We start from the raw sequence: 67890 nt of genomic DNA, 5'->3' as shown, positions 1-67890 counted from the left end.
AATATGTTCGTGATTGATTGGTAACGCAAAATGGTTAACACCCTCTGAGATTTTTGTCTCTGATATTTTTATGGGAGAGTATAAAGTATAGCAACACTGTAGTAACACATTTTATGTTGTTTGAAATCTGTTTGATAAATAATATAAAATAGAGCACGCTGTAGATTTGACAGGCGTGACGCGTGCTGAGTCGGCATCCTAGAGGGTGTTCCACTTGGCTCGTTTTATATCCATTGTTTATACGGGGTTTTGATGGAATACCCCTTTTATTGCTGCCTCGCTTTTGATAGATGTAGGATGCGGATGCAGGATTCGGTGAGGTACGAGGAAAATATGATACGCGTCATTGCAGTTGAGACGAGATACAGAGAAATCTAACGTTTTCTTTTAGACGTAGGTAGGTATTTGTTTTTTCAAAACTTAGTATTATTTATAACTAGCTTATGCTCGCGACTTCGTCTGCGTGGACTACAGAAATTACAAACCCTTATTTCACCCCCTTAGGCGTTGTATTTTCAAAAATCTGTCCGTAGCGGATGCCTACGTCATAATAGCTACCTGCATGCCAAATTTCAGCCCAATCCGTTCAGTAGTTTAAGCTTTGCGTTGATAGATCAGTCAGTTAGTCAGTCAGTCACCTTTTCCTTTTATATATTTAGATTTAGATGACACATTTTTTCTTCTTCAAGGTAAAGTATCTGTCTTTGTAAATATTATAAACTAAATGATGCCCGCTCCGCGTGGACTTAGGTTTTTAAAAATACCGAGGGAACTCTTTAATTTTTCTGGATAAATAGTAGCCTATAATCTTTGTAATCAAATAAAAACCATGCCACGTTTTTGCAAAACACGCTACGAGTACATTCCTATTAATTAATATGACTCGTGTCTCCTAAACACAGGTGTCCAAATAATACCATTTATATCTAACTAACGACAGAGGAAAGCAAATCGTAAAATTAGAAAAAGTGCCCCTGGAGGGTACCGCCCTTATCCAATTGAAGTCAGCTTTACGATCCTATTATAAAATGGTCTTTATGAGCAATTTTACTGCTAAAAGACTTACGTAATTTCGTCACGGGGCAGAGGATAGGATGAGATTTGGTTAAGCTATTAAAAGTTCGGGCGGTTAGGAGATTTCGGTCAGCTTTTAATAGGTTAAGCTTAAAACAGTTTCGAATGGATTTGGTAATTACTTACAATCATATTTTTACTAGCTGATCCCCGCGACTTCATCCGCGTGGATTTAGGTTTTTGAAAATCCCGTGGGAACTCTTTGATTTTCTGGTATAAAAATAAGCCTATGTCCCTCTTCAGGTCTTAAACTAAACCCATGCAAAAAATCACGTCAATCCGTTGCGACGTGATTGAAGAACAAACCAACAAAAAACCACACTTTTACATTTTTAATAGGGGTAGTGGTAATGATAATAGAGAAAGAGTTGAGACACAAGAATTTATGTGATAGAAAGAGACGCGTTTGTTAAATTTTAGTCTGCAGCGCTACACGCCACAGAGCAGGTAAAACACACAGAAAAGGTAGGTCCTCTAGCTTCGGTCGCATCGGATTGTTGTCCCATCACCTCATGAGACTATGAGAGTGAGGGAGTTTACGGGGTTTAATTAACCAACCTATTTCTTTCACCCATAAGCTCCCATGAGCTCAGGCATAAATCCAAAATAATATTGCTTCCAAAATACCAGAAAATCACCAAAAAAAATGTAATTAATCACTCCATGTTCACCAAAATCGGGACCCCTCTATTTGCACTCTTTCAGTGACATGTATCATGTACATAGGTTAGAAAACAATTATCAGAGTAATCAAAGGCACCCCCGCTTACGGCGACTAATTAATCGCATGAGTTAAGCTCAATCGGCGACAGGGTTGATTAAAAATCGCCCGGAAACTTGGGCGAGCGATAGAAAGCGGTCAGTTGACCGTGAAAATTGGATGTCAAGTGTGAATACAGCATTATGCCTGTCGTCATTAGGTAAATAGGTAGCTGTTATTATTATTAAGATACAAGTTAGCCCTTAATTGCAGTCTAGTTAGTCTGCAATGTGGTGGTAAGTGATGATGCAGTCTAAGATAGAAGAGGGCTACACTGGAGGTCTAGATTATAAAGAAAACCCAGCAGCTGTACGTTCATATGCCAGTCAGTTTTTTACTAGCTGATGTCTGCAACCTTGTCCGCGTGGATTTCGATTTTTGAAATTTCCGAGATTAAAAGTAGCCTATATCACTCTCACAGCCGCACTCAGAATCGCTAATCGTTACTTAAAATAGAGTTAAAACAGATTTATGTTAGAGATATATAGCTGTCTCGTTTTAACTAAACTTAAGTAACGATTAAGCGCCTCGAGTACGGCTGTTAGTCTTTTACTATATCTATAATATCTATGCAAAAAAGTCACTTCGATCCGTTGCTCCGCTGCGGCGTGATTGAAAGACAAACCAACAAATAAACACATTTTCGCGTTTTTAATATGGGTATTGATTTGCCGTACGGCACCAATTCAGATTTAAGTAAAATTCGTTAGAACAAACTTAGAGTTAATTACCTGAAATACAGATCATATCACTGTGACATATTTCTACGATCTGGGGTACCGCTGAGTGTAGATTGTAGGGACATAAAATACAAATTATGTTATACAGAATAAACATACCTACTATGTCTGGTTTGTATTCGATGGGTTTACTAGTGTAGATTTATAAATTCAATACTATAAATATAACGTAAATGGTGCTTGCGAAAGTAAAATAAATAGTTAAAATAACATCTTTGTTGGAGCCAATTCAGGGCAACGCTGCAATGAAGGAGAATCGTTAAATTTAATGTACTCTAACCTGATGCTATAAAGCCAAGTTAATCTCAATACACCGATAGCGCTTATTACGTGTAGTGATGTCCATACATACATTACCGTGTCGATAAATTTTATCGATAAGTAGGTGTATCAACTTCATAAGGTTTAACGAAATTTTAATTGAATGGCAATGGTAAAAATTTTTAGAATCACATTTTATAAATGGTGATAAAATACGTTCTTTTTATGTCCAAAAATAATTATGAATCTAGGGAAATTTTGTATATCAAATGAAAATTTTATTATATACCAGATGTAATAAATTTTTTTATATTGTTCCATACCTCAAAAGAAAAAACAGAATCACTTTGTTGTCTGTCTGTATGTCAAGAAACCTATAGGGTACTTCCCGTTGACCTAGAATCATTATGAAATATGGCAGGAAGTTAGGTCTTATAGCAGACATGAGGGAGAAAATCTTAAAACTGTAAATTAGTAGTTACATCACAAGAAAAAAATTTAAATGTGTTTATGAACTAATATTGTAATTTTCAACTTTCAAAGTAATAATAATAATAATAATAATAAATACACTTTATTTGCACAACCACAAGAAGGATTACATTAAAGAATAAAAAACACAGACAGAAGGAAGATACAAAAGGCGGCCTTATCGCTAATTAGCGATCTCTACCAGGCAACCTTGAAGATTGGAAAGTATAAGGAAAATTAGATTGCAGGTGGTGTGTAATATACTAATAAACATACATTCAAATAACTGATACATACTAATACATAAACCACTAATACATGTATTAAATAATATGTATAATACCAATATACTAATAAAATAGACTAATATATACTCCATAATCGTACTTAAAGAGAAACAAATATGATTGTCGTCTTCAGTTTGTAAGATAATGATTCTTCACTGCAGTTTTAAAGGAGTCTAGTGACTTTGATTTCCGTATGGTCAATGGTAGTGCATTCCAAAGTTCAACAGCTCGCACAGTGAATGAGTTGCCATAGAATTTCGTTTTATGACTCGGCGTTTCTAACATTAAGGTTCGGCAGGATCTTATGTCGGTTTGCACTCCAAGAAAACTAAACTTCTCCTTGAGGTAAGGGGGAGTTTTTAAGTGATATAGCACACAGTACAGAAGAGAAAGTACATGCAAATCCCGGCGACGGCGAATAGGGAGCCATTTGAGCTTTTGACGAAATTCAGATACATGGTCATATTTGCGCAAACCAAATATGAACCGAATGGCAAGATTTTGGAGTCGCTCAAGCTTGTTAAGTTGGTCCTCAGTCAAGTTGAGATAGCTTGCGTCCGCATAATCGAGAATAGAGAGAAGGAGAGAATGTGCCAACATAACTTTGGTTGGAATTGGCAAGAGATAACGCAACCGTCGCAAAGAACTCATCGTCGCAAATGTTCTTCTGCTCAACTTTTTTAGATGTACAGACCAGGACAGTTGTTGATCTAAGTGGATACCTAGGTCTTTAACAGAGTCAGAGTAAGGAATAACAACGCCATTAAAGAGGATCGGAGAAAGGCCTTGCAAGTTAACTTTTGCAATGTATCCTGGACTGCCAATAACAATAGCCTGAGATTTTGCAGGATTAACGCGTAGCCCAAACTGTCTGCTCCAATCAGCAACTGCAGCTAAATCATTATTAATAACGCAAACAGCAGAATCGAGATCTTCTAGAGTTGCAGAGCAATAAATTTGGATATCATCTGCATACATGTGGTAGAGAGAAGAGATATGAGAAGTTACGGAATTTATGAAAATGGCAAAGAGTAAAGGAGACAACACGCCACCCTGAGGTACCCCAGCCGTAATATCACACCATGACGAGACAACCTCGTCGATTTGGATGCGCTGACGACGGCCTCTGAGGTAACTCCGAAACCAGTCAATCACCGATGGAGCTATGTTAATAGAACGTAACAGACTCAGCAATATGTCATAATCCACCGTATTAAATGCATTACTAAAGTCAAGCAAAGTTAGAATTGTGAGCTGTTTATTGTCCATTGCCCATCGAATGTCATCGGTCACTTTGACCAGTGCCGTAACCGTGCTATGACCAGGACGAAATCCGGATTGTAAAGGACTGAGAAGTAAGTGCTTGTTAAGGAATAGATTTAACTGTTGGTAGACTAACTTCTCAAGGACTTTTGAGAGGAATGGCAAAATAGAAATGGGACGGAAATCATTTACGGTTGATGGATTCGACTTTTTAGGAAGGGGGACAATTTGAGCATTCTTCCATGTTTCAGGGAATTTGCTAGTCTTTATAGAATAATTTAGGATATGGGTTAGGAATGGAGTTATAATATCAATAATGGGAATGATCATATTACGGCTAATGCTGTCTGCTTTTAAAGTAAGATTACTATGCCAAGTGGGGTAGCATATGAAAGGGTTTTTCAAACCTAAATCCACATAATCTAGTTTTCTGTAAGCAAAATCCAAATGAATATATACCTTAATCGACAAAATTGAATTACCTATCACAATCACGTATGTGCTTATTTAAGGTAAGGACGAAACAATTAGGTACTTTATCGATAAATAGTAATCGTTACGTACAGATTCCCATCACTATCCGGAAATAAAAATCGTAAATGAAGCTATTCGAGCTCGGAGGCGGACTCTAAATGCGATTAACTACTTTTTGGGGACTACCGACGTTTACTGTCCTTTTATTTCAGGTGGAAATGTTATTTATTTATTCACTACGGACCTACGTGTTTAGGGTCAATGACTTTGTATGTAACTTTAAAAAGAGATGCGTGTTCTTGATAGAATCAAAAATTAAAAAAATTAAAATACTCTCACGTAGGTACTGTTGCTATGCTACGAAAGTTCTACGGGAATACTTTAAAAGCTCTACGGTGAAGCCTACAATAATTTTATTGTAGCAAAAGCTACACTGGTAAGCGTCTCGACATCAAAAGATATCGTAGCAACTTGCAATGGGATTTTTTATATTTTTATATTGCATGATAGGGTTGCGCTTGACGACAATTATAAATTATGCTCAAAAAAAGCAATGACGATAAGCATAGAAAAGATAAAGAAGAGAAGAAGAAGAAAAAGAAAAGAACACTCACATACACCTCTACCTATTTGAGTTTATTGGCATAACCTTAGTATTAGATATTCCTGATGATTTATTAATATCTTGGTCTATGGTTTAAATTTCACAAATTCAGCTATAATTTTATTGCAGTAGTTTTCAATCAATCACATGTTTCAGTAAGTCAGAAGTTTTAATAATGAATTCTAGCCCCATAAACTACCACCATACAAAAAATCACATCATTTTATTACTACAGTCTAAGACCCTATTACTAACCTTATGAAAATGTAGAAAGAGTTGTAACATATTTCCCGAAACGAATCAAATTATGGCAAATTCGATCAGCCTTTATTTGTCCGCGCGGGCCCACGAAATCGGTAATAAATTCAATAAGAAAAGGTGTAGGACGGAAATTGCACAAAGATGGTTCCGACCAAGGGTTAATGGACAGGAGATAAGTTTGTTGACCGGTAAATATTGTCTTTTTATCATAGACTAGCGACCCGCCCCGGCTTCGCATGGGTGGCAATGTAGATACTTATGTAGTGTCACTTCCATACTAATATTATAAATGCGATCACCGCCGCCCGCCTCCCTCTCGTTTTTTGCGCGTAATATTTGTTAATTTTTGATGGAAGCTTGATTTCTTCCGACATTTTGTTCAAATATCGTCATATTTCAACAAATTAACACAAACCAATATTAAATTATACCTATAAACCTTCCTCTTGAATTACTCTAACTATTTGTGAAAACCGCATTAAAATCCGTTGCATAGTTTAAAAGATCTACGCGTTCATACATACAGACAGCGGGAAGCGACTTTATTTTATACTATGTAGAGATAGTCAAGTTTTTGTACGAGCAACTTATTGAAAAAATCATGTAAGTATAGTACGCGACAGGTCGAGATGACAATAGGGAAATGAGGCGGAGGGATGCCCCGCACACCTGCGCTCACCCTTGCTATCCCGCACTGGGCTAGCGCGGGGGCTGTGTGGGTGTGCGGGGCATCCACACCCAGATTGATATTGACCTTATGATATTACCTTATGATATATAAACAGAAACAAACTTGCAGCTCCTGCCTTCCGCCTCAGAAAAGTCCAAAAGTCATTTGTGGGTATTGGTATTACCTTTTATAATAAAATCCCGCAAACTATTTTGGACTTACCTTTGCACAAGTTTAAAAAATCTATTAAAAATATGCTCCTGAAAAAAGCATATTACACAATTGAAGATTATCTAAATGATAAAAGAGCGTGGATTTGACCTGCAGCTCGTTCCGGCGACGCACAAGACTGCAAATACTATTTTATACATGGCATAATTTTGTACCTATATCAAATATTTGAAAAGAGCAACCGCCGAGTTTCTTGCTGGTTCTTCTCGGCAGGAAAGGCATTCCGAACCAGTGGTAGATGCATCCGACTATTCGTAAGCACTTGTAAAAGTTTATACGAATAAAAAGATTTTCATTTCATTTCATTTCATTTCATTTCATATTATAGTCTTGTAATACTTTGTTTTCAAATCTTACAATTTTTTTTTTTTTTTTTTGAGAAATAGAAATTTGTTAACTGCTCTCAATGGTACTATTCTCAATGGTATTTCCAATTACTCAAGTGACTTTTATTCAAATTAAATTTTTTTCTGTAAAAATGATCAAAGCGAAAGAAGTGAGCACAGAGAAACTCGCCATCTCATTACCAACCTGAGCAGTGATCAGTCACAAAAGATTCCCTCGGGACCAGCTTGCGTATACCATGTAATTGTTTATGTGACGCATCAAACGATTGTAGGGTGACAAGGCTGAAAAACACAGACAAAACAAGTTTCAAACCTCTATTTTACCCCCTTAGGAGTTGAATTCTCAAATACCCTTTCTTAGTGGATGCTAAATTTTAACCCGATCCGTCCAGTAGTTTAAGCTGTGCATGGTCTCAGATCATTCAGTCAGTCAGTCAGCTTTTCCTTTTATATGTCTGTAAGAATAATCAAAGCCAAAGAAGTGAGCACAGACAAGTCCGCCATCTCATTACCAACCTGAGCAGTGATCAGTCACAAAAGATTCCCACGGGACCAGCTTGCGTATACCATGTAATAAAAATATTACTGTGGCACCGGATCCGGTAGGCTTTAAAGCGAGCCGGATCCATCGAATTCCGGATCCACCGGATCCGGATTGCAATGCCTACGATGCTAATATGACCTTGAAGTGACGAAAATTCTCAATGTAATTGACGTTGAGAGGGTTTGAGTTATTAAATTGTATTGCTGTATGGTGGTATGCATTATTGTTCCCAATTTAAGGCGTCATTGTTTTACGTCAAAGTTACATTTCTTTAGATATATTATTATGTAGTTTTTCGTAGCCTGAAATCACTCATGGTAGCTTTTCTACTAAAAATTATTTTAATACTAGCTGATGCCCGCGACTTCGTACGCGTGGATTTAGGTTTTTAAAAATCCCGTGGGGACAATTTGATTTTCCAGGATAAAAAGTACCCTATGTCACTCTCCAGGTCTTTATCTATACCCATGCAAAAAACTACGTCAGTCCGTTGCACCATTGCGACGTGATTGAAGGACAAACCAACTAACAAACACACTTTCGCATTTATAATAAGGGTACTGAAATAAGGGTACTGATTATTCAGCGAGCCATGTAGAACCAATCAATATCAAATGAGTTTGATGGCTATCATATAAGTAGTGTTAATCACAGATTTAGCGAATCGCCACGTTGGTCACACTGACCAAGTGCGAATTGGCACTTCAACACTTTTGAGTTTCCTCACGATGTTTTCCATTTTTGAAATAATTCCATTGATCTCATGGTCACCCTATAATTTTCCCATTGATCACGTCATCAAAGTCAAGCCGCCCGGTAAAAGGCATCCGGCGGCGTCTGCTTCCGCTTGCATGCACTTTTAATGAAAGAAACAAACTCATTAATACCACACAATTCCTTCTATCAGTACCTTTATTTTAAATGTGAAAGTGTGTTTGTTTGTTGGTTTGTCCTTCAATCACGTTGCAACGGTGCAAACAATTGAGTGACGTTAGTATCGTATAAATATTAATGTCAATATTTGGACCTGAAAATCTGATTAAACGAGAAAGCATTTTTTTTTTTAATTTAGCCCTCTTAAGTTTGCACGTCAATCCCCTACTTTAAATTTAAAAAATGTAAATTCCAATTGGGTATACCTAAGTAATTTCGCAAGCACCATCAAGATTTCCATAACCAACTGTGCTAAGCTAAACTATTTCCAAACAAGTTTAAGGGGCAACAAATTGCCTGGATTTGAACCCGTGTCCCGTCTCGTTGACTCCGCAGAATGACTAATTGGCTGCATAAAACAATGAGAATATACGCTATATTGATTACTCAGGCAATCGCGTTTCAAATCAAAATTACCGCTGCTCTGTTACTGAAAAAGTGCTGTTAAATAATATTTCCTTATTTTTTTTGTTGATTACGGTGTATTAATTGGCTAAAATATGCATACTTGATAGCTGAAATTTATTAGAAAGGTAAATAAACAGCAATTCTTTATTGATGGATGGCCAAACTAATTCTTTGTTAATAAACTATAGAACTATAGTAGGTACGCGACAGATCGAGATGGCAATTGGGGCATGAGGCGGGGGGATGCCCGGCACACCCGCGGGGCCTGTGTGGGTGCGCGGGTGTACGGAGCGTGCGCCCCCCCCCCCCCCCACCTCATAATTTCAATCAGCATCACATTCTCTAGATATACCTAGTTTGCAAGACCACTTCAAAAAAGATTACTTAAATGTTGCAATACTATGGAGCGCTGGATCCAGGCGGCGCAAGACCGTGGCGTGTGAAAGTCCCTACAAGAGACCTGTGTCCAGCAGTGGGCGTCTATTGGTTGATGATGATGATGATGATGAATGGAGCAGCTCCGATCAGCCAAATTATGCAATAATCTATTCATGTACGCGCCACATTTTATAAACCATCCCTTATTAGCTATCAAACAATACAAATTACCTATAAAACGGAGCTTCTAAACTTAGAACCAGATGCGTCCATTTCATAACAGTCTGTTTGGAAGAAAATCGTGAGGAAATTCGAGAAGCGCAAACGGGTATGCACCTGAGACTAGGATAATAATCAAGAATACTCCTAATAATCAATGAGAATAATTGCACGTGCGCGAACGGACTCCCTTGAAAAAGGACCCCGGATGGGTTCGAAACTAGTCGGTCTAACGTCGACTAAACACGTGAGTACAGCCGGGACAGATACTATTTAGAATGAGAATAATATTGAATAAACAAGAAATTGTTGGATATTTTATATTGTACAGGTTCTAGACTTCTAGAGTTTCTAGGTATGGATAGACTTGCCATACTGTATACAAGCGAACTCAACTCATTAGTGGCTGGATCTATAATGTAATGCTTTCTCATACGAGTAAATCTAAGGTGGAATGCACACCCGCAGAGTGCAGTGCGTGTCACCATTGCGCGTCGCAGAATCATATCTCAAACTCGATGCTCTGATTGTTATCATCATCATCATAATCGCGTGCCTTCATCGAAAGGAAGTTTAGAGGTCATAATGCGAAAAGCTTTTTTTTATACAGATACAAGTTAGCCCTTGACTGCAATCTCACCTGGTGGTAAGTGATGATGCAGTCTAAGATGATAGCGGGCTAACCTGGAAGGGGTATGGCAGTTTTTATTAAACCCATACCCCTTTGGTTTCTACACGGCATCGTACCGGAACGCTAAATCGCTTGGCGGCACGGCTTTGCCGGTAGGGTGGTAACTAGCCACGGCCGAAGCCTCCCACCAGACCAGACCAGAAATTTAGAAATTATAAAATTCCAAACCCCTGCCAGGAATCGAACCCGGGACCTCCCACTATTAAGACCACAGCGCTCACCACTGCGCCAGGGAGGTCGTCAAAGGCTTCTCTATTTAAAGCCACCTCTTTTATCTTTAGGTAACTAAGCCCTGTCCGGCCCCTTATATCGTCCAACCATTTGCGTTTTAGCAACCTGGAGCCCTTTTGCCTTCAATTCTTCCTTCCAAAACTAATCTTGGGAATGAGAATTGGACTCCTCTTTGTAATGTCCAAAAGATAGCGATCTTCCTTCGCATGATAGTGGATATGAGTTCTCTGTCTTTGTGGACCATTTCCAGCACCTTAGTGTTCGATGTAAAGCTGTTCCAGGTTATCTTAACCATTTTTAGGATTCCGTACCTCAAAAGGAAAAACGGAACCCTTATAGGTTCACTTTGTTGTATGTCTGTCTGTCTGTCTGTCAAGAAACCTACAGGGTACTTCTCGTTGAATCATGAAATTTGGCAGGTAGGTAGATCTTATAGCTGACATTTGGGAAAAAATCTGAAAACCGTGAATTTAGGGTTAGATCACACAAAAAAAAAATTGTGGTCATGAACTAATAATTAGTATTTTCAACTTTCGAAGTGAGTGACTATATCAAGTGGGGTATCATATGAAAGGTCTTCACCTGTACATTCTAAAACAGATTTTTAATAATTTTTAGGCATCATAGTTTTTGAATTATCGTGCAAAATGTCGAAAAAATACGACTGTAGTACGGAATCCTCATTGCCTGAGCCTGACTCGCACTTGGCCGGTTTTTTCTGTATATCCACATTTCAAAAGCTTGCAGGCGGTTATTTGCTTCCTAAGTTTCACAACTATACAAGCTATACAAGAGGGTGGACCAAACATAGATAGCACTTTACAAAGCGGCATCTCAGCTTGAGCTGTAATTTGGTGCTGCATTGTTATATATCTGATTTATTATGAAAGCTTATTTTTAAAACTTATGATGTTTTATGATATACGCTGGCATTGTTAACATTTTACACTCACGGATGCGGAAATGTGGAATACATCCATCCAAGGATTACCACGTCATTAACCCGCCGCGCGCTCATGGGGTACAAATCGAACCTTTTTTCCATGTTAATTAAAGAGATTAAACCACATATCCGCATGACCTATTTTTACCCCATGCCATGTTATTTTTACCCCACGAGGGAGATGTGAACGAACGGTTTAGAAGAATAATATTAATTAATTAGGGAAATATTGCACGGATTTTCTTAATTGGACATCCGCTGTGGGGTCTTCGATTTGTGCGGTATCATTTTTATTTGCAAGGAATAAAAAAATGTATTCATAAGTTTTTAACTTGTTGGTTTTAGAGTAATTTACGTTAAAAGTTGCAATGTAACATGATGTGATATTGGTTCAATAAAAGTATGTCACAATATGTATAAGTTTGATATCATTTGAATTCAAAACTGATATTGCATATTATATATTAAATTTTATTGTTTTTTTGTAGCACTTATTCAATTTATTTATTTAATTGGGCACCCAAAAATGTATAATATTTTGTAAGAAAATTGCTGACGGTTTTTATTGAATACTAGCTGACCCGCCCCGGCTTCGCTCGGGTGGAGTATTTCGGACTGGGAGTGTCATCGTGAAGCCGTTGCTTGATACCTAAAATATCAATTCACTTTCAGAAATTCTAAAATCCCCACGATTTAGGACTTTAGTTCTTTGCAGCATCAGGATTGAGGAGTTAGGATCCGAAGTTCAATGATGTAGCCTATGCTTGGTACCTAAATTAATTTTGCATCATCCGCAGTTACTGAAACATTATAGTTTAGGAGTGCTGTACCCTAGATCATCAGGGTTGAGGAAGTGGGACTTGAAGTCTAAGAATAAAGTCGTTGCTTGGTACCTACAATATGAATTCAATATGAACATGTCCTAGCTTACTCTCAGCCTTTTCATTTAATGCTCAACCTTCAAGAACGCGTCACACGCGCCTTCTAAATGTTCCCAAATCTAACTCAAATTATGCGCGAAATTCTATAATTCCACGCTTGGTACGTACTTATAACAATCAGTTCGCTGAGTTTGACTTATTTTACCTATCAAACAATAAATTTAAAAAGGAATTAAGAAACTATCATCGTAAAACAAAAAAAAAGTAGCTAACATCTAAATATGCATGCAATCATACACTCCCATTTACACACACACACACATGCACACACGCTCACACATACTCATAAGCACACACTCACACACGCATACACACACACATACAATCATACACACACTGTTGTAATTTTATTTTATTATTGTATATACCTACATTTATTCTAACTCTATTCTGTTAAAATAGTTTAATTATAATTTTAAGTAATCTCTTTTGGCCTTCTGTTATACCTAGATTTAAATTTAAATAATAATTATGTATTTACGCTGTTGATTACTTTCAAATAAACAAAATAAACAAAATAAAACACTTCCTGAATCTTGATAACTCAGGCGGGCAGTAACCCTGCAGCATCAGGATTAAGGAGTTGAATCCAGAATTTTTTATGTGACCACCACGGTAACTTTTTTTGTTGATTTAAAAAAAAAATTGCAAATCGGTCCAGAAACCTCGAAAAAATCGATGTAGAAAAAAGAACCACCTCCTTTTTGACAGTCGGTTAAAAACCGATGACCTTGAAATATTTACGGAACAATCTTTAAAATATCCCCTTTCTAACAAAAAAAGAATGAATGAAATCGGACTACGCGTTAATGAATTACAACTCAGTATACATTTTAACTTTCATCCCCTCTCCTACGGGAACCATGCTTAATTTCGGGATAAAAAGTATCCTATATTCTTCCTCATAGTATGACCTCAAATCGTACCAAGTTTCATTGGAATCCATTGAATAGTTTCAGCGTGATGCGCGGCCGTGATACAGACAGACAGACAGACATACAGACAGACAGACAGACAGATAGACAGACAGACAGACAGACAAAAATGAAAAAAATTACAGTTTTGGGTTCAGTATCGATTATAGAGTGCCCTCGAAAAAAAAATTCAAAATATCTTCAATGTACAGAATTTGACCTGTTACAGTTTTATTATAAGTATTGATAATTTTGTAATTCAAAGGTAACATATTCAATAATTAAGTGATAGGTTATTAAAGCAATGATAAAAATTATGGGATATGCTTTGCAGCTAATTTGGATTTAAATTTGCTTCCTTACCTCAGTCGCATCGCATAACATAACAATCGGAGACCAACCAGGAAAGTCGGTTTTCTATTTGCGAGTCATAAATCATACATTACCTGGCAATATAATAGGTATAAGATTACGTTGCGAGTCGCGACAGGCAATTTGTCATGCGAGCGCTCATGCGGGCTGGAATCCGTACCCTTTCTGCGATTTAAGAATTTGTTATTGTTACGCTCTATGCTTTGCTTATTTCTGAATGCTCGTGGGGTAAATAAGGCCTGTTTGCGCAGTCAAGGGTTATAAGTAGTATGAGGTTCGAAATGTCATCAGCTTTTTTTGAAGTCTGCAATTTGAAGAAAAATGAATCCAACTTTAATATTCATTAAAATTCATCAGGTATATTCAATTGTTAGCTGATGCCCATGACTTCGTACGCGTAGATTTAGGTTTATAAAAGTCCCGTGGAAACTCTTTGATTTCCCTAGATAGTAGCCTATGTCACTCTCCAGGTCTTTAACTATACCCATGCAAAAAATCACGTCGATCAATTGCTCCGTTGCGACGCGATTAAAGGACAAACCAACAAACCAATAAACCATTTTTTTAAAACTCAGATGCAAGCTAGCCCTTGACTGCAATCTCACCTGGTGGTAAATGATGATGCAATCTAAGATGGAAGCGGGCTAACCTGGAAGGAGTATGGCAGTTTTTATTAAACCCATACCCCTTTGGTACACACGGCATCGTACCGGAACGCTAAAATTGCTTGGCGGCACGGCTTTGCCAGTAGGGTGGTAACTAGCCACAGCCAAAGCCTCCCACCAGCAAACCCACTTTCGCATTTATTTAGGTAGTGATACAAATTTTTACTAAATAATAATAATAACAAACATAAATTAAACATACTAAATCCCGTTTGTTATAAAAACAGTAAGTGTTATACCATAATCATTACATAATATCGATACTAATGAAATTTGCGGCAAATATTATTCACCCCACTAATCCGAGTTTTCCCCACAAAGCGGGTAAATGCAACTATTTCGGGCAAATTGAAGTAAAAGAGAGCTTTAATCGAATCTATGGGGACGTAATCGAATATTACGATACACTTAAGTTTTTTTTTGCGTCATTGTAGTCTTTTTAAGGTTCCGTATCTCAAAAGGGAAAAAGGAACCCTTATAGTTATATACCTTGTTGTCTGTCTGTCCATCGTGCCTGCAAGAAAACTTATGGAGCACTTCCCGTTGACCTAAAATCATGAAACTTGGGAAGTTGCAGTGTATTAAAGTTAAAGCACAAGTGAAGGAAAAAATCCGAAAATCTTGAATTTTTGATTATATCAACAAATCATGAAAATGTGTTCACGAACAAATAATCACTACCCCTATTATAAATGTGAAAGTGTGTTTGTTTGTTGGTTTGTTGGTTTGTTGGTTTGTTGGTTTGTTGGTTTGTTGGTTTGTTGGTTTGTCCTTCAATCACGCCGCAACGGAGCAACGGATCAACGTGGTTTTTTGCATGGGTATAGTTTAAGACCTGGAAAGATACATAGGGTACTCTTTATCACTGAAAATCAAAGAGTTCCCACGGGATTTTTAAAAACCAAAATTCACGCGCACGAAGTCGCGGGCATCAGCTAGTATGTTCTATAATGTTATTCAGTACCCGTAGTTCAAGATTTTACGTCTCACCGAACGAAACCAAATTCGAGAGTCGTAATACTTCCGCGTTACAGTAAAATGGACCTAAACAGCCTTGAATTGAAGTCAAATATTCAATGCCACTGATTTTAATTTCGCAATGTTTCCGCTTGGAGCGCTGGCTGTAGAAGTGTAGACAAACTTGAGCTTTAAAACAAGGCATTTAAGATCTAGTTTACTGTAACACGGAAGTATTTCGACTCTCGAATTTGGTTTGGTTTGGTGAGACGTAAAATCTTGTACTACGGGTACGGATGGCCTGCTATAAGTAGAGAGGTAAAATCATTAAGGCAGTAAGTAGGTTACGTATCTTCTATTACCGATGTTATAGAAGCCACGACATTGGAAGTTGAGGGAATGAAGTGAGAAAAAAAAAGAAAACAAAAATAATACTTAGTGGGAAGGCTTTGCACGTTGCACCATTCAGATTTATCTTAGGAATTATAGCAAAAATTTTCTAGTATTTTATGAACTTGTTTGTATCTAGCGAATAATTTTCAAGCAGAATTATTTTTCTTAACAAAATAACATCAATCAAGCAATGGCCACTGGTCAACGCATTTATGTTACTTTATTTCTTAGTGTTTCCTCGTACGGAGGCTTCCCCTCAATAATTCTTGTTAGGGCCCAATAGGAACAAAGATAATTTCTACAGCGGGATATTTGTGGGAAATCCACTTATACGCCTATACAGGGTGATTTTATAAGGCTAAGGATACTAAGATATTTTCTTAATTCGACTAGTAGCTACTGTTGTTTCTGTTGTTTTTTCCTGGTTTCGCATGCTTTTCTAGTATGTACTTTTCTAGTATGTAATAGTAAACACTCTGCCTGTTTAGGAGCCTTCATGATTGCACTAGTGTAGGTTCAAATCCTAAAATTTAGGTTCGTTAAGTCCAATAGTAACAAAGATAATTTCTACAGCGGGATATTTGTGGGAAATCCACTTATACGCCTATACAGGATGACTTTTATAAGGCTAAGATATTTTCTTACTTCGACTATTACCTACTGTTGTTTCTATGTTGTATAGAAGCAGCCGTTACTTTGCGGAAATCCACGATATACAATGAACCAAAAGCTTAATTTGCTATAATCCGCTAAAACAGACCAAATATGTATGGTGCAACATGCAGCATGCGACATGCACCACCCGCCCTCCCACTGCTAAACATGCTGGAAAAACCAGCCACAAAGCAAGCAATACGCACTACCACCACGCAGCACCACACAAATCCCAAAACACACTCGACGCATGTTTCGCCCTGACAACAGAGCATCCTCAGGATCCTGCCTCGTTTCTCTGGTCCCAAGTCCGTTAGACTGGGTGCACGTGATGCGTTGCGGCGCCGCACCGCAAAGATTTCACCGTATCAGCGGGCACACGAGCGGTGCGGTGCTGCAACGTTGTTATGTCGCAGCGGCACCGTAGCAGCGTTGGACAGTCTGTTAATAAGAACAACTGAGCGGTGCCGCTCCGACGTCGCAACGCATTCACCCCTCCCCGCCTCGTCTCGGTGGTTGCAGGGCCGGTGCGGCGCATGAGCGCATCGTGTGACATGCCACTGATATTTCTATGTAAGCAACGCAACGACACCGCTCCGGCGCCGCACCACCGCCGCAACGCATCCTGTGCCCCCGCTCTTACGCATGCGGTGCGGCACCGCACGACGTCGAAATGCGTCGTGTGGCATGGTACAGCGATTTTTATGTAGGATGACGCAGCGTTACCGCTCAGGCGCTGCACCGCCAACGCAACGCATCGTGTCGCGTCACTCTTAGTAAATAGCTTTAATACTAAAATTTTGCACAAAATATAGTGTGTTCTTTGCCAGTTGGGTTTCGCTGGTAAACGTTAAGATATAATAATGGTTAGTTCAGAATTTTCAGTGTAACTTTTTCACCAATGAAGCATCCTGTAGTCGATAATGCCTATGAATGTTGCATGACGTTTCTCGCGTTGATATTATTTACCGCCCCCCGCACATAAACCTGTCGCGAATGAAGACAAACTGCCTCGGACATCTTGTGTGTAGTGTCCTCTGTTTTTTGCTTGACCCCCCGTTACGGTGCGGTGGGCCCGCAATCCGCATATCACTTACAAATGGCCACGGCCAGAATTATTTTCGTATGACGTTATACTAAGTATAAAAAATTTATGAATCTGTTAATATCGACGTCTTGTTTTAATGAAGAGTCTCAGAGTCGAACATTCTTCGTTTTTCAATACCAAATTTGGGGCCAATATGTAAAACTTATTGATGTAAGAACCACCTTGTTAAACTATAGACAGATTTGCGTGTGACTAGGTACCTTACCTGGGTATTTGTCATGGTCTCGAATATCCAAAAAATAATTTTTTTTTTTTTTTTTTATTTATTATTAACATACAAGAAAATTTACATATAATAGGTAGTACGCATTGTAAAAAAACCACAGAGGTTTGACCCTCAATGCGTACGTCTGCGCATTACATCATGCCTACTTTTGTCAAAAAACAAAATTAGAAATAAGAAAATTAGAATTACTATATTATAATATACTAACTTAATGTTAAAAACAAAGAACATATAATACATATACCTACATAAATAAATCTTTATTTGATAACAATTTACAAGGTAGGTAGATATATATAGGTACATAACCCTGGTAGTAGCAATGCAAAGTTCCTGGCCCCCAAACTAGGATTCCCTGTGCTATGGGAAGCCAGTTTTTCGCCCGAATATAAATAGGTAGGTACAATAAATGTTAATAACTTACTTATAAGTACATAAAATTAAACATCTTTTGGCGAACCTACGGTTTATTGACAGTAGGCCTAGTATAACCACAACAAAAGCTTTTTGACGTTTAATTGAGCCTCGATAGCTCAACGGTTAAAGGACAGGACTGAAAACCGAAAGTTCGCCGGTTCAAATCCCATCCGTTGCACTATTGTCGTACTTTCTCCTAGCACAAGCTTTGCAACTTGGCTAATATACTTTAAATAAAAATTATAGGTAACTAGATGATGCCCGCGACTTCGTCCGCGTGAATTTAGGGGTTTAAATCCCGTGGGAACTTTTTGATTTTCCGGGATCAAAAGTAGCCTATGTCCTTTTCCGGGATGCAAGCTATCTCTGTACCAAATTTCATTGAAATCGGTTAAACGGATGGGCCGTGAAAAGCTAGCAGACAGACAGACAGACACACTTTCGCATTTATAATATTAGTATGGATAGGTACTCGTATTGGTTTCTTATTAGTTTTTTTTACTAGGACCGCGTGAAAAAGTTTTGGTTATGTATGTGTTCGAATGGTGTTTGAATTTTGGGATCTTATCTGGGTTTTGGTATTTTTTTTTTTTTTCCACCATAAAGCACCATTATAAAATGGTAGCTTTATTGCTACTACCATCTAGCCTATGGGCTAATAAGTAATATTATTCTAGCTTAAACTTCTACTTATGATTAATTTTTAAATCTAATTTACAGTCCAATAACAGCTGTCCTTAGTTTATTCTAACACGTACTTACAGTTCACTATGTTCTTGTGACCTAGAAAAATAAAGTAGCACAAGCAATATTACACAAACGCTGCACTTTTTTACTTTTTAACACTAATTCGAACGGCTTGGTTCTTTTGAGCCTCCTTTTGATGTCCATGTTATCTAGAAGCTTCACAGCCTCCAAATTAACATGATGGCGAAGTCGATGTTGGTGAGCTTCTGCGTACTTTTGGATGATTTTGTTTACGAACTCTATCTTAAGGTCCCTGTGGAGATCGTGATTTCTTACATACCAGGGTGCATTTGTTATTTCCCTGAGTACTTTGTTCTGGAATCTCTGTATTACTTGAACATTGGTCGGTTTAGTACACCCCCAGAGTTGTATACCATACGTCCATACAGGCATCAGAACTTGCTTGTATAGCATATTTGGTTTTGGTAATGAGCAAAACACATAAAAGACATTTTGTTTATGTATAAAGGAAAATTGGGAAAACGTGGGTAGGTATAATTAATTTAAACCAGTAGACATGATTAACAAAAGAGCTTCAAATCTTAATCGATATAACTCATTAATCTTCGTTTCAAAGGATTTATAACTCTTTGATGTAACAAATGGTTAGATAAAGTCTGTTTTCAGTTCAATGGGTAAAATATTATCTTCAAGGTAAGTAGTATAATAGGTATTATTGTTAGAAAATTGTTTAACTTGTGGTTTAATAGAAGATACCCACCATCTATTGTTGGAGTATCATCTAGTGGTTAGCAAAGCTGTAATAGCCTAGTGGTTAGGACGTCCGCCTTCTAATCGGAGGTCGGGGATTCGATCCCGGGCAAATCTAACTTTTCGGAGCTATGTGCGTTTTAATTAATTAAATATCACTTGCTTTAACGGTGAAGGAAAACATCGTGAGGAAACCTGCATGCCTGAGAGTTCTCCATAATGTTCTCAAAGGTGTGTGAAGTCTACCAAACCGCACATGGCCAGCATGGTAAACTATGGCCAAAACCCTTCTCACTCTGACAGGAGACCCGTGCTCTGTAGTGAGCCGGCGATGGGTTGATCATGATGATGATTGGTGGAGTGAGTGTGGACCCGTTTTTAGTAGTGGGCTGGTGAAAGGTTGATCATGATGATGATTATTTATACACTTATATTGAAGTAAAATCTGACTGACTGACTAACCCATCAATGCACAGCTCAAACTACTGGACAGATCGGGTTGAAATTTGGCTATTATCAGATAGCTATTATGTCTTAGACATCCGCTAAGAAAAGATTTTTGAAAGCTCCATAACTAAATTAAAACGGGATTGTTTGTGTAGTCCACGCGGACAAAGTCGCGGCCATAAGCTAGTCTAAGAACATAAATAAATAAAAACTTTAAATTTTCAATTCAGTAAAGTAAAATCCCGAAACAAATCCTAAAACTGTAACGAATTCTAATTCAATCGCGATCACTTATCAACTATCGGTCAATATGCATAATCCTCAACCAATCTACAGGACAAAGCACGAATTGGATGCACAGACTAAAGATATTGAATATAAAATGTAAATAACGGGCCACGAGTTGTTGCTTTTAACGATAATTTACCGCAGAGCCACGGTTGGTTACATGCGATGTGAGATGTGAAAAACGTCAAAAACAAAAATGTGAAGTAATGCATTGACATCGCTCGGAGATAGCCTTCTTTATATTTTTTACTAGCATGCCCGCGACTTCGTACGCGTGGATTTAGGTTTTTAAAAATCCCGTGGGAACTCATCAATCTTCCGGGATGAAAAGTAGCCTATGTCCTTTCCCGAGATATAAGCTAACTCTGTACCAAATTTCATCAAAATTGGTTGAACGGTTGGGCCGTGAAAAGCTAGCAGACAGACAGACAGACGGACACACTTTTGCATTTATAATATTAAGTATGGATATGGATTTATTTGTTTTGTCCGTCGAACTGCTTGTTAAATTGTATCAAAAACTGGTACTGGTAAATGTGACTAAGACTCGCCACGCGATGACCAAGCCAGATAGGGCAACGATGAGCTGTAACACAGTTCACGACAGTAAGGGAACTTCTAGAATAACATCGAGGCTTCACTTACACTGGCAGGCGTCAAATTTTTTATTTCTATTTATTTTTTAATTTATTTATTTTATTTAAAAGGACAATCAACAGGTTACAAATAATAAACTTAAAATTACAGAAAAGGAATGAAATACATAATATTAATGCTATTTTGTAGACCCACTTAGTGATTGCCACAACTTGCAATGAGAAACTAAAACCTACATGTTACCTACATTTGACGCTAGGTAGGCTAGGAAATGACTAGGTTTCTTTGATTTCACGTCACCAATTTTTAACAAATCGTCGATTCAGGATCAAAACCAAGAGCTTCCTCAATTTATTTCGCTCTGGCAGCTGGCTGTAGTGCAAGGAAAACATGGGTATGGAACGGATCTCCAAATCGGGTCCCGCTTTTTATCAAGAGTCATGGCCCGCGGATATAGATATTGAAAATAAATGTAATCCGCGCGTGACGTCAGCGGTCACGTGCGTGTATAATACTTTAATAGCCTACATGTATGCAGATTTGGTCATATTTGCATATGTCACACTGTGACTCGTGTTGTATAAAGTAATGACTTTTGGAGATTAAAGGGCCGATGTGTGTAAAACTTAGAAAATCCGCGACAGGTCGAGATGGCTATTAGGGTGTGAGGCGAGGGACGCTCTTCACACCCGCATGTCACCCGCGCTCGCCCGCTCCGAGTTAGCGCGGGAGCTGTGCGGGTGTGCAGGGCATTCCCTCCCCGATTGCCATTTAAACCTGACGCGTACTATATGTAGGTACCCACATAGCACTTGACTGCAATCTCACCTGGTGGTAAGTGATGATGCAGTCTAAGATAAAAGCAGTCAACCTGAAAGGGTTATGACCGTTTTATTAAACCCATGCCCCCTTTTTTCTACACGACATCGTGCCGGAACGCTAAATTGCTTGGAAAGACGGCTTTGTCAGTAGAGTGGTAACTATAGCCACGGCCGAAGCCTCCCACCAGGCATACGCCGGCGTACAACGGAAAACGCCAAAGTCTGCACCCCTATAGTCGAAATTCCACGGACTGTAACTAAACGTAAGATTATTCTTCTCAAACTATGAATTTAGAAAAATTCGTATGTTCAAAAAAAAATCAGTACTCTTATTATAAATACGAAAATGCGTTTATTTGTTGGTTTGTCCTTCAATCTACGCCGCAACAGTGTAACGGATTGACGTGATTTTTGCATGGGTATAGATAAAGAGGAAGAAGAAGGACGAGGAAGGTCACCCATGCGACAGACCGACCAAATTAAGTCCGCTGTGGGCGGTCCTTTGCACGAGTGTACCAGTCTGTCGGCCAGCAGGGAGAAATGACGAATGCTCGTGAGGCATATAACATCTGCCCTCAAAGACGTTGCTTCGTGATGACCACGACCGCTCAGCCAAGAGTGATACGACAAAGAAGAAGATAGATAAAGACCTGGAGATTGACATAGGCTACTTTTTATCCCCGAAAATCAAAGAGTTCCCACGGAGTTTTTTAAAAACCTAATTCCACGCAGCAGCAGTCTCGGGCATCACTTAGTAATAGATAAAGTCACATTAACACAGCATGTATAGAAATTGTAAATAACCAAAAACAAAATCAATCCGCCGACATTAAAAGCGGCATATTTAAAACATGAAAGCGACAAGACGAACCGAACAGAATTGTAAAGTCCCTTTGTTTACCCAAGAGGAAATAATTAGAGCAGGTTCGTACTCGTAACTACGGAAGGAGAAGAGAGAAAAAAACAATAATAATTCATCAGGTAAAAGCAGGGATAATCCAGAAATTTTAACAATGGCACCGTTGATATACGAAACTTCCAGATACACAACACAAGGGATAATAAGCTCGAGATGAGATTGTACTTATGCAAAACTTGGAATTTTATACCGTCGAAATACAATATTATGCTACGCTTTTATATATTACTAGCTTATGCTCGCGACTTCGTCCGCGTGGACTACACGAATTTCAAACCCCTATTTCACCCCCTTAGGGGTTGAATTTTCAAAAATCCTTTCTTAGCGGATGCCTACGTCATAATAGCTATCTGCATGCCAAATTTCAGCCCGATCCGTCCAGTAGTTTGAGCTGTGCGTTGGTAGATCAGTCAGTCAGTCCGTCAGTCAGTCACCTTTTCCTTTTATATATTTAGACTAGCTGATACCCACGACTTCATCCACGTGGATTTAGGTTTTATAAAAATCCCGTGGAAACTCTTTGATTTTCCGGGATTTACAGCCTATTTCACTTTCCAGGTCTTTATCTATACCTATGCAAAACATCACGACAATCCGTTGCACCGTTGTGACGTGATTGAAGGACAAACCAACAATCATACATACTTTCGCAATTTATAATAAGGGTACTGACTAGCTGATGCCCGCGACTTCATCCGCGTGGATTTAGGTTTTAAAAAGTCCGTTGGAACTCTTTGATAAAAAGTAACCTATGTCACTCTCCAGGTCTTTAACTATAACCATGCATTTATTCACGTCAATCCGTTGCTACATCGCGATGTGATTGAAGGACAAACCAACAAACAAACAAACACACTTTCGCATTTATTATAATTATGGGTAGTGATTGTAAAAAGGATGGTTCTAACAAATTATAGTCGTGTCAATTTAATTAAGTTTAAGTTTCGTTTTAAGTTTGACACTTTGTTAGGAGTTTGCGACATAAGATTAATTTAGGCATGGCAAAATAATATGTTTAAATAGAGAAAATTACAACAAATCGAGTATTTTCGTTCATTCTTATTATGATCCTGGAATTTTACTCGGGTTAATTTTTATCTTAAGCCCTCAAAAACTAGGAGTTTTTAAAAATATAAAAATCAAATAAGTTTAAAAAATCATGTCACGTTTTAGATAATTTAGTATACTTATTATATTTCTAAGGAATTGTGTGTCTTTGGATTATTTATATCAATACCTTCAATGGGACGAAAAAAATAAAATCATCCGGGAATAGGATAGGTACGGGGAAAAGCAAATTAGCAATTAAATTATAAAAAATTCAGGAGAGTGCCTTGTTTTAAGCGGTATATCGTATGCCGCTTTTATTTTTGCAATGCGAACTTCGTCAAATTAAGCGTGCAGGTTTTGTTTCACGTATTTATTTTGGTACAATTTTTTTTATTTTTTTTGATATTATGAGTTTCATAGATAAAATGAGTTTTATGTCTGCGAATTAAGTCTTAATATATAAAAGGAAAAGGTGACTGACCGATTGACTGACTGACTGATCTATCAACGCACAGCTCACACTACTGGATAGAACGGGCTGAAAAATAAGGCTGTTATCAGATTTTTTTACATTTTAGTCAAATCAGCCTCAAATATTAATTTATGAAATGATAAGCTTAATTATCATTGATTAATGTAAGTTACAAAAATAGGTAAGTAGGTAGGTACGTAGTATTATGATTTGCAATGTTTCTATCAAAAATGTGGTCACAAAACTGTAACAGATTTAGGATAATCCAATGTCGTACAAGTAGTGTATCACCCTCCCATAAATATGTATGTCGGTGACGACGGGTCGGCTGAGTGTCATCGACTGAGTTGGCATGCCGTGAAGACAGATGGCGTTGATCAAGGACTCTAGTTCGTGAGGGGACTGAGATATTTTCGTCTGCTATAGTATCTAGTTCATACTTATATTTATTTTTGTAAGTAAAACGCTAGCAAAAACGGAGACAGGTGATAGTAGATTACTCATAAGATACCATAAAGACGCTAAAAAGAAATTTAAAAATCCGTATTTTTCAAAAGTTCGCAATTTATTGCAAATAAAACATCTGACTGAGGTTAGAGGTCAACGAACGTTGCGTAGATAGGTACCGCGGGAGTCAATGCCACATGCCGCAAATAGGCTGATTGATGACAGGCTTCCTACCTGCGTGGTCATTGTAGGTCTAGCAACTAAATAGATTACTTCAGGGATCATTCATTGTATTTTGAGGATACCAATAAATATCCACAAATATATCTACCTATTTTATAAAAAACCGGCCAAGTGCGAGTCAGACTCGCGCACCGAGCGTTCCGTAGTCGGGTATTTTTTTCGACATTTTGCACGATAAATCAAAAACTATTGTAGGTACTTAAAAATAAATACAATGCTGTTTTAGAATATACAGGTAAATCCCTTTCATATAATACTCCACTTTGTATAATTATCTTTTTTTAAATTGGAAATACTAATTATTTCTTTATAATAATAATAAATAATAATAATAATAAAATCTTTATTTTCAGATAAAAATCCAGAGTTATACAATATAATAAAATAACGTTTAGATGAAATTAAATTAAAATAAAATAAATAGCCAAAAGTAATTTTTTGAAAATTAATTAGGTACCTATATAAAGTAAAATAAAATAAGATTATTTAAGTCAAAATTGCACACTAAAGGAACATTTATGAACACCTTTTTTTTGGTGATGTAACCACAAATCCACGGTTTTTGGATTTTACCTTTACTTGTGCTATAAGACCTACCTACCTGCCAAATTTCATGATTCTAGGTCAACGGGAAGTACCCTATAGGTTTTCTTGACAGAGACGACGGACGGACAGACAGACAGACAGATAAACAAACAACGAAGTGATCCTACAAGAGTTTATTTTTCCTTTTGAGGTGCGGGACCCTAAAAACATCAATTGTAAAGCAACGTGACACCTGACACTGACGTATCACTTATCCCTACTGGACTCAAAGAGGCAAAGGTCCAACGACATCTTAACAATCACAGGACCCCTACATTCACACTCTATATTGCTTTAAACAAGATGGGGATCATTGCTAAAGAAAAACTAGAAGTGCCCGAATTTTACACATCTATTCCGCTATCCGTAGTATTGTGTTGCAAGCTATATAGGTATATACAATAAGATTAAGCAAATGCAAATCTTTCTGTCCGCCTGTCCGTCCAGCCGTCCGTCTGTCTGTCAGTGGGCTGTATCTCGTGACAGGTAGACAGTTAAAATTTTCACAGAATATTTCTATAGTAAAAATTCAAAATGGCCGCCATAAGAAATTTAAGAAAACCGATATTATAAAAGAATCTAAATGGCCACCATAAAAAAATTAAAAAATTGATACATTTGCCTTGATACTAAAGATTTTTAGTTTTTGACTCAAATTAACGAAAATATTTGTTTTACAGTTTGAAAAGTTAGTTAAAGTTCCATAAACGTTTTCAATAAAGTCAATCAAAAATTCGCAAAAACGAATCCCAAAAAATTCGGTGTCTGTCAAGAAACCTGTCTGTCTGTCTGTCGGTCTGTCAAGAAACCTACAGGGTACTTCCCGTTGACCTAGAATCATGAAATTTGGCAGGTAGGTGGGTCTTATAGCTGGCTTTAGGGGAAAAATCTGAAAACCGTGAATTTGTGGTCACATCACACAAAAAAAATTAAATTGTGGTCATAAACTAATAATTAGTATTTTCAATTTTCGAAGGAAGATAACTATATCAGGTGGGGTATCATATGAAAGGGCTTCACTTGTACATTCTAAAAATATTTTTATTTATTTTTAGGTATAATAGTTTTTGATTTATCATGCATAATGTCGATAAAATACGATTGTAATACGGAACCCTCAGTGCGCGAGTCTGACTCGCACTTGGCCGGTTTTTAAATCTAAATCCACGCAAACGTGGTTGCGGGATATTTTAAATGGATTATGGATTATAAGACATCATGTTTAGGGTTAACAATATGACAATCATGTAGTACTTGTAATAAACGAGTACCTAAGTATATTATGTACACACACACACACGTATTTTTAAGTTTCATATTCATATCATATTATTAAATTTAGTTTTGTATAAGTGTTTATTTGTTAATGATGGAGGAGGGAGAGCGGGGACCCTGTGATACAGGTTTTGCAAACTTACTTCAGGGTCCCTGGCACAATTTTAAAAAGACCTTTTAAAACAAATAAATCATTTCATTTCAAATAATTTCATTTCATTTCAAAGTATCAAAATATCACTACCCCTATAATTATAAATGCGAAAGTGTGTTTGTTTGTTGGTTTGTCCTTCAATCAAGTCGCAACGGAGCAACGGATTGACGTGATTTTTTGCATGGATATAGTTAAAGACCTGGAGAGTGACATAGGCTACTGTTATCCCGGAAAATCAAACAGTTCCCACGGGATTTTCAAAACCTAAATCTACGCGTACGAAGTCGTGGGGATCAGCTATATGACCATAATATTAATTCGAAATATGCAATATCTCCATACGTCATGTCCATTAACGCATTGTATTTCTGAAGTAGCAATTGTGCTACTCGGTTAAGATGAAACATTTCACAATGGCTTGCTATCAAAGGCTTGAAGGGACAGACAAGATGGCGGTTTTGTTGTTGACTTCAAGTTAATGTATTCTGCTGTATTGTTCGCGGCAGACGGGATTATGAATGCATTTGATATCAAATTGCAGGGTTTAGGGAGATGGAAGTCTTTATCGATTAAACGGGCAAAGGATTTTTTGGTTTTAGCATTTTTGGAATTGTTAATATTGGAAATTGGATGACCCCAACCCTGGTAATGAACCGCCATTTTTTATAATATAACCATTCCTTAGTTTTTTGCAAAAAAAACACGGGTATCTAGTGTACTTATATCGTTCAAATAATTATCTCATATTATTATAAAGCGAAGTGTCTTTGTTCACGTCGAACCGTTGCGACGTGATTAAAGGACAAACCAACAAATCAACAAACGAATTTATAGAATATTAGCTTATGCTCGCGACTTCGTCCGCGTGGACTACACAAATTTCAAACCCCTATGTCAACCCCTTAGGGTTTGAATTTTCAAAAATCCTCTCTTAGCGGATGCCTACGTTATAATAGCTATCTGCATGCCAAATTTCAGCCCGATCCGTCCAGTAGTTTGAGCTGTGCGTTGATAGATCAGTCAGTCAGTCAGTCAGTCAGTCAGTCAGTCACCTTTTCCTTTTATATATTTAGATTAAGTATGTGTAGGGATTTGCGTTCTTGTAAATTGGATGGTGGATGCTTAAAGCTAACATTAAATATATATCATATAGGACGCGACAGGTCGAGATAGCGAATCGGGGAGGGAACGCCCCGCATACCCGCAAACCCCCGTGCTATCCCGGTGCGGGCGAGCGCACGTGACGTACGGGTGTGCGGGGTGTCCCCCCGGCTCTTACCCTGATTGCCATCGCGACCTGTCGCGGACTATACGAGACCCTTTCAGAGCATTATTCTGAAAATCAAAGTTCCTAAAGGATTTCCAAGAACCAAAACCCACACGGATGAAGAAGCGGGCATCACTTAGTTATTCTATAAAGGTAGAGTAATGTAAATGCAGGCTACAAACAAAACTTAAACCATCCATTACAACCCGAAGCCGTCGGATTTGGTTCTCATGAATAAACGGCGACTATCGACAACTTAGCTCTTAGCAGATTGCGAGCACTAGCGATATGGTCAAAGGCAAAGGAACAATACGTCGCCAACTAGATGGTAAATAATTAATTTGACTAATGGCACAGTTTGTTGCAAACGTTTTGATATTTGTCACAATGGTCTTCGAGACCAATTCCCGATGTTGACGGATTGATCGTACACTCACTTTGATGTTAGAGTTTGAGACGCTGTCTTAGTTGATTGGATGGTGTTTGTTACTTTGGAAGATATAATTCAAAAGTATGTATAAGCGATTAATGTGATATGAAGAATTACAATAATCGTCTTATATATATATATAAAAGGAGAAGGTGACTGACTGACTGACTGACTGACTGACTGATCTATCAACGCACAGCTCAAACTACTGGACGGATCGGGCTGAAATTCGGCATGCTGATAGCTATTATGACGTAGGCATCCGCTAAGAAAGGATTTTTGAAAATTCAACTCCTAAGGGGGTGAAATAGGGGTTTGAAATTTTGTAGTCCACGCGGACGAAGTTGCAAGCATAAGCTAGTCATAAATAAATAATAAGCAATAGATAAGACTTACGCATAGATGCCAGTTTTTTCCAGAAAATTGGTTACTAACATAATGCCATTATGCCTGGTCTATCTACCATTTACCATCTACCACTATTATATAAATGCAAAAGTGTGTTTGTTTGTTGGCTTGTTGGTTTGTTGGTTTGTCCTTCAATCACGTCGCAACGGAGCAACGGATCGACGTGATTTTTTGCATGGGTGTAGTTAAAGACCTGGAGAGTGACATAGGCTAATTTTATCTCGAAAAATCTAAGAGTTCCCATGGGATTTTAAAAACCTAGACCCACGCGGACGAAGTCGCGGGCATCAGCTAGTAAATAGTAAATATTATTTTGGTTGTGTTTTGTTCTGATTATAATTATATTAACTCAGTGCTTTTTCCTTCTATTACTAGTGCTAAAAGCAAAATGACGATCAAAAACATTACCGCCCTTGTAAATGGGCTGAATTCGGAATTTGAGAGTAAAATCACTTCAATAAATCGGCTCGACACTCATCGGCGCTCAAACTGCCTGTTTTGAATTTCCTAAGCATTAGCAATCGGGATCTGAAGCACTTAGATATGGTTGGCTAAATGTGGACACACAGCTTCCGTAAATAGCGAATCACTATCCACATTATAAAATACTAGTTTATGCTCGCGACTTCGTCCGCGTGGACTATACAAATTTCAAACCCCTATTTCACCCCCTTATGGGTTGAGTTTTCAAAAATCCTTTCTTAGCGGAGGCCTACGTCATAATAGCTATCTGCATGCTGAATTTCAGTCCGATCCGTCCAGTAGTTTGAGCTGTGCGTTGATAGATCAGTCAGTCAGTCAGTCAGTCACCTTTTCCTTTTATATATTTAGACTAATGACGCACCCCGGCTTCTCATGGGTGGCAATGCAGATACTTATGTAGTGTCATTTCCATACTAATGTTATAAATGCGACCACCGCCGCCGCGCCGCCTCCCTCTCGTTTTTTGCGCGTAATATTTGTTAATTTCGATGGAAGCTTGATTTCTTCCGACATTTTGTTCAAATATCGTCATATTTCAACAAATTAACACAAACCAATATTAAACTATAAACCTTCCTATTGAATCACTCTATCTATTGATGAAAACCGTTGCGTAGTTTAAAAGATCTACGCGTTAATACATACCTTTAAACTATTTAGAGATGCCATTTATTTCAAAATTGTGAAAAAGAAAAAGTAGGTGTTTTAAATTGGGACAAAAGTTTGTTTGTTTGTTAGTTTGTCCTTCAACGTGGGGCAACGGATCAGCGTGATTTTCAGCGCGTGGATTTAGGTTTTTAAAAATCCCGTGGATACTCTTTGATTTTCCGGTATAAAAGTAGCCTATGTCACTCTCCAGGTCTTTAACTATACCCATACAAAAAATCACGTCGATCCATTGCTACGTTGTGACGTGATTGTAGGACAAACCAACAAACCAATAAACCAACAAACAAACACACTTTCGCATTTATAATAGGGGTAGTGATTATCATAATATTATTTTAAATCAAATCATTCAAAAGAGCGACCGCCGAGTTTCTTGCTGGTTCTTCTCTGTAGGAAAGGTGTTCCAAACCAGTGGTGGAATTTGACGATGCAAAAGTACTTGTAAAAGTTTATTTGAATAAATATAGTCCTATTGTATTCTGTTATGCTGTTAAATGTATGCTCATACTTAAGATACCTATGGTTAAAGCGAGACAGCTGGCATAAATCTGTCTCGTTTTAGTTAGTCTGAGCAAGTTGAGCAAAGTCAAAGTATGCTCTATAGATCTTATACTTGGATTCTTCAGACTTCACAACCGTGTGTCCCCCTCGTCTTACGCCTTCATAGACTTGACATCACGCCATAACAATAAACTCCACGAACGGGCCGGGGCATTTACATACGTATTGTTAAAACGCTTGACAGTTCACAGTTTCCAATGTATTGTTCTAAGGCTCTGAAGTGAAGGCACTTGATAAATAGGCCAGTGTTTGTTCACGGTGAACGCGCGGTCGCGATTATAATGGTGACCTCCTGACCAAATTATGGTCACACCAGTCAACTCTGTTTGGATCTCGTAGAGAAACTCCGGGTTGTGAAGCTGAAGTGGCAATGGGGTATATAGTTCGAAGAACCGATGTATGTTGGGCCCCAGCTGTTACCTCCGCCGCTACATCTCCTTCGGCGGGGAGGGGCAACTGACGGTAACGTTTGAGTGCGGAAACCAGATCAATGAGGAGAAGAAGAATATGAGTGTAGATCTGTCTGGCGATTCCAAATCAGTGTGTCCTGTAGACACAATAGGCCTCCTCCAACCTTTTCCACTCTCGCCTATTTCTTGCAGCTCTTATCCACAGCGATCCTGCAACCCATTTTACCGCCACCTTTTCAGTTGTCTTCCTCTCTTCCACTTGCTAGCTTGGGAGCTACCTTTCTGACAGTGTGACATTCTGACATGCTGGTGCCGTCAACTTTTGTGTCCGTTTTTTGAGTCGACGGTCATCTCAAATACGAGCAGCCCAAAAAGCCGCAACCGCGATAGGTCGGTCGGTAGCCTCGTGTAGCTCCTAGTAGGTACTAATAACATGCATTTCTAATTAAAGATAGTCGAGCCCGCTACCGCGCCGCTCGCGCGAGTATTACGTGGACACGGAATAAGGTTCTGAAGGTAGAGAGGTAAGATGAATAGGCTTAGTAAACTTTGTAGAAGGTGTTACAGTTTAGTAAGATACTCGTAGTTTGTAGGAGTTTGGCTTTGATTAATAAATGATAATCAAAGTTTTGATAACATTGCTAAGTTTCTTGTAACAATGTGTTAAGATGTGAATGTGTACGTAGTCGAAATTCTACGGGCATGTAACCAACGAAGTGATTTGCCTTTTGGTTTTTAATTCGAATCGCTAGAAAGTGGAACGCCCTTCCAAAATTAGTTTTCCCCTCCAATTTTAATATGGGTACCTTGAAGTCAAGAGTGAATAGGCACTTTCTAGGCAAGCGCGCTGCATCTTAGGCTGCATCATCACTTGCCACCAGGCCTGATTACAGGCAAGCGCTCTAGTTTATAAAAAAAAATGTATTTTGATACTATACTATCCAAGTGTGGATCGGCAGACTTCGCACACCTTTGAGAACATTATGGAGAACATTCAGGCATGCAAGTTTCCTCAAGATGTTTTCCTTCACCGTTAGATATAGCAAAAGTATATAGCAAAGGTATATTAAAATTAATATAGGTATATTAAGGTAGGTAAATTAATAAAAACGAACATCCAAAAAGTTTGAGGTGCATGCCCGGGATCGAACTCCTGACCTACGAGATAGAAGGCGGACGTCTTAACCACTAGGCTATCACAGCTCAAGTAGTACCTTACCTATCAATGAAGTGAAAAAAAACAGGCCAAAAGTAGCTATGATTAATTCAATAGAATAGAGCAAATTCGAAAATCATTTTTCACCAAAAATAAAGCTTAATCAATCGTATCTCCACTAAATGATCAATCAAAACTGAATCTATAATCGAATAAATTCGTCATCGCCGTTTTCGTTTCTTTGTGCTCACACTTAGAATCGAATTCGTATTGTGTATCGAATGGAATCGATTTTGTAATCGTATTCATCATAGTGTTATCATTCATTTTCGTTGCGTCATCGGAAGAGATCGTCCAAGACACGTGGCGGCGATCCATCAACTACTATTTTCTTTAGTTGTACAATTCGATGTGAAATTTGATCAAAAATTGCGTATTTATAAACCCAATCACAGCGTCGCGTCCCTTAGACTTTTTAGGAGGTAGATTTTACATCTATCGGGAAATTTACCAAAAATAATAAAACTCAGTCACGGTAATATTTAAACATTACCGTGACTCAGTTGAACAAAAGATAATTTTTAAAATACAATATAAGTACTTAAATCATATTATTATTATATTACATCAATCCGAGTGACACTGGCTATAATTTTTTGAAAAGAAAAAATTAAATATGGCGGCGTTTTTAGCAGTCATGTTTTTGATTTTTTTAAATTACAATTCGTTTTAATTTTATGATAAAATCAATCCAAAATTCAATAATTATAATTTCATCTCATTTGTACGTAATCCTTTCCTTTTTATTAATCAAGTTTTTTAGTTGTTTAGTTTAAATAGCAGATAAAATTACTATAATTCAAGCACTTTAGGCTCATAATAGTTAACTGTCGGATTGAATTTCACATTTTAATTTAAACACGGAAATCTGCTTACAATTTAATTTTGATAAGCGCGAATACACCATAATTACAAATTCAAATACACAGAACTAAAATAGATAGAAGAGAAATTACAGCTAGAGACATATTGTTTGGATTTTCTGAAAGTTTTTTTCGACGTTTTATAAAGGTTTCAGGAATTCCTTCATATTGAAAAAAGTTACAAATTTATTTTTCCTCTAACGCCGAAAATTATCTATAATATGTATGATATAGTATGTACCTAAGTATATTGTTTTTAATAAATAATGTAAAAAAATATAGGTATAAGATTGATTAGTAAGAAGCGCTGATATTATCTGTACCTTTATATACATAAAAGGAAAAGCTGACTGACTGACTGATCTATCAATGCACGTCTCAAACTACTGGACGGATCGGGCCGAAATTTGGCATGCAGATAGCTGTTATGACGTAGACACCCGCTAAGAAAAGATTTTTGAAAACTCAATCCCTAAAGGGGTAAAACAGTGGTTTGTGTAATCCACCATTCGCGGACTAGTTCCAAATATGTATGAATTCATATTATCATTCTTTCTACACTGGCATAGTGACAAAAATATGGTTTATTAACTGTATCAATTAATTAGGTTTTTCGCTTTGGTGATAGTTGAATTCTCTTTTTAACGCTATAGGTACACACATCGTGATAAGTATAAAGCATCATCCAACCAAAATGCGCAACCAAAATAACAGCAAAGCGACCACTGGACGTGGACGCTTCCGAATCCCGCCTTCATGACGCGCACGTGTGGCCGTAGCTTGAAAGTTAAAAAAAACTACCAAAAATCGTATCGCTTCCAGTTTACCTGTTCCCGCAGTCATGTAGGATTTGCCTGTCGCAAAGCTGAAGCGGCTCAGGGGCTTTGTACGGAAGGCAACGCGCGAAACATTCACACTAATTGCGATACGATGCGACGCGGACCGTCGAATGCGGATTTGTGTCCGCCATTACGCTCAAAGTTTGGAATTAGCCTTTATTATTCAGCTGTGTTTCGCGTTGTTATTTATAGGTGTGTTTTGCTTCTAGCCTGATTCATTGTTCTATGTAATCTAGAAGATTGCTATGATTCTGAATACTATAACTCTAGGCTACTAAACAACCTGCAAGACCCATTGGAGCTTCAAAGCCGCAAAAGCATATAAGTAAGTTGGTAATTAGCCCGTTTCCATCGTAGACTGCATCGTCACTTACCACCAGGTGAGATTGCAGTCAAGGGCTAACTTATATCTGACTTTAAAAAAAACAACCACTACCAATAAGTGCCATATATTCTCGACGACCTCACAACTCATACAAGACTGCCACAAGACTCTGGAAACACTCGCCATGTCAAACGACATCACCCTAAGGTGGGTCAAAGGACATGACGGAGACCAGGGAAACGAGGCGGCCGACGCACTAGCACGAAAGGCTACGACATTGAAGGTGATCGGGCCAGAACCTATTGTTCCCATACCCTTCAGTGAGTATAAAACCTGGTTGCATGAACTAACACTAAAAGAGCATTCCCAACTATGGGCAAACACAACAGACTGCAGGCAAGCCAAAGAGGCTTTCCCCAACATAGACAAACGGCAAACTAACAAACTACTCCGCCTGGACAGAGGTAAACTTAGAAAGGTGGTGGGACTCATAACAGGGCATAGCCCACTAAACAAACACCTTTTCGTTATAGGTGTCACCGACAGTCCTTTGTGCAGGGCTTGCATGGAGGTCGACGAAACACCGACGCACGTGGTCCTAGAGTGCACGGGCGTAGCAGAACAACGCGAACGCCATTTGGGTTCCCCGACCTCATTCCATGAAGCCCTCGGCAACCTGGGCGGTCTACTCGGCTTCTGGAGTGAGCTTGGATGGCTGGAGTGAAGACTTCAGCGGGGAGGGGCAATGCACGCACAACAGACGGAAAAGTTTAAGTGCGGAAACCAGCCCAGAGCGAAGAAGAAGAAGTGCCATATAAATAAACTAGCTTATGCTCGCGACTTCGTTCGCGTGGACTACACATATTTCATACCGCTATTTCACCCCCTTAGGGGTTGAATTTTCAAAAATCATTTCTTAGTGGATGCCTACGTCATAATAGCTATCTGCATTCCAAATTTCAGCCCGATCCGTCCAGTAGATTGAGCTGTGCGTTGATAGATCAGTCAGTCAGTCAGTCAGTCAGTCAGTCAGTCAGTCAGTCAGTCACCTTTTCATTTTATATATTTAGATTACGATTCGTATTCAGACTTCTAAATAGAAGCCTTTCTTCTATAATATCATACAATTTTCACATGAATTGAAAAACAAAACTATATTTTCTTTACCTTCAAAAACTGCTAACTCATCTAATTATACGACAAATATTAAATTAAATTAAATTCCTACATTCCAATATCTTTTTCTCCAATCTAGATCTTAACTGAAATATTTTCAATAATATTTTCTCAACTCAATTCCACCGTCCATAAAGTACCCAGCAATCTGATCAACCCTAATTCTTCAACCTATTAACCGCGAGCTTTATCTTAAACCCTCTCACGTCCACTCGAAAACTATTTGTCCAATCCTAAATAATTCCTCCCTGAGAGAAAAACATCCAATTCGCTCAACGTCACGTAGCTTGCATTTAAGTTTATCGTGTCCACGTCCAGGAATTAGTTGCGACATTGATCGATGTCGGTGAGCTTGGCGAACTCGGTCTAATAGACCGCTTTCCGCGATTGAGGGTTGTGAAATACACTCGCATGATGTACAATTAATTGGAGATTAAATTCCATTATTGAGAGATCAAAAAATATGGAATAGTAATGAATATTTAAGTGAAATCTTTCTGTCTTTCTTATCTATTATCTACCGGCTACCCTAATATACATCAATTTGATTAGTGATAATATCTCTATATATCAAAACTTTAATTTTTATATGGGGGACGGCGCGTACGCAGTCCCCACTACCAAAAATTACGCGTCCGAGTTATCCACATTAGGGATAATCGCAGAGGTCAACCCAGCCGCAGTGCAATGGAAGGGCCTCGCTCTGGGGGAACCGCCTTCTTGATCACGGTGTCCCCTACGCCAGGTAAGTATGCTTACAAAACATTGCCGTGAGTATTTACAGTTCTGAAAGTTGTTTGACTATAGCGCGCCGTAAGGTACAAGTGGTGACATCTATCGGAAGCTTTTGTCAACACCTTGTAAAATTAATGTTGTATTAATAAAGAAATCTTTTCCGTATGATTCCCATCATAAATGAAGTGTCCTTCGAGTCCTAACATTAATATAAATTAAATTGTCCAGAAGTTCACACATTCAAAACATTGCGAACGTTGCGAATTTCTCATTACATTCTAAAGTACTAGCACGCGTTCCCATATTTCCCATGTTTTATAATAATTTATGAGTACTTCCCTATTATATATGTGATCCCATGCACGATCAATTGAGTGTTATAGAAACCATTAAACATCGCTAAATACAAGTCAACACGCCCTGTAGTTTACATTTCAATTTGATTTAAATCACATAAATTGTAAACAACTATAGCTTTTATTGCTTGTAGTTAAGGTTCAAGTGAATCATTATTTCTTTTATCAAATTTTAAACACGCGTCTTCACAGATGAGTAGATTTGTGTCGTTTTTCATATTTAAAAGTCTAATCACATGTAATTCGACGACAATTCTAGCGTGAGAAGATTTTTCGTCACTTATTGTTATTCAAATTGAGATTTTAGGCTTTCGTGAGTTGTATTCATATTTTTTATATTGATTCTAAATAAACCTCAATGTAAAAAAGTTTACTTTCTTCACTCTTGGAAAATCCCACTCATTATTTCACAATTATTCTAGATGACAGATTTGTTTAAATATGCTTTTGATGATTACAACATAATATAGGTATTTTCAATTGCTTAATCTGCACATTTTCAATCTTTTAGTTTTATAGTATTTTTAAATGATTCGATTCAGGTACGTTTTTATATTTGTATTTTCAGTTATTTCGGTTTTTCTTAGATTATTAAACTTTTAGCGTAGAATTTTAAGCAAGTTGAGATTTTAACAGTATTTAGTGACTAACTGCCTATGATTTATTAGACATATTATCTCTGTTATGGGTAGTTTCAATTTAAGCCTTACTCCGTAAATCTTACCCGGTATAAGCTTGATGTAAGATTCACATATCTATAGATATTTACAATACATGGAGTCCATTACAATGCTGAATATTATCACAACGCCCGAAACGGATATGACTGAAGGCACCTTATACATCAAAGGCATTGATAGATACATACCGACAGTACACTAATTGGATTATTCGACTGCAATATTAGTTCAATATCCTGGCGTTGTCGTACAGTGACCCTCGCACCTTGGACAATCGATGGTCCCCTCGCCTCAGGCGTATAGCTGTGGGGTGGTGATGAGACCAGTATTGTAAGGGTTGGATTTAGGGGGAATGTATATATGAAAATATTTATATGTGATTTGTCAGATTTTGGACTTTTTGTTGAAATTGATTCTTTTGTAGAAAATGGATTTTTAATGATTATATTTTTATTGTAACAAATGTATTTAAAATCTAATTTGGATTTGTAAAAGTTCCGTTATAGTAGGTCCTACTAGAGATGACAATTTTGAAACTCCCAGTCTACTTGAATACGGTCGCATGTTGTTTCAATAGCAGTTACAAAAAATTTAAACAAAAAGTATCTTAATTATAAAGATACTACTTGATGCCCGTGACTTGAATTTAGATTCTTTGAAGATCCCGTGCGAACTTTTTAATAATTTTCAGGAACGACATGCATGTGAAAAAATATTGAATAATAAAAAATACTAATATTGATTTGTTGCTGATTGCGACGTCATTTAAGGAAAAACCAACAAACAATCATATTATTATTTTACCATTTACATAGAGGAGCGACAAATGTGATAAAAGCCGTCTTCTAAATTTTCTTCCATAAAAAATTGTTCATTACAAATCCCAGCCTTTTTTTTCAGATAGGTACTAGTTAGCTATTGACTGCAATCGCACCTGGTGGTAAGTGATGATGCAGTCTTAGATGTAAGGTATAACAAAAATAAAGCTACTGCAATTTTCCAATGCTAAAAAATTATAGTAGAAGACCAAAAAATAGACAGACAGACAGACAGACAACAAAGTGATCCTATAAGGGTTCCGTTTTTCCTTTTGAGGTACGGAACCCTAAAAACTGCCAAATACGCCAAAAGATGATCTTAAAAGAATTACCAACAAAGTTTGATGTCGAACAAATTTCAAAATAATGCACATTGTGATACAAGACACTTGAAATAAAAATGAACAGTTGGACAAAGTACACAAAGTTGGCCCGCGAATGACTGATGAGTTCACGGGTAATGGATGGCCTGGCGCTTGGCCGGCGATGTATCGGACGGAAATTTACATACATCTGCGAAGATTTATGATGCCCCCGTCCGTGATTTTGTACGGGCTAACGATAAACTGGTAATGGGCAAAGTTGTGGTGAACGGGGAACAGATTTGGAGTGTGTTAGATGAAATGAAACAAAAAACTGTTTTGGATCGTCAAATAAATCTGCAACTAATTTAAAATGCGCTTCCTACCGAGAAAAACCAGAACGAAACTCGGTACTTGTTCTATGTCCAGAAATGATCTGAAATTAATTACCAACCAAGTTCAATATCGGGTGAATTTCAAAATAAATGTATGTGATACAAAACACTTAAAATAAAATAAAAAATCTCAGAGTCACTTGGTCACGCAGCCCCTACCTAAGTACTTGGTCAGCCAAAATGGTCCACCATTTTTAATCTGAGCTCATGCTCAGCAGTGAGCCAACAATAGGTTGAGATGGTTATGATTATAGGTTTTATAATAATAAAAATATATTTTTCAAAATTATAAGAAAGAAACAATCCTTTCGAATTTTAAAAGAAATTTTGAGGTTAATAGAGAAACAGACAGTCAGCTCGAACTCATTAACTATACCGCATTTCTTACCTTGTAACAAGATTTGGAGCGACGCTTGACGTCTTGAGTAGATCTGATTACGAATTTTAATGACCCAACCTTCCTTCAAGCGTTGGCTTCCCATTCTAATTGGCAGATTACCCTGACATCTGACGCTTTGTTTTTTAGCAATTCAAACAAGGATTCGATCGTGACTCGAGACTGAAAACTCTGAAGATAAGTCTTACGTAATTGCTCTCGTTTTTTAACGACCTTATCTGATTTTTCTGCTCCACCACTGATTCTAATGCCATTGAAATTTCAACTCAGTTTCTCAATAGTTAAGGTGGATATTTGTCAAGCATTTGTAGGATCTTTTAACAGTTTCCAATGTGTGGACATCCATCAGGATGGACTGTGGACAAGCATTTTGTGGAATAGGAAATCGGGCGGTGGTCCGACCGTTTTATATCGCAGCGATTTACGGTGATATAATAGCTAGAAAAAGGTTTAGAAAGAATTTGTTCATTCGACAGTTGAAACTCAAAGGGTTTTCGGACATTTCTAGTTTTTCAACTTTATTTAATATTGCATCATTAAAAACTGACCTACTTTTTTATTCTTAAATATATACGCTATATTTAAATGTATCTACTTTTAATACATATTAATCTAAGTGCAAACTTAATAATACTATACTCTATCTCGAAGTTTCAGAGTTGAAACATAATTTATCTTAGCTGGATTAGAAATACAATCAGAACCTTTTTCAAGATGAATCTTCTGTTGTACTTATTCTGATTAATTAGGTAGGTAATTATTAATATTCTTTAAAAAAGTTAAAAGTAGAACTTTTGGAAAACTAAAATAAAATGCTGTAGAATAAAATGAAAAAGGAGAAACATTACTAGCGTATCTGTTACAAGTTTTTTTTTACAACGTAAGCGTATACTATAGTAACTTTTTTTGTATAGGTAGTCTTGTCTGTGGTTGGCGTCATAAGACATGAATATGTAAACTCAACGACAAATATTTAAATAATTCATACCCGAAAAGGGATTCAGTGTATGCAATTAATACACATTACAAGTGATGCGTGCAACGTGCAGTGTGTTATATATGACAGGAGCTACATAATGTCGGATTATAAATTATGTATGTTAACACTTTGGGAGCAATTACCAGGTTTCCATTACATAACTCAGCGATATCTTACTTCGAGGTCACTAAGTAAGGATACCAACTGCGTAACAATATTGTGTTTTTTTATAAAAACGATGTACCTACCTACAAGTTACAACCCATCGCCAGCTTACTACTGAGTACTGAGCACGGCTATCCTATCAGAATGAGAAAGGTGTGGCCATTGTCTACGACGCTGGCCAAGTGCAGATTGTCAGACATCACACTCCTTTCAGAACATTATTATTTCTGCTTAATCACAATTAGAAAATAATAAAATATTATAATATTTAGTTTATCTCAAACAGCTGGCTGTAAACAAAAAACAAAAAGCCAACATCACGCGGTGTTCCCAGGCGGTCACCCATCCAAGTACTGACCGCGCCCGATGTTGCTTAACTTCGGTGATCGGACGAGAACCGGTGTATTCAACATGGTATGGACGTTGGCGATTGTAATGCTGAAAATAAGTAATGGAACAAAATAAGTCAATTTACAAGTAGCCATAAGAAGAACAAAAGGCCAACATCACGCGGTGTTCCCAGGCGGTCACCCATCCAAGTACTGACCGCGCCCGATGTTGCTTAACTTCGGTGATCGGACGAGAACCGGTGTATTCAACATGGTATGGACGTTGGCGATTGTAATGCTGAAAATAAGTAATGGAACAAAATAAGTCATGATTTTAATGATAAGTTACAAGTAGCCATAAAAAGAACAAAAGGCCAACATCACGCGGTGTTCCCAGGCGGTCACCCATCCAAGTACTGACCGCGCCCGATGTTGCTTAACTTCGGTGATCGGACGAGAACCGGTGTATTCAACATGGTATGGACGTTGGCGATTGCTCATCCGAAAATAAATATCCAATAGAACAAAATACATTGATACTTTTAAAAATATCGTTCCAAGTATGCAAGCTGGGTACTTTGCTGGCTGCTTTGTTCAACAAAATACGAGTTTCAAAATAGGTATAGTCCGCGATAGGTCGAGATGGCAATCGAGAAGGGAACGCCCCGCACACCCGCACAGCCCCTTCGCTAACCCGGTGCGGGCGCCTCATACCTACCCCCTATTGCCATCTTGAGCTGTCGCGTACTAAAAGTCCAGCAAATTGCTATTCCGCTCGAACCATGTCTGGTTAACATCGAAATGACGTCATTTTAACGTCATTTGACGAATATTTCAGTAAAAATATACCATCAGCTCGAGACTTCAGTCTAGTGCTGACGTCACTAAAATGGCGGCCACGCGCATTAGCAATTTGCGGGACTTATAAATCTACTAATCAAATCTACTTTCCAGGTCTTTATCTATATACATGCAAAAAATCACGTCAAATTCAATACGTTGCACCGTGATTGAAGGACAAAGTACCAATAAACCAACAAACACAATTTCGCGTATAAAATAAGGGTACTGATTCAAATTTCATAATTCAAAGAAAGCTATTTTTATTGATTAATGATTATTGATCTCTCAAAGAAACAAGAAAAGAACTTGTTTCTTTTTTTTCTCCAAAAATTACGCGTCCGATATATCCACAATTCGCAGAGGTCAACCCAGCCGCAGTGCAATGGAAAGGCCTCGCTCTGGGGGACCCGCCTTCGTGATCACGGTGTCCCCTACGCCCATCGATCCCATAGATCGATGTATAGGCTTAAAATTATGCTTTATAAACATTGCCGTGAGTATTTACAGTTCTGAAAGTCGTCTGACTATAACGCGCTGTATAGTACTAATAGCGACATCTATTGGAAGATTTTGTCAACACTTACTTAGTTTCTGTGTGAGTAACACAATATGAAAAGCGCTTCACGACTAACAAAAAAGTACAAAACAACAAAAAAAATATTAAAATGTTTTATTTTAGACAGCTATAGGTACATTTTTTTACAATAAATATAAATTAGTAGCAAAAATATATTTAGAGAGTAGGTACAATGTACATTTTTATAATGAGTTTATAATCATTATAAAAATGTATTATTATTGTACCTATTGTAATGTACTATTTATACAGTTAAAATTAATAATTACGTTACATACAATAGCTGATGCCCGCGACTTCGTCCGCGTGGAATTAGGTTTTTAAAAATCCCGTGGGAACTCTTTGATTTTTCGGGATAAAAAGTAGCCAATGTGTTAATCCAGGGTATAATCTATCTACATTCCAAATTTCATCCAAATCCGTTCAGCCGTTTTTGCGTGATTGAGTAACAAACATCCAAACATCCATCACATTTTTAATATTAGTGGGATGAAATCAAAAATTAAACGTCCGACGTATACAAACTAGCTAACCCATCTATCTACAAAATTAAAAAAAAAGTCGACTCTACTACGTTCTACCATCTGAACCTATGTCCACTGCTCTAATAGCGGTCTACTGAATAATAATCAAACTCACATAAAATTTCAATAATGGCCCCGCTAACTGCCTGGGAATGCAAATCCGGCGTATACGGTGCTAAGTAACTTTGTTCCGTAAGTTTTAATTGTTTTGCGGGGGCTCGTAAATTTTAACACTTCATTTATTTAACATTCATTCGATTGTCGTCGTCCGGACTTCGGTTTAGACGCTATTTTTCATCTTAGCATAATTTTAGCATTAAAAAGAATTAAGTAGGTACTTAGTTAGTACTTTTTCGTAGATATCTAATGAATAACTCTCAAGTGAATGAAACGAGTAAAAATATGTTTATGAAGAATGTGAAATAAAAGGTAACTATAGTACAATATTTTTAATCTTTGATTTCATGAAGTCATAATAGATAAATCAGAGAAATTATATGAATAGACATAAATAATTAGAAAATAACAAAATAGCTTTGAAATACATACAATTTTGATTCATGAAACAGAGTAACAGCTATTAAGCCTTGAATAACCCTCTAGCAGATATATTTATTTATATTTTATTTATTTATTTAAAACAACTCAGTACAGTAATCAACTCTCTGGAATCCTGACCCCTAAACTAGGAAATCCCGTGTCTTAGGGGCCAGTGCCTTCCCAAACATAATTTGAATAGTTAATATTTTACAGCTAGGTATTACAACTATATAAAATAAATAAATCAACAAAACACAAGGTTAAAGCGTGAAACAAACCATGGGACGCGTCCGTAAGCTATGGCTAAGAACCGCGATTGATAGGCGTCCACAGTCGTCTTGCGAGATATTACGACTCGGACGCATCCATGACTTTTGTTTCACTCTTTAGAATTTTATGCTAATTATGTTTAATGATTACAAAAAGAAAAGAACATAGGATTAAAATTTAAAGTTTAAAAATATTGCATGCTCAATTTTGTGACTAAATAATTACATTGTGTGTGTATGTGTGTGTGTTTGTGTATGTGTGTTTGTGTGTGTGTGTGTGTGTGTGTGTGTGTGTGTGTGTGTGTGTGTGTGTGTGTGTGTGTGTGTGTGTGTGTGTGTGTGTGGTGTTAATTACTTCTAGTTAATTTTTTAATAAATTATATGATATTGTGAACTAAGTTTGTATTAATAGTTTTCTCTGTATCTTCATAGTTATAATTAGTTGAGATATTTTTTAAACATTTTTTTAGACCAAGTTTATTCATATTATTAATTTTTACCTTTCTGTTTAAACATCTGTACAAAAACGGGCCTAAGTAATAGAACTGTCGTCTAGCAAAAGTTGTTTTAGTTTTCGGTAAAGCAATATATGCTTCTCGTCTTTGCTTTCTTTCCTGCAATGGGGGACAGGAGCTATGATGGCGCAGTACAGCATGTAAAATGAACAATTGGCGTGTGGTCAGAAGTTGGGAATCCTTATAAAGCTGTTCTGTTGAAAATCTTCGTGGTTTGCTCATCATCACTTTAATAACGGCCCTTTGTGCTCTTTCCAACTCCATCATGTGAGTAGCTGCTGCGCCACCCCACGCAGGGATACAGTAAATAAGCAAGGATTGGCATAGCGCTATATAAACATTGCGGAGTAGTTGTTTGTCTAAAACGTCCCGCAAGTTTTTGAAGACTGGTATTAATCTTCGCACTCTCTTTGCAACCGTTGTAATTTGAGGATGCCAGTTTAAGTTTTCATCTATGATGATACCTAGGTATTTCATTTGCGACGTATGTTCTAATATTTCACAGGTGCATGAGGTATTTTTACTATCTGATGTATTACAAGGGTAGGTATGTAGTTGTAACTTAAAATCCTTCGGAGGCCGCGATGCTCTAGTTATACTAAAACAAACATATTTTGTTTTTGTTGCATTTACAGTCAATAGGTTTGCTTCTAGATTACTCGTAATTTTGCGAATTCCAACCTCTGCGGCTTTTTGCGCCTCTTCCCAGGTTGAACCGTGAAATAGGATGGCGGTGTCATCAGCAAATGCACCGTAAAGTTTACGTGTAATGAGCTTAAGCAGTAAAGTTACGACTGTATACGCTGAAACGGAACAGGTGCTATTTGCAGTTTAAACCCCTTACAATCCACAATTGCATAAAAAAATTGTGGTGGGCAAAATAAAGCTTTTGGTTCATTTGTATAGCACTAAAATTGTTCCCAGAGATTCAATTCAAATTATAAATCCAATTTTCGCGTCCTTTACCTAACAATAAAACATTTGTACGAGACATGCATTCATTCCGAAAACTACACGGAATTTCTAACACAAAGTCCAGCTCATAATGATTATTGTGACCACCAGTACCACGTTTTAATCAAATCCTGTACAAAACACAAAGAGACATTCCTTGAGCTCCTAGCTTCGTCATAATCCATTCCATATAATAATATAATACCATTGACTAATATATTACTTCGTATGGACAAGGCTATTGAACAAACAAAATGGCACCGACTCAGTGGTGCTTTAACACCAATGCAACCTCAGTGACGTCTGGATTTCAAACGTGTCGTTCATTAGTATCAAATAGGTGGCGCCGTAGACTTATATATTACTTCGTAAGGACAGGGCCATTGAACAAGCAAAATGACACCGATTCATTGGTCCTAAAATGTTTATTTAGCACCAATGGAACCTCAGTGACGTCTGGATTACAAACGGGTCGTTCATTAATATCAAAGAGGTGGCGCTGATTTATTTGGTTCCAAAGCCGTGAAAAATTGTGTTTGCTTGAACAATTATTATCTTGTCATTTATATCGATGTACAATACCTATTATATTACATTACAAAGCTGCTTTTAGACTGTAAGACCTTTATACTTAAGGTGTTTCGACTTTCGTGTACAAGATATTTCCTTTGGTAGGATCGATCTTTAAGACTGAGTAAAGGTTTTTCAGTAAATCAATGGTTTTCTGTTTTGTTGTGAGTTGTGACATACGTATTTTAAAAGAAAAAATATTGTATGAATATTTGAAAAAAAAATGTTAGTTAGCCATCCATGCCTAACTATTCGTTTAAATTAAAAAAAAATTAAAATATTGGCTTGCGTGTTTGAATTTAAACATTTATCAAAAATCTGGATGGCTTCACATCCTAAATTCTTCTTTGGGCCGAAAGGATCAGTCCTACCGAAGGAGATTCTTGTTCACAAAACGCCGTATTTTGTACTTTTTCAGTATCGTATCGTAGGTATACAGATGTGACTATTCCTATCGTCTGAGGGAAACAAAGACGGCCTTTCAGAATACTGCCTAAGCATTGTCCACTTTGCTGCGGGCAAGACTGACCTAACCATTGTAGCTGGAGCCATGTCATTCAATTTATTGCCTTCAATAACGTTTAGCTCGCTTCGTAAAGTTAGGCACGCCTGATACCAACATAAACTGGATAGAATCCGGTTTAAACCAGATGCAAGGGGAATAGACTGGTATATTATGGGATATAGGAACAGAATGCGGTTTTCGTATATGAAACGGTGACATCTGATACGTGAGGTGTACAGGAGGAATGTTGTTTGATATAATTTAGAATTTAATTAATATCTGCACCTTATCAGCACAAAATTTAAAGGGTATTCAAACCTACTATAATATACTTAATTCACCTGCACTAGGTGAGTTAAGTCAACAAAGTAGTACTTAAGTAAGTATACCTACATATACTTAGTATGCGACAAGTCGCAGAACGCCCCGCACCCCCGCACAGCCCCCGCACCACCCCGGTTCGGGCGAGCACGGGTGATGCGGGGCGTCTCCTCGCCTCATACCCCGATTGCCATCTCGACCTGTTGCGTTCTATATTAAAAACGCTAAACTACACTGAAGTACTAATAACGATGCCATGGGTAGCCTTTCTTCCAGTGTCTTTTTATGCCCTAGGTTTTATCGAATTTTCACGTACAAAATTTCTTGTAATTTTTTGTTACTTTATTTCGTGATATTTTACAGGAATGAAATAGTTTTTAGAAGTGACATAACATTATCAACCATCTAAAGATTTTTATTAAAAATTCTTAATTACCTATTCAAATATATATTATATTTCATAGTTTTAAAATATACAGTACGCGGCAGAAAGTAATGTACATCGGTCTTTGCCTCTGTCACTCATACCTATATGACGTTTTATCGGTCTCAACGACAGAGACAACGCTCTACAAATCTGCTATTTCCTTCTAAAGGTCGATGTACATTACTTTCTGGCGCGTACTGTACCAAATTATGTCTCTCGTATCTGAAGATAATTATCGTGATCAGTTAGTCGATGCGATTTGGCTTCTATATACCAACACGTACATAGATAATCTAGAGAATAGTACAAAATAGGAATCCAACATAAGCTCAGATCAATACCTAAGTTAGGGTCCAATGCTCATTAGGAATTAGAGAGTGAACGCCTATATTGCGAATAGCGACATTTAATTAGATCTGTAACCCGAGGCGAAATGGACAGTACGCTTAGTACCAGATTTTATGTCTCACCAACGTTGATAGTATTCGAGTGTCGAAACCATAGATTATCTACTATATACTAGAGATAGATGTGCGACTCTAGATTTCTTTTTCAAAGTTACTCGTGTGCTCACATCTAGAGGGCACTAAAAGCGCGCTAGGCGTGCGAGAGCGCGAAAATTTAAATGCTATTTAAATGTACTTTACTAGAATATTTTATATTTTTGAACATGTTTTAAAAAAATATCAATAATTCCATTAACGTTTGTTTAAAACATGTTTAAAAATATATATTACAAGACTGACTCTTTAAGATACTAAATTATAAAACACTATAGTAATAAAAAGGTTTTAAGGTTTTGTAAAATATTTTATTTTCATAAATTCGTAACTAGGTACATAAAATACATACCTAAATTCAAGACCCACGAGATTGTGAAATAGGTAACGCTCAAATCCAAAATTTTTGGTTATTTACTTTTCATAACTTTCATATTACTACCACAACTGGTGTATTTCAACGATCTTCAAACTGGTGATTGCAAATTTGATAATTCGTAACTATATATTATTTCAGTCTTGCTTTCTAAATGTTGTCCTATATCTTTTCATTGTTTAAATGGTTTCAAAGAGAGGAGTAGCCAGGTTTTGGAAAGCCATGCAAACATCTGAAAAAGTAATAACATAAAATATGCATTAGTCTATACTTACTTATTGTACTTAATTAGTTGATAGCTGATACCTATAATATAAAAATAACTTAGTCAATAAAGTTCAAAACAAATGTTGTAAGTACACTTAATTACAAAACAAAAAATTTACAGAATTAGTAGTTAATAATCCATAGCAATATGATAAATGCAAAAGTGTGTCAACCTGTCTGTATGCTAGCTTTTTACAGTAAATTTGTGTAACCGTTTATGATGAAAGTTAGTACAGAGATAACTTGCATCCAGGTAAGGACATAGGCTTCTTTTGTCACGGAAAACTCAAACAGTTCCCATGGGATTCCCAAAAACCCTAAATCCACGTAGACAAAGTGGTGGTCATCATCTGTTTGGTACAGAGATAGCTTGCATCAGACGGTTGTAACTTGTAGGCCACATTTATCCCGGAAAATTGGACTTCTCACGGTATTCCTAAAATAGTTTTTTCGAGCGGACGAAATCGCAGGAACTATATACCTAGTATCATGATAAAATACCTAATGTGCTAATGGTGCCTTAATGGTGCATAGAGTTTGACTCATTGAAGTAATTTTGAGTTAGATTAGGAGTAAGCTGATTTTATACTTACCGAATTAGTCACATCCAGACACACATCGAGATCTCCGTGGCATTTTTCTGCACAAATATATTCACAGAAAAATCATTTCACAAAGCAAAAACAAGTCCGTAATCCGTAGCCGTGGTCAATCGTTCAGGCATGAATCGAGTCACTAAATCAATCCTTAGAATATAGTTATCGAGGTGGTGAAAGGAAATACAGACTACAGAGTCCTGTTATTAATGCAGGGTCAGATAAATTTAACAGAAATATAAATATTTACTACAGCACAAGAAAACATGAAAACTTGGTTATAATTTATTAATGTCATTAAAATTACACCAGTGTGCCCGCCATCTATTGACGTCTTTTGTAAACTGTTCTCTATTTGTTTAGCCGTGCTCGCGCTTAGATGGCACCACAAGCGATTTTCAATTTGCAATTTTTTAATGTTCTAGAGTTGCACCCCTATGGTCGAAACACTTCCGTGTTATAGTAACCTGGATCTTTGTGCGCGCACAATAGTCGCTCACTCTGTGGCGCACATGGTGTAAACAAAGTCATCGCTCTGTGACGTGCAGTTGTGCACTTGACGTTTTGTTTTTGTCGGAAGAATTTAAGATTAATGTAAAGCATATTATGTAAATGCATTCAATTTTTAATTAACCCTAAATTGAAGCAAGTATTTAAATGTGAGTAACACAACTCCGATCCCGGCGTGATGCGCCAACAGATCTTAAGCGGCTTGTTTTAAAGCTCAAGTTTGTCTACACATCTACAGCCAGCGCTCCAAGCGGAAACGTTGCGAAGGCTCGGTCCATTTTACTTTGACGTTATTGTGTTTCGACTCTCGAATTCTAGCAACGTTGGTGAGTCGTAAAATCTTATACTAAGCGTACAGATCGACCGTACAACCAGCGATTTGTGTTTGATAAATGTGGATAGTTCAGTGGAGATATAGTATGGCTAGACTATGTTGGAATTACTATTAAGGCTTATGTTATAGAGCGAACATGATTGGGCTTAGATGGCTATTTTGAAATAATAAAACTCAATAGTAATAATCTTATATATAAAAAAGGAAAAGGTGACTAAGTAAGGGAAAAACGGAACCCTTATAGGATCACTTTGTTATCTGTCTGTCTGTCTGTCAAGAAACCTACAGGGTACTTCCCGTTGACCTAGAATCTTGAAATTTGGCAGGTAGGTAGATTTTATAGCTGACATTTGGGGAAAAATCTGAAAACCGTGAATTTAGGGTTAGATCACACAAAAAAACTTAAATTGTGGTCATGAACTAGTAATTAGTATTTTCAACTTTCGAAGTGAGATAACTATATCAAGTGGGGTATCATATGAAAGGTCTTCACCTGTACATTCTAAAACAGATTTTTATTTATTTTTATCCATCATAGTTTTTGAAGTATCGTGCAAAATGTCGAAAAAATACGACTGTAGTACGGAACCCTCATTGCGCGAGCCTGACTCGCACTTGACCGGTTTTTTAGCTATCCTAGCTATATATTTAGTATCTGCTAGTGATAAATAACTGAAAACTCTACTACGTTATATTACCCTAAACATTTCCACCAACTATATCACTATTTGCTATAACAAACCTACCTATTTCCCCGTTTCTAACTAGTAACTACATCTGCCTCAATACCCCATAATCCGGGCCTAAATCACTCGTAAGAAGTCCGCACTTTGTCTTCCCACGATGACAGTTTTATGACCCGCCGCGGTGTGAACACATAAAATATTAATACACAATTTGTCCGAGTGGCCGTCTGTTAATCTACTTTTATAGAGGTTCAGCTCGGATTAATTATGGCAAAAAGAATATACGAAAAGCAGTGGATTTGGGCTTTTTCTGTGGAGAAATTGCATTTCGTTTGCAATTCTCTATCTACTCTTTAGTAGAATTTATATGGAGATCCTGCGTGTGAATATTTTAGATCCGAATTCTCCTAAAGTCGTGGTCAAAAAGAGATACTTACAGTCATCATCATCATCAACCAATAGACGTCCACTGCTGGACATAGGTCTCTTGTAGGGACTTCCACACGCCACGGTCTTGCGCCTCCTGAATCCCCAACGTCTATCGGTTGTACGAACTATGTGCCCTGCCCATTGCCACTTCAGCTTCGCAACCCGTTGAGCTATGTTGGTTACTCTAGTTCTCCTATGGATGATGGATCTCCTCATTTCTGATTTGATCACGTAGAGAAACTCCAAGCATAGCTCTCTCCATCGCCCGCTGAGTGACTCTGAGCTTTCTTCTGAGGCCCATAGTTAGCGACCATGTCTCGGATCCATATGTCATCACTGGCAACACGCACTGTTCGAAGACTTTGGTTTTCAAGCACTAAGGAATTTTGGACAAGAAGACATCTCGAAGCTTCCTGAACGCTGCCCAACCGAGTTGGATACTAGTTAAATTGGCGAGATACTAATTGAATAGTAATCTAATTAGTAGCATTACGGCCAGTGATCAGAGCAATTTAATCGGAATGCTGCGTGTCGCTTCTTCCTAATTAGAGGAGACATCTGTTGACAGGGTGAAACCAAAACATGAAATACTAACAGTAGACGTATCGCATAAATTAATTACCTACCTGATACCCTAACATGAGCTTAATTGATTACAATATTGATAAAACCGGCCAAGTGCGAGTCAGGCTCGAACAATGAGGGTTCCTTACTACAGTCGTATTTTTTCGACATTTTGCACGATAATTCAAAAACTATGATGCATAAAAATAAATAAAAATCTGTTTTAGAATGTACAAGTAAAGACCCTTCATATGATACCCCACTTGATATAGTCACTCACTTCGAAAGTTGAAAATACTAATTATTAGCTCATGACCACAATTTAATTTTTTTTTGTGTGATCTAACCCTAAATTGGCTTTTCAGATTTTTCCCCAAATGTCAGCTATAAGATCTACCTACCTGCCAAATTTCATGATTCTAGGTCAACGGGAAGTACCCTGTAGGTTTCTTGACAGACAGACAGACAACAAAGTGATCCTATAAGGGTTCCGTTTTTCCTTTTGAGGTACGGAACCCTAAAAACTGACTGACAATTTATATCAACGTATAAGTTATCGAGAGATATATTTTTGTTCCGTTTGCCGTGGAGACTATATATCTTTTTTTTCTATATATAAAAATGAATCGCTAAATGTGTTGCTGATCGCAAATCTAGAGAACAGCTGAACCGATTTCGCTAAATTTTTTTTAATAATATTCTTTAGTACGAGGATGGTTCTTACGGAGACAAAATTATAAAAAATTTGAATCGACTGTTAGGCGGTACGAAGTTCGCCGGGGCAGCTCGTAAATAATAAAAGTCAACTGTTTGAACAGACTTGACATTATAGGAATATTAGGAATATTGTAATGAATGTATCTAACCAATTTGGGATAAATTAAATAAGAAATATATAATTGACGACAGTAATTTTTTATTAGGTAAGTAACTAATTTATTAATTATTTATAACTTTCTAACAAAAAACCTACTAAACTGTTAGCTTTTTGAGCAGAAAATTATTATTTTGCCTGGACTGACAGTTAAAATTGCGTATTTAGGAAATTGCTGCTAATACTCTCTAAATTGATATTAACGGGAATTCAAATTAACACGTAAACTCCCTCAAATTTGCATGTTTACCGTACCGGCCATTATTCGATTTGACCGGTTTAGACAAAGAGATGCCGTAATGGACCGCTAGAGGCAGTAATGTCCTGCAAAACAGCTCAACTGGGCAGTCTAATCCAGTTGTCCTTTACGACGGACAAAACCTGCCTCTAAGCTTTTATTTTTACGCCCAGCCCCGGCTTCGCACGGGTATCTTATTACAATTTTCACAGGGATCTCTGATTTTTTTGAAAATAAAATATATAGCCTATGCCACTCAGGAGTATTTTTTAAAAATTGGTTCTATAGTTCCAGAGAATACTTCCTACAAACAAATTTACAAACTTTACCTCTTTATAATATTAGTATAGAAGTCGTGATGATGCACCTAAGTTACAGCCCACTTGCCTTGGAATATGCTTATTTACTCTTGATTTGTATTTTGTAGGTACCCATATTGTAAGTGGAAGGAAAAACTAAAGTCGCAATGGCATTCCATGTCCTAGCGGTTTGAATTAACAACGGGCTTGCGTAGGGACATACTTAAGATTTAATAAGCAAAAGATTCATTAGAGAATGAATAAGCTTCATTAGAGAATGTAGAGACATCGTGAGCAAACAGAAACTTCGTGAGATAACGTAGAGACTAGAGGCTAGACTTAATTGATCAATTTCATTACGTCTTTCTGAAATGCGGTATGGGGATTTTTAGCACCTGATGTATACGATTTATTCGCCTCTATAGATCATAACTCAATGGGCTTAGGTGATAAATACATTGTCACTTAGCGCGATTAAAATCGATGCAACATCGGCCGCCGCTCGCGAATTTATTTTAATGGCGGCCATGGCAATAAAGTTGGATTACTGCCGATTCTGTCATAGCTTTTTATTAAGATCGTCCAATTTCCCGAATCGAACATTTTTGTCATATTGTAATATAAATTTATTAACGCTGACAATAATTTATTCGTTGTTTTTGTCTTTATGTCATTATTCAATATAAAAAAACCGGCCAAGTGCGAGTCAGGCTCGCGCAATGAGGGTTCCGTACTACATTGGTATTTTTTCGACATTTTGCTCGATAATTCAAAAACTATGATGCATAAAAATAAATAAAAATCTGTTTTAGAATGTACAGGTGAAGACTTTTCATATGATACCCCACTTATATAGTTATCTCACTTCGAAAGTTGAAAATACTAATTATTAGTTCATGACCACGATTTAATTTTTTTGTGTGATCTAACCCTAAATTCACGGTTTTCAGATTTTTCCCCAAATGTCAGCTATAAGATCTACCTACCTGCCAAATTTCAAGATTCTAGGTCAACGGGAAGTACCCTGTAGATTTCTTGACAGACCGACAGACAGACAACAAAGTGATCCTATAAGGGTTTTGTTTTTCCTTTTGAGGTACGGAACCCTAAAAACCGTCAGAATGTTTGAAATATTGATTGAACTTTTGTACTTGTTTTGGATGATACAAATATCAATATTGCAAATTCATGTCCGTAATTATCTAAAAAATAATATCGTTAACTGCAGGGAGTTGCCACGTTCTATGTCTGGCAAAGCATGTCGTGATTTGTAATACTATTCCGAAGAATATGTAAAAGTTTCACTTTATGTCTAGAAGTGTGTCTGGCAATGCATGAAGTACTTTCTAATACTATTCTGAAAAAAACAAATACACTAGATACTTTGACGTAGGTAAGATTTTTTACACCTTTGTTACCTGTTATCTGCCACAGCGACCATGATACAAACTTTATAGTTGCGACTCATTCCTCCCTGTATTGGGAACAATACGCAAATAAACTTTCAGCTTTTATTAAATCTGGCCCTCACAGGCTCTCTCTTTATTAGAGGTATTTTTGGAATAACTTTCATACCATATACAGTGCGACAAGGCTATTTTGGCGCGTGGCGAAAATCGGAACTCACGTTGCCGTCAAGGTGTCCCCTTTGTTCTTGTTTATACATTCTAAGCCTTTGTTCTCCAACAGCGCCACCCTGTCATCAATGTCATTCAAGTGCCAAGAGAGCCTTGTCCCACTGTACATGTTAGCCTGCTACCATCTTAAGCTGCATCATCACTTACCACGGTTATATCGCAGTCAAGAGCTAATAGAATAGAACAGAATAGAATAGAATAAATTTTATTGCATTAACTGTACATTAGTTGTTATACTTGTTATAAAGTTCTAACAGTTTGCCACTTTGTGGCGTGCAATAGGTATCTATTACAATTTTTTTTAAAATATTACAATTTTTAAATATTTTGCTTATTAAACTAAAAACACTATCTACTTACACACTATACTTAAATCAATAATTTTCACAAAAATACTCATTAACATTATAAAATGCCTTACTTGTTAACCAATTTCTTAATTTCTTTTAAACATATTGCCTTCTAATTTTTGATTAGTCATCAAATAAAAAATAAAATTTTATTCAAGCTCCTATGGACTTCATGGCCACTTTAAAGACCACGTTAACAATTCAAATGATAAGAGCTCCAACATAAACAGTTTTACTCTAAATATAAACAGTTTATATCCTAACCCTCCTGAAGGGGTAGGAGGCAATGAAAACTTTATGCTAATAGCTCCTGATACAGGTTCTAATGGACTAAGAGCCCGTGAGGGCTAGACATTCATTATTTTATAAAAGCTGAAAGTTTATCTGCGTATAGCCCCCAACACATGGAGAAACGATCCGCGATTACGATTGTTTGGATTTAGATCATGGTGGCTTTGGTAGATAACAGGTAACAAAGGTGTAAAAAATCATACGTCAAAGTAGGTATAAAGTGTATTTTATTTTCTTCGGAAAATAGTATTAGAAATTACGTCATGTATTGCCAGACAGTATCGTACGCTTTGTACTTAGACGTAAGATTTTTGAACCTTTTTTACCTGTTATCTGCCAAAGCCAACATGATCCAAACTTTACAGTCGCTGATCGTAACTTCCTTCGCCCTTCCGATCGCCCTTGGGGACAATAGGCAGAGAAACTTTCAGCTTTTATAAAATAAGGAAGGTCTGGCACGCGCTGGCTCTCTCTCTATAAGTTTAAGATGATTGCGATTGAAATTCTCTTTGACTATACGGTTAAGTGATTTTTACTCGAAGCTAGTACTTTTATAATTTAGATCTACAGAACTTTATTTGTAAAGGGTTGGAAATAATAACTTTACTTACCTTGATCGTACATAAATAATTAATTATGTTCTTCGGTTAAACAAAGACGTAAACCTTTTTAGGGTTCCGTATTTGTAAAAAAAACGAACCCTTGTAGTGTAGGATCACTTTGTTGTTTGTCTGTCGTGACTCGTGCCTGCCCAAAATCCCGAAGCCGAATCAAGTCATATCAAGGTAAAAAAAAACCTATAGGGTACTTCCCGTTGACCTAGAACCATGAAATTTGGCAGCCGTAAAGCATTGTCTTATAGCACAAGTAAAGAGAAAATCCGAAAACTGTAAATTTGTAATTACATCACCAAAAAAATTATTACAAAATATGGTATGGGCTGCCTGGAAGAGATCGCTTTTGTGATAAGGTCGCCCTTTGTTTTATTTAAGTGTATCCTGTATTCTTACTCTCTGTAATTTAGTTAACAATAAAGTTGTTTAAATAATAAATAAAAGTAAATAAAAATGATTTTCCTTGTACGGAACCCTTCGTGAGTGAGTCCGATTCGCACTTGACTGGTTTATTCCATGTATTTATTATCTCCCACCAAACTGGTGGGCCAGTTTGTTGGTGAACTGGCGCTGATGATGATTTGATTCTAACAAAAAATACCAATTAAAAGAAAATATCTGTAAATAGCATGTATAGTATTACTGTTTATTTTGCTACTGGTTGTTGATCCGAGTAAAAAAAACCGGCCAAGTGCGAGTCAGGCTCGCGCAATGAGGGTTCCGTACTACAGTCGTATTTTTTCGACATTTTGCACGATAATTCAAAAACTATGATGCATAAAAATAAATAAAAATCTGTTTTAGAAAGTACAGGTGAAGACCTTTCATATGATATCCCACTTGATGTAGTCACTCACTTCGAAAGTTGAAAATACTAATTATTATTATTTTCATGACCACAATTTAATTTTTTTTGTGTGATCTAACCCTAAATTCACGGTTTTCAGATTTTTCCCCAAATGTCAGCTAAAAGACCTACCTACCTGCTTAATTTCATGATCTACCTGATAAATTCTAGGTCAACGGGAAGTACCCTGTAGGTATCTTGACAGACAGACGGACAGACAGACAGACAGACAGACAGACAGACAGACAACAAAGTGATCCTATAAGGGTTCCGTTTTTCCTTTTGAGGTACGGAACCCTAATAAAATATCTGCTAAATATTTTGGTGATATTATTTCAGAACACTTATTTCTGATAGGTATAACTTTGAATGTGCACTTAAATGTTACTTCAGGGAGCACTACATCTTGCGCAGATTTGAGAGCCGCACAAATGTAGCGGCGACAGCATTTGTATGAAATTTACAATGCTTTTAGTTTCACTCCACTGGGCGGCCCGCACGTTTGCAAACGATACGTTTTGGAAAAGCTGAATACGGTAAGAAGTGGATGCGGCATATTTTCAACAAAATTCGAAAAAAGAAAGGTTTTCAGTTCGGCTTGTATGCATATTAAATCCGCATATATATAAAACTAGAGAATGTCCGTGACTTCGTCCGCATGAATTTAGGCTTATTTGAAATCCCGTGGGAACTCTTCAATTTTCCGGGATAAAAGTAGCCTGTACTTTTGCTATAAGACCTACCTAACTACCAAATTTTATGATTCTAGGTCAACGAAAAATAGCCTATAGGTTTTTTTGATAGACAAAACGACGGACAGACGGACAGACAAACAACAAAGTGATCCTATAACGGTTGCTTTTTTCCTTTTAATTTTGTGATACCTACCATCAGGATCTATTAGACAATTTTTTTTATGTAAAAATATTTATAAGAAATAAGATAGGTGTTATAATTTATTTAGTATCTTTAAAGTATGATGGTTTATCTTTTGTATTTTCCATACACACACACATACATATGTTGTGAATCACCTACTAGGTATTTTTACTAGTTAATTGACTTTTATATTTTCATATTATTATATTATTGTAAAGCTTGTTTAAATTATCAAACGTACTGTTATAAATTTATATTTAATATCTATTTTAGTAATCTGTAAAAAATTGTAATCCTATTTGGCCTTATTTTCAGTCTGTTATTATGTAAAATTATATTGTATATATCGCTGTTGATTGCAAAAAATAAATAAAATAAAATAAATAAAATAACACTTGAACTGTTTCAAAAACGTCTCCTCCATAGCCTCTATGGTTTATCATCCTTGCATCATCGTCAGCGAGAGCAAAGGGGAAGACGTAGATTTTCTTATGCCATTAACATGTATATTACCTTTAATTTATAGCGCAAACCTTTTTGATGGGACGACAAACGTTTTATTTGCAATTTGTTCACAAATACCATTTTCTGTTTTCAACGTTCGCTCGGCTCGATTGATACTATAATGGATTCTTGAGTCAGTGGCTGCAAGCAATTGAAAATGTTTATGTTGTGTTTGAGATGTTTACTGATTGACTTTTTCATCTTATGTGTGTTTGTCTTTTTTAGGGTTCCGTACCTCAAACGGAAAAACGGAACCCTTATAGGATCACTTTGTTGTCTGTCTGTCTGTCTGTCTGTCTGTCCGTCTGTCTGTCAAGAAACCTACAGGGTACTTCCCGTTGACCTAGAATCATGAAATTTATCAGGTAGGTAGATCTTATAGCTGACATTAGGGAAAAAATCTGAAACCCGTGAATTTAGGGTTAGATCACACAAAAAAAATTAAATTGTAGTCATGAACTAATAATTAGTATTTTCAACTTTCGAAGTGAGTGACTATATCAAGTGGGGTATCATATGAAAGGTCTTCACCTGTACATTCTAAAACAGATTTTTATTTATTTTTATGCATCATAGTTTTTGAATTATCGTGCAAAATGTCGAAAAAATACGACTGTAGTACGGAACCCTCATTGCGCGAGCCTGACTTGCACTTGGCCGGTTTTTTGGATAAGTATTAATTATTGTACAGGACTCATGTTTGCCATAAAAGTTAACTGATTCAAAAATTCAACAATCGGGAAGCAAATTGACATCTGAAAGGATTCATATTTTCTTTGATATCCGGAGGTTTTCCCACCCATTGTACAGTCAGAGTGAACAACTGTCGTACATAGCAACATCAGCACATTTACATCATCACTATGTCTCAACTCATCGCCAGCCCACTCTGAAAACAGATCTCCGTTCATAATAAGAAGGGTTCAGGCATTGGCTTATATATTACTTCGTATGGACAGGGCTATTGAACAAACAAAATGGCACCGACTCATGGTTATGCACCAATGCAACCTCAGTGACGTGTGGATTTCAAACGGGTCATCTAAGAGGTGCCGCTGATTTATTTGGTTTCTAAACCGTGAAAAATTTTGTTTGCTTGACCATATCTTATCATTTATATCGATGGGTTCAGGCTTTGTTCACAACACTGACCAACTGCGATTTGGCAGATTTCACACACCTTTGAAAACATTGTGAAGAACTCTCAGGCATACAGCTATTATGTTTTTCATCACCGTTAAAGCAAGTAATATTTAATTTCTTAATACGCACACAGCTCCAAAAAGTTAGAGGCGCGTGCCCGGAATCGAATTCCCGACCCGAATAGGAAGCCTAAGCTATCATCATCTGCTACAAAATAATATAGAATCAGAAGAATTGTGAGCGATTTCAATTTTACATTCTCATCAATTTAAAAATATCTAGTCTACCTATTAATGTGGTATTCTGTTTATACTAAGAGATTCATATTTCTTGTGGTTCACTATTTCTTCTTTCTATCATAAATCATCATTACTCATTATTTCTGATGCATTACCCAGTCTCTTATATATTTTCATTTACTTCTTTTTGTCTATTATTACTTCTCATTCTGCTTGAAATTCTATTTTGAACTCAATATTGACTCCTTTAAGGTCTATTTTTAAATACAAATCATCATTAAGGCTGCAAGCTTTATGCAATCAGTTTTCATTTAGCACAATATTACCTTCAATTTGAAAATGGCGCCGAGCGGAGCAATCAGTGGAAATACGAAATAAACCATTGTGAAACTGTAAGCAACCGTCCAATTTAAATTGAACTTCGACTACTTGTAATAAATTCGTGGATTCTAAAGCATTTGTATGAGCAGGTTCTTAGACGAGTGTCTTGGTAATATGGTCGGGTTTCTCACAAATAAGGGAAATATTCGGAGAAGAGATGGGTTTTACTGCTACATTAAATCATTTTCATTTGGTGAAATTATTATTTTTCATCACAGTAGTAAGTAGTTTCACAGGTGATTTTTCACGGAAAATGGTTTATTGATTTTAGCACTTACCATTATTTGTTGCATTAATTTAACTAGGAATTTTGATCATGATTACTGATGTGGTGTGGTGGGTTTCACAGAAAATTCACTTTCACAGAATGTGAATTTTCACACTTTTGGAGGTTTGAATACTCATTCACTGTCTGTGAAAAATTATTAATTTGGGTTCGCCACATTGATTTAAATATATATATAGAGTGTTCTCGCTTGCACACTCTTTACCATTTTAGCTCGGGTCAATGACCAAGAGCGTGCGAAAACAACAAAGCGGGATTAAATTTAATAATTTTTAAACTTTACTTCGTAATTTTTCATAATATTATGCTACTTTAAGTAACTAGTGTGACATATGAAAAAGCTTTTCACATATTTTCACATGCCATCCGTGAAATGAGGCATCTGTAGTTCTAAGACGAGTGTCTAGGTTATATGGTCGGGTTTTACATAAAATAAGGAAAATGTTCGAAGCATATTTCGAAGGAAATCTCGAATATCACTTAGCTGGAGGAGTTATAACAATAAATTCGCGATAACATTTCCATACGCGCGTTTGGTTCGCGAAGGGTGATTCTGCAACGGGTCGCTTAGCACGTTAATGCTGGCTCTTGTAAGGCTTTCCTGTTTTTTCCTTTCCATTTCTAGCGATTTTTTCCTATTGGAATATTCCGTTTTATACGGTTATTGGTTTTCAAAAGAGTGTGGTAAGTTGTGAAAAAGAAAAATCTATACAATACCTACCTATTATTAAAAATAATAAACGGACTGACTGGCATATTATCAGCAATCAACTCAAACCCTTGGGTTGGATATTCCGCTCTAGCGTAATAAAAGGTATTGCACTAAATGTAATCTATAAAATCAAAGAACATTAATTTTAGTGTGAAAAAGGCCCGGACAGATGGGTTCGAAACTAGTCGGGCTTACGTCGACTAACCACTCGAGTACAGGGGAGAGCATCAGCCATATTTATAAAAGAACATTAAAACAATTGTAGAACTGATGGTTAGGTATTTAGCCCACAGGATTTTTATCTACAGATGACGTAGATGGAGAAAAAATTGCGACAACGACGACAGTGAAATATGAAAAAACTGTACCTTTAAACAAACTGTGCTTTAATCAAGTAAAGCTTGTTAGCCGACGCCATTTTTAATTCGAGCCCCCAACTCAATGCCATCTTTTCGCTGACTTATCACTCGTATAAAGAACGAAACTCGAATGAATATAAATGATATGAACATCCGAACCGCAACGGAAATGACCGGGGATTTGTCATTGTCAAATTTGAATACAGAACGGATGTGAGAAAAACGAACGTCATTTGAAACAGACTGGTTGGTCCGCCGCGAGATTATGTTGTTGTTTGTGTTTTGTGATTTTGGCAAATGTATCTTTGTGTCTGATTTATACAATACTATTTAAACACATGGCGGCGCAGAGCTGACTGCAAACTTCAATCACCGAATTTTTCCATCTTTAATGACTGTGTGGCGAATTCTATTGTACTTACAGAATCTCTAAACTAACTAAAATACTTTAGAATCATCCATAAAATTCTCAAAGGTGTTTGAAGTCTGCCAATCCGCACTTGGCCAGTGTGGTGGACTATGGCCAAACCCTTCTCATTAGGAGACCAGTGATCGATCAGTAGTGAGTTGACGATGGGATATATAATAAGATCTTATTGTAAACTAGCTTATGCTCGCGACTTAGTCCGCGTGGACTACACAAATTTCAAACCCCTATTTCACGCCCTTAGGGGTTGAATTTCCAAAAATCCTTTCTTAGAGGATGCGTACGTCATAATAGCTATTTGCATGCCAAATTTCAGCCCGATCCGTCTAGTAGTTTGAGCTGTGCGTTAATCGATCAGTCAGTCAGTCAATCCTTTTATATATATTGTAAAAAAATGTTTCTGCAAATAAAGAATTTTGAATCTGGATCATGATTATAGAATAAGTCAAAATTTTGCGTTGCTTAGTTGAGAAGTAAACATAATTAAAAAAATAAAAAAGGTTTAGCGAATGAAAACTTTAAAATAAAGCAAGAATGTATTCGAATAATAGGTAATATTTTTCCACGATCATTTTCCTTTACAAAATAAAATTCCATATCAGTGTTTTACATTTGTACGCTCCTATATTACCATCAAGTCGGTATTTCAATATGAGAATGAATTATGTACGTCTATGTAATTCCTGTAGGATGTTTGCGCGGGACTCATCCATTATTTAAGCGCACGGAGCCTTAAAGAGGGGTTTCTCCGTCAACCGATCCATACGAACGTAGTTTGGCTCTCATAAACAATCAAATGCAATGGAATTTTATGATATAAACTAGATTATGCTCGCGGCTTCGTCCGCGTGGACTGCGATAACTTTAGAACTACATAGAAGCGCGCGCACTGCGGAATTAATTGCGCACTGGATTTTGACAGATTTAAATTCAAATTTACGGATTTTAAAACGCACCGCCACTCGCTGCACCGTGGTGCGCCATAGGCTAGCTCTTACTCTCTTACTGTCTGCCGCGTACTGTTTTTTATTTTTTTATTTATTCAGATACAAGTTAGCCCTTGACTGCAATATCACCTGATGGTAAGTGATGATGCAGTGTAAGATGATAGCGGGCTAACCTGGAAGGGGTATGGCAGTTTTTATTAAACCCTTTGGTTTCTACACGGCATCGTACCGGAACGCTAAATCGCTTGGCGGCACGGCTTTGCCTGTAGGGTGGTAACTAGCCACGGCCGAAGCCTCCCACCAGACCAGACCAGAAATTTAGAAATTATAAAATTCCAAACCCCTGCCAGGAATCGAACCCGGGACCTCCCACTAATAAGACCACAGCGCTCACCACTGCGCCAGGGAGGTCGTCAAACCCTTTGGTATGGAGCGAATGACAGAGAGACTGTCGCTAAGCGCACGAAGGCTTTTAATGTTAGATTTACAGTTTCCGTTCGCCAACGTGTCATGATCGAGTGTTTGTCATTTTTGCGAGTTATCGTAGTTCTTTTTCGCACCTGTTCCTTTATGCTTCTCAACATTTTCATTGGACTGTGTATGTATTTGGAGCCATGAATAAAAATTACTTTTTTTTTTTAAATAATTTATGAGCAATTTATCATTTTTTACCTATATTTTAAATTTGATTTATAAGTTATATACTTGCCCTAGTTTTATGACAGAGCTGTTATGAGTGAATCCTTAGTCCTTTTGATTTCGCAATAATTATTATTTGCTGTACGCAACAGGTCGAGATGGCAATCTGGGAGGGAACGTCCGCTCACCCGCACTCAGCCCCCGCGCTAACCCGGTGCGGGCGAGCGCAGTTGTCATGTGGGTGTGCAGGGCATTCCCACGCCTCATACCCCGATTGCCATCTCAACATGTCGCGGTCTAGTAGGCATACACCGTAGAAGTACTTAGGGCAGATTAGATAGGACTATTTCGGAACTCTGTCAACTAAACCAAAAAGCACTAATAGATGACGCTGTAGTATTTCACACCGCGCTCAATCAGCATGTTACGTCTGCGCTGTAAATGCAACGCGTCGACCTTTATGCTTACAATTAATACAAAAGTTATTAATCTTTAACCGACTTCATATTTCTAACGAAATTTTTTGAAATTGGTACCCTTTCTGGTATCAATATAATTATTATATTGTACTAACGATTTATCTCACCACCAGTAATAGATCTCACTAGGAAAATGGAATCTGGTACTTACTACAGAAGAAATAAAACGGTAAGAACCACTTTTTTAACAAACCAAAAGCAAAACTAAGTTTGTTTGTAAAGGTTTATATTTTTTTACATAGTAATTATTAATAAAAATAGCTAATTTGAAAACTAAACCTTGAAGTTTATAATATATATTATCACGATAAAAATGTAGCCCTTCCATATATTATAAGCAAATTTTAAGTCATGCGGGCCTATTGTAACTCAATTGCGAGCAAATCAATCAACTTTTTCAATTTGCATAATCAATTATGTTGCTCCCATTCATATTATTAAGATGACGATCACCTTGCTGTCTAGTTGTTTTATTGAAAACTAGAAAATAATCTAAATCCACGCGGACGACCGCGTCCTTCCGCGACTTCGTCCGCGTGGATTTAGATTTTTATAAAAAGTAGCCTATATCCTTCCGCGGGATGTAAGCTACCTCTGTACCAAAATTCATCAAAATCGGGTAAACTGTTGGGCCGTGAAAAGCTAGCAGACAGACAGACACACTTTCGCATTTATAATATTAAAGTATGGAAGTATGGATTAAAAAACCGGTCAAGTGCGAGTCAGACACCACACCGAGAGTTCCGTACTACTAATATTTTTTTGACATTTTGCACGGATGAAAAAACTATTAGATCGTATGCGTAAAAATAAATAAAATCTGTTTTAGAATCTACAGATAAAGCCCTTTCATAATAATATGATACCCCACTTGGTATGGTAATCTTACTTTGAAGTTTGAAAGTTGAAAATACTAACTATTTCTTCATGAACACATTTTTTTTTCTTGTAATGTAATCACAGATTCACGAAATTCAAAGGTGCTATACGACCTACCTACCTGCCAAATTTCATGATTCTAGGTCAACGGGAACAGACAGACAGACGGAAAGACGGACAGACGGACAGCCGGACAGACACACTTTCGCATTTATAATATTAATAGGGATAGTATGGATATGGGTACTGATTTCAAAGTTAATGAAGTCGGGTATTCTAGCCAGCTTGATAATAAACAGCGGCCGTCCTATTTACGCGTATAATTTATCAACTATACACATTATACAATGATCCTCGTCGGTAACACTACCGTATCACGTACGCGCATTAATCATGCGCTGGATTTTATGTAAATTCGGCTAAGTGCCACTGATAAATGGATGGTCAAGCTTGCTGGTACTGCCAACAGTAGGTATAGACTTGAGATGAATCAGTAAGTAACACGGTACATTAAATCGCGAGTTACGTTATATACGCCTGATAAATTTTCAAAAATGTTAAGGAGATATAATTACAAAAATATTTTCATATCTCTACCCCTACTATAAATGCGAAAATGTGTTTGTTTGTTGGTTTGTCCTTCAATCACGTCGCAATAGTGCAACGGATTGACGTGATTTTTTGCATGGGTATAGATAAAGACCTGGAGATTGACATAGGTTACTTTTTATGCCGGAAAATCAGAGATTTCCCACGGGATATTCAAAAACCTAATTCCACGCGAACGAAGTCGCGGGTATCAGCTAGTTTTAGAATATTTGAAGGATACTTTTCACGTACAGTTCTTGCAATTCACGAAGGCGAGTGACTCATGCTTGTGTTTAAGTCGTATCGGTATAAGTAACGTACACTGAATGTGTGCGTTTGCGAGCGCTTGCTCGCGACAAATTTTTTTTATTTTTAAATTTAGCTGTAGCATAGAGAAACTTTACTCTATGCCAAATGTCAAAGTAATGTCAAAGTTGAAGTGACAGATGGGATATCTGTCATTGTGACATTTAAGATTAACCTCAGGAAGAGACCATTGTATTTCACGGTGTGTGGAATTAAATATTCATTAATAACATAAGTAAATAAGGTTTAGTGAAAATAATTACACCAACAACAAGTGTTTTATTAAACAATACATGGCGCAGTCGGTAGGATCCGACATAACTACAAGTAAAGTCCACTCGCCTTCGTGAATTGCAAGAACTGTGCGGTTATAACCACTAGCTTTTTAACCAAGTCTACAGTTCCAGTAGTGCTTGCTACGCACTGTCCTGTCCACTTGATTTCATTTTTCATTCTTAAAGCGTTTTGTTTCGCTGACAGGGGTCCGCGGTGTATTGAAAGTGAGTTTGTTTTTGTGCGGAACCCTTCTCAATCAGTTTTATGGGACTCGATGTTGGTTCGCGTTTGTTGCATCATTAACTCGTATTATGAAGGTTTTTGATGGTTTTACATGGACTTGGGAAGAGATTAAAATTGGTTTTGTTTTGTTTTTGTAATCCATGATGTTCTTATAGTATACTAGCTGCCCTGGCGAACTTCGTTCCGCCTAACAGTCGATTCAAATTTTTTAAATTTTTCTCTCCGTAAAGCCACCCTCGTACTTCAAGGAATATTATAAAAAAAGAATTAGCGAAATCGGTCCAGCTGTTCTCGAGATTTGCGATGACCAAACACATTTAGTAATTCATTTTTATATTATAGAGGTAACCAGTAAATATTACGACGCATCAACCGAATAAAGTCGAATAGGAAAAAGTCAAATTTACAGGGCATTAAAAATTAAACATTAAAAAGAAAAAAAATCACAGTTTATATTAAATTTTACCCCTTGGACACAATACCATGCCAAAGTCGATGATAGGTATATTTTTAGCCGGCATGTTTTTTATTAAAATGTGTTTTACAAATTGTTGGTGGATAGATTGCGTTGTTGAAAAATAATTGAGTTTATTAAAGAAAATTAGTTTGTGTAAGTATAAAAATTTGCTTTTTGCCGCGTGACACAGCTTCACAGTGGAGAATTGGACTAATTAAAACATTTGCTTAATACTTAGGTACCTAACTCCATCATAAATATTTCATAGAACCTAATAAGGAAATGCAAGTTAATCCATATTAATAAAGGCCCATAGCCCAACGATCTCTATCACTATGATAGCTCACTCTATCACTAGCCAATACAAATGATACAGAACAAATAGTGCGAATTTGTCTAACTGGACGCCTCTCAATCATAACATGCTTTAGTTTAGGGTTGCCAAAGGATTTCATTTCAACCCCAATTATCTATTATGTTGCACGAAGATTTCTATAATATTAATATTATTATATTCTATTCTTTCTTACAGTACATTTCATGCTAACTGATGCCCGCGACCTCGCCCACGCGGATTTAGGTTTTGAAAAATCCCGTTGGCACTCTTGGATTTTCCGGGATAAAAAGTAGCCCAGTAGTAGTAGTAAAAAGTAGCATCTTCAGCAAATGAGAAGTAGGTACAAGGAAGGATAGAGATTTGGATTAATTTTTTTTGGTTTTTTTATAAAGAATATTAGCCATATTAAATTACTAATATTCCCCTTTCCGCTCCAATTAAGCGTCAGGCTTGTGCTAGGAGTAGATACGACAATAGTGCAACGGGCGGGATTTGAACGCGTCCACTCCTATACCGGTTGAGCTATTGAGGCTCAGATTTTTCAGATTGTTAGTAATCTGACTTCTTTGACCACCTCATTTGATGATCAATGCGGTACAGACTTTCTATTGCATTGAATTCAGTGAACGCAGAACTCTTTCAGTCGCATTGATTTCAGCAAGTAGAACTCTGACATTTAGTCCGTTGCCTATGGGATCGTCGGCTTATATTTTTTGCAAATCATGGCTTACCATAAAATAAAGCCTGTGTTAATTACCCGAAGCTCCCAATTCTCTTATTATTTAGCGACATCATCCAAACTTATTAAAGTAATAAAGTATGGTGGTAGACTTTGCTTACCATTTTCTATTTCATTTTGCGGTCCCTTTAAATATTATGACATATTTTAATTACGCGACGCCATTTTAATTTAGAAAGTAATCCGCTTACGACACTCTGTTGTAATGCCGATTTTAAATTATTTTGTAGTGATGTTCTGTGAGCAATATCGATGAATAAGTAAATAAAAATAAGCGATTGAACATGAAGCTTCCTACAAGTACTTAGGTATGAACATATTACGATTGAGCCTGTTCGCTTAAAACTTAAACATCTTCAAAATCTTGCTCATAAATATTTTGTAGCTTCTAAAAGATAGAAAAAACAAAAAGAAGATGAAGAAGTTATTATCAGAAAATAAGGTAGATATTATTTATCTATGCTGAAGATTAGTAAAAATAAGAATATAAATCTGTTGACAAAAGTACATTATTCTGATTCACCATGTTTTATGACGGAGGTATTTGCCTATTTATAACATCTCTATTAATATAAAAATATTTTTTATTTAAATTCACTAGAAATCATTTGGTTTTC

At 37.0% G+C, this 67890-nt stretch overlaps 5 non-coding genes across 5 annotated transcripts; all 5 read right to left on the bottom strand.

Moving 5' to 3' along the window:
- Positions 1–36431: 36431 nt before the first annotated feature.
- LOC117992627 (U1 spliceosomal RNA) lies at positions 36432–36593 on the bottom strand. Its single transcript, XR_004675073.1, has one exon. It is a non-coding gene; the product is annotated as a U1 spliceosomal RNA (small nuclear RNA).
- Positions 36594–40976: 4383 nt separating this feature from the next.
- LOC117992638 (5S ribosomal RNA) lies at positions 40977–41095 on the bottom strand. The gene has a single exon (XR_004675084.1). It is a non-coding gene; the product is annotated as a 5S ribosomal RNA (ribosomal RNA).
- A 70-nt stretch (positions 41096–41165) lies between these two features.
- Positions 41166–41284, bottom strand: LOC117992633 (5S ribosomal RNA). Its single transcript, XR_004675079.1, has one exon. It is a non-coding gene; the product is annotated as a 5S ribosomal RNA (ribosomal RNA).
- Positions 41285–41368: 84 nt separating this feature from the next.
- On the bottom strand, positions 41369–41487 carry LOC117992622 (5S ribosomal RNA). The gene has a single exon (XR_004675068.1). It is a non-coding gene; the product is annotated as a 5S ribosomal RNA (ribosomal RNA).
- A 638-nt stretch (positions 41488–42125) lies between these two features.
- LOC117992629 (U1 spliceosomal RNA) lies at positions 42126–42280 on the bottom strand. Its single transcript, XR_004675075.1, has one exon. It is a non-coding gene; the product is annotated as a U1 spliceosomal RNA (small nuclear RNA).
- Between the last annotated feature and the right edge of the window lie 25610 nt (positions 42281–67890).

Source organism: Maniola hyperantus, chromosome 21 (genome assembly GCF_902806685.2).
Source record: "Maniola hyperantus chromosome 21, iAphHyp1.2, whole genome shotgun sequence".
Classification (NCBI taxonomy): domain Eukaryota; kingdom Metazoa; phylum Arthropoda; class Insecta; order Lepidoptera; family Nymphalidae; genus Maniola; species Maniola hyperantus.
Note: the sequence above shows the minus strand (reverse complement) of the source record. Positions and strands in the feature narration are given on the sequence as shown.